Consider the following 72,089-nt stretch of genomic DNA (forward strand, 5'->3'; position numbering starts at 1 on the left):
TGACTTGTAATGAGAAGCATATAGGTAGGGGTTTGTGTCCTCTAATGTTAGGAGTAGGTATACACAGGGTAGGCCTAGAACTGAAAGTAGTGGTTGTTCCACTGGGTATTCAACTTGAAAATCTACGAATGTTGAGTTATGGAGATAGCCAGGAAGGGATGCTACAATAGGATAATAGGGTCATAGATCTAGAGTTGGAGGGGATTCCACAGGGCAACAGGTATGGCTATGTCATTTTACAGGTGAGGAAACTGAGGCCCTGGGAGTTTAGTGATTTGTCCAAAGTGACAGAAGTGGTAAACATCAGGGGAGGAATTATAAACCAGATCATCTGATTCCAGATCCAAATATTTTCCACTATTAGGGTGATTATCAACTGTTCAAAAGATATGGAGCAAATCATTTCATCTTTCAGGGCCTCATCTGGCCCTCAGTCCCCTTATCTGTAGAAATATAGAGTGGCACTCAGATATCATTTAGGTTTCCTCAATTAAATTGAAAAAATGCTGGTTAAATGTGTACTGAGTGCAAAAAATCCACTGGAGAAGGAAATGGCAAACCATTCTAGTAACATTTTCAAGAAAACCCCATGGATAGCATTGGTGTGCTATGGTCCACAGAATCACAAAGAGTTGGACTTGAAAGAATGAGCAACAGCAACAAGCACAAAGCACTGTGCTCAGCACATTCTGTTCTATGACCTGGGCTCAAGTTCTAGTGCTAACACTTTTTAGATATCTGACCATGGACAAATTGCTTAACCTTCCAGAACCTCAACTTTCTCATCTACAAAAAGTACAGCTAATAATGCTTGCATTTCCTCCCTCCCTGGCTTCTTGTGAAGAAATGCTTTGTAAAAGTAAAAAAGAGTTATACAACAATGAATGATAATACTCATAAGAATGATATTACAATTATTATTAGCAGTGCTATGAATATTATTATTTCATCCCATTTGTTGAGTCCTTTTCCTTTCTATACTCCCTAACCTCAGGCACCTCTTTCAACTTTGTTTTTGCACCTTCCCACTTCTTCCTCTAGCCTTAGTCTCTTGATTAATTAATCTACTTCCTCATTTCAACTATGTCATCTATGAACTCCCAAGGCTAAGCCTCCAGTCTCAAGCTATACCTGCATTCCAGAATATTTCTATTTGCCTAAGGATATCACTTCTTGAATATTCTGCCTTGATTTCTAACTAAATTTGTTATATGTCCTTCCCAAATTATCTCCATTTCCCTCAATTAGAATTTGTAGAGTCCTTGAATGTTCACAAAATGGCTTTACATAAATGATCACATTTCATACTCATCATGACCCTATGAGGTAGATCCTATTATTAGCCCCATTTTTCAGATGAGAAAGCTGAGATTAAAAGAAGTGAAATGATACACAGCGATTTCTGTTGGTGAAACTCAGTTTTCCCCCAGTAAGGATGGGATCACATTGAGCTCTTCTGTCATGCTGAGTTTGGTCACCATAACAAGGAAAAATGAGTGGAGGCCCTCTAGTTAGTTTCCTACGATTAAGCAAGTGAACTTAAAATTTGCAGTTCACAACTCTAGGGCCTAATATACAGAGCTTATAATCACTACCCTTATGGAATGATATCAACATGATTAATACTGAGTGGAATAAAATAATGGGGGGTTGATTGTTGCTATTTTTATCATATGTTAGCCTCAAAATTTTATCTACAACTTCATCTATTTACAACCATCATTCTCCCTGTAGTTCTCAGATAAAATCAAAGGAAGAGCATAAGGCTATCTTTAGAATCCAATGAGATGAGACCCTCCACTCCATCAGAGTCCATGTAGGCAAGTGATCTATACCTGGGCACAAGTTTCCTTGGTGAAACCTATGGTATCAGAAGGAACTGTTGCTTTAGAACTAAAGAATAGTTCAACCCTGGTCAAGGAGTGCCTTTCTCTGTAAAAACATCAATGACTTTTTTTCTTCACTGCTCAAGAAGGGGTGCAGACTAATAGATGGGCACCAACAGATATGACTTGAAATGCAATCTAATTAAAAACTATACAAGTTGGACATGTGGCTGTTATACCACTAGGATGGTCCCTGGAGTAACTCACTCTTGCTTAATTGGATCAACAATTCCTTGTGTGCCACAATGACTCCCCTTATGAACTAAAAGATATAGCTGGTGGTAGAAGCTCTAGAGAGGAGGGACTTACCTTCCTCAGTTGACCAGATCCAAGAGACCTGTTTAGCCTTGTACTGCTGTTTCTACTTCTTCAGCTCAGTTTCATTATAGGGGACAGGATGCTATTGTCTTAACAAGTGTCTGGAATTATATCCATAAATAGTAACACAAGTTCACACACAGTAAAGAGTTGGATTCAAGATACAATTTCATGATTGTCCAAATCATCTTATCCTGTACATTTCTCCACTGTTGTCTAGGAGAGGTCCTAGTTTCTCAAACAGCAGTGTTGCAGAGTTTCACAATACTCTGTCAGTAGAGCTATATAAACCTCACAACTCACAATCAAATAACTTGGAAGGGAACTCTGCCACTCTCTTCTCCCAAAGGTGAATTATTGTTATTTTCTAATTTATTAAAACAAGATGTACTAGGTGATATTAATTTAGTTGGATGCGTTTCAAATTCACCGAACTCATAGAAAGTCATTTTTCCTATCACCCTTGATAATTTTTTGTTTTTCATTTGAAAAAAAATATTTATGTTATTTTATTTATGGAATAAAACAAAGCATTTCCATAACATAGTATAATAAAAAGGTGATTGCATGTGAAGCTGCCTATCTACTATGTAAAACTTGCCATGCCTTTTAAATATACACCAAAGTTATCAAGTAAATTTCTTTTTTATCCTTTCCCCTACCCTAGAGATGGCCACCATTAGACACAAATATTTGTATATATGTTTAATATGTAAAATTATTTTTTATATATTCCTATATATCATTTCTTTCTCTGGATGCAGACAGCATCTTTCTTGATATGTCCTTTATAGTTAGTTTAGGTATTTACGATAGTCAAAATATTTATTTCTTCCAAGTCATTCTTAAAACAATATTGCTGTTACTATATAAAATGCTCTCTTGGTTCTGCTCATTTTGCTCTTTGTTATTTTGTGTAGGTCTTTCCACATTTTTCTAAGATCATTAAGTTGATCATTTCTTACAATAGAGTAGTATTCCATCACAAGTATGTAGCACAACTTATTCAGCCATTCCCCACTTGATGGGCATCCCTGCAATTTCCAATTCTTTGCCACCACAAAGAGAGCTTCTATAAACATTTTGTAATATACAGGTTATTTTGCTTTTTCCCTAATCATCTTTGGAAGTAGACATAGTAGTGGAATTTCTGGGTAAAAGGGAATAAATAGTTTAATAATTCTTTGGGCATAATTCCAGATTGTTCTTCAAAATGGTTGGATCAGTTCACAATTCTACCAACAATGAATTATGTCCCAATTTTTCTATATCCCCTCCAACATTTGTCTCTTTCCCTGCCAATCATTTTAGCCAACCTAGTAGGTATTACATGACATCTCAAGGTTGTTTTGATTTGCCTTTCTCTAATCAATAATGATTTAGAGCATTTTTATGAGCTATAAATTGTTTTGATTTCTTCATTGGAAAATTGGCTATTCATATCCTTTGACCACTTACTGATTGGAGAACCCCTGGCATTTTCAAATAATAATATTTTATATAGTAAAATATGTTACATGCTAGGCCTTTTCTAGGCTTTGGCGGGGGGGGGGGTAGAAACTAAGAAATTCCAAAGGCCTGTTTTCAGAAGTATTTTAAAGTGTTTAGTCTATGACTTTTTAGTTAGAATTTGAATTCCTAAAATATATAAACAAATTTGTTAACATTTCATGCTAATTAGGAATAGCGTCTGTGTTGAATTGAATTCCTATACAAGCCAAGCACCATGCTAAGCACTTCACAATCATATGCTTTTCCCTACAACCCTGGTGCAAATATTTATTATCTCCTTGTACATGTAAAGACTGATTAAAATGTCTAATCTACTATAATGACAATGTAGCTTTAAAACTAAATTTTAAGCCCAATAAATTTTTAGATTATAATTACTAGTGGCAATTATTTTAATTATTTTTCAATTGACATATTAAAAATCCATGGTGACCCTCCTAGCACCCATTACTGCTTCTTTATTTCTTTGAACCATCCAAAGAGCCAAATCAATTCCTTTAAATTACTAATCCTTTATCATAACTAGTTAATCAGAGCAAAGAAATAATATTTTCTATGTCAATCAGTTCATTAATATGCATTTGTCAAATTTTCTACTTAATCACTGTAAAAAGATGCATTGCTTTAAAAATTCATCAAATCTTTTTTTTTTTTTTTATTTCAGTGGAATTGGAACTTCTTTTTCAAAACCAAGCCCTTTACTTTCAAACCCTGCTTTCACACTGGGTCAGTGAAAACAGACTCCAACTTTCCTTAAACTTTTTACCCATTCTTCTTTCATCCCTACTGGTTATACTGTTATCTGCTAAACTGTCATCTTTTCTTTCATTTTATAAAACCCTTTGTAACTGGACCTTTCTTGTTAACTTAGCCAACATTTCTCTTACTTTCTTCTACTTGTTTAAGACTTTATTTCCCAATTGTGCAGACTACTGAATTTTGCTTTATGGTTCAACCTAAGTTTTTATTACACAAACCCAAATCATAGCAATACTGCCACCCTTTTTTGGTTCTTCAAGACTTATAAATGCACAGTTCTTTACAATATCTTTAAAGTCTAATAGTCAAATATACCCAAGTTCAATTTACTGAGTACAACTGCAAAGTTTGTAAGGTCTCAGCTAGTTCCCCATTGATGACCTGAGAGAAGTCATCTATCTCCTCAAAGGTAACTTCTTTAATTCTAGGGATGCATGCATCCAGCTGTTTCACAAAGGAGTTCATTTGTCAATGACCAACTATTGGCACAGGAATGCCATAGATATTGGTCTTCATTAGCCCTTTTACAACAAGAAGTTATTATTACTATCTACTTTAATTTCCTTATGGTTCAAATTAACAGAAATCCTTACTTCACTAATTTAACTTTGAGTTCACTTACATGAGAAATGGTAATAAGTACTAATTATAATAATTTTAAAATCTCAACTTTCATAAGGGCTATTAACTGCTCCGATTTCAAATTTTAGGGCCTACTATTATCATTCAGCTTGTGCTTTAATTCTTCAAAATCATCTCATGTTGAAAAGTGATTGTGAGACTACGACTGTTGGGGTATAATTGTGAGTGTCATATGGTTCTAATTAGTAAACTAAACAATACTTTTGACTGACATATACTAGTATATTTATGCAAATTCTTTGATGTTTAAACAGACTATCATATCAACTTCACTAACTTTTTGATAGCAAAGCTGATTATTGTTTTTCTGATCTATAATTAAAATTTATCTCACTGTCAAATTGTCAAAAATTAGAAATATCCTTTGATTTGTATCATTATAATTTCTTGATTTAAAATATCTGTTTTTATTATACTCAAAGCTAAATGCATCTCTTCTGCTTTCCTACCCTGATTTATTATAACCTTATTAATTAATTATAGTTCTACCAAAATACTGTATTGAACTTATTTTGATGTCCACTGATTTCAACACATGTTTTACTGTGTTTTAACTTACCTAAACAACTGATTTGAACAACAGCAGTATTATAAAATTTCACTTACCTTCAGTTGCTTCCTGATCTCAAAACAAACTTTTCTTTTTCTGGGACTATTTTGGCATTCAACTTCAATTAGGTCATCTCAATCAAAACTTGCTTGGTACCTTCAGGTTGGTTGTTTAAAAGTAGTAAACAGCAGAAGAGTAAATGAACCCCATTCTAACCACTTTTATTCTTTTCTGAAGATGGCCTAAAATTCCCTTTATCTGCCTTCCAATAATAAAAAATTAAAACCAATTTCACAGATTGATACTCCAAAACTTCTGACTTAGAAATTGGCTAACTAAAACTGCTTAGGGCTTAGTATTTTTTTTAATTCTGAATTATGGAATTATTTAAACTCATAGGACTTTACTCTAATTTCTCCTGTACTATTTTCCTAAATACTTCTCTGAATTTCTATTTCACTGAATCTCTCACGAACAGATTCCATGATTAATTAAACAGTTCTTAAAGTTCAAACTATAGCTTTAAATCAAGGATATACACTTTCTCCAACTTGAGATAAAATAGCAGTTAGACATTTGTTTTTAGTGGTCTTTTAATCCCTATTGTTTTCCCTTATAAAATGTTATAGATTTCAGGTGATATTTATTCCTTATTTTGTATATTTGAGTATTTTTCATGGTTAAAATTATATTTAAAAGTTTTTTTCTTAAAAATAAGAAGTTGAACTATTATCATTATCATCGTGGAACTATGAGATTCTCCCCATTTCTAATAGTTAACATATTACCGTAGGTCAAAATAGTCACCTATGTCAAAGGTAAGACTAGTAGCAACTCAATCGCAGAGTCTCCTCTTGTGGTTTGCATCTGCTTCATTTCCTCCAGGACAGAGGAAAATTTGTCAGTATTGATGTAAACCTCCAATGATGCAGGAAGTCATTTTAAAGTAGATCTTTTATGAAGTAACTGACCTGTGAATTGTTTGTTTCACTAGATTTTACATTGCTGGTACCCCAATACTTCTTAAAAGTACTTCATAAAACATTCAAATTATAATTTTAGAAATGAAAGGAAAGGCATAGGTAAAACAACTGTTGCCTATGAGCTAGCACAAAGCATGGATAACATAGCATGGACAAGACAGATATTTACACAATTGGGCCATTTAAAGAGCAGTGATTATGTCCCCTAATTCACCTAATTTTCTCTAATGTGAAAAAAGAGAAATTACAGCTTCCAAACTGACCTGCTTTTTAGTGTTACAAATTTTTCTCCAGTCCTTAATCTCTTCTTCATGGATTTTGTTTTTTCTTTGAAAGTTTTAGCCAAAAACTCTAATTTTAAAATCCATACAGAAATAGATGCCCTTTAGCATAACCTTCCTCTCTAGTTTCCACTTAAAGAAAAACTCCATTCCTCTAGACTTTTTTCCAAAGTATATTCACAGAAATAAAAACTAAGACTGGGTAAAATTGACAAGTTTCAAATATTACGAAGATGAAGAATTTAGCAATAGCAATAGTTCATTTGTTATAAATTGGTTTTGTGAGATTGTTTGATAAAATTCTAGAACTTTCTAAAGGTCAGTTAAGCAAAAGTTCCATACTTAGCCAAAACAATCCCCTGAATCCTTTGTATTCTCAAACTAGAGCTTACACAATTTGATAGCTCTGTCCTTCCATGATGGAGGGAGTCCACCCTTGTCTCACAGCTACAGTGGCTGTGTGAAACCAACAGCAACTGGCACACATAAGGCCCCTAACACAGATTCTTTTGATCTGGTTTATTAAGGAAAGGAACTCTAAGGGGTTAACAATATTACTTTGATCACACATACAAATATAACTCACGTAGTTCAGGAGGAAAAGTCAACAACCTGAACTTCAGGGCAAATGCAAACAAATTACAAACACACACAATAAAAACAAACCAAACCACAATTCATAGTTACCAGGAAAGCATCAAAATCAGGGTTTATGAGCTGGGGAGCTCTTAACAATGACTTGCCCAGAGTCACATGACACTCTTACAGTGACTGAGGGCCGCAAGGGAGAATGCCAACCTTTGGGTTTATATATCTTGTTCAGGGTCAAAGGGTGTCACCAGGTATGACTCAAACCCATGTGATCCAAAAGCATCACAAACATGTGACTCAAACCCATGTGGTCTAAAAGCCTCTGGCATCACAAACATGTCACTTAAACCCATGTAAACTAGGCTTTCCCTTGAGGCAAGGAGGTCATCGAAGACTCCTAATTTAATCAAAGAAACAAAGGCCAAACTGTTCAAGGGAATTCGATTAAATAAGTGCTAAAAGTCCTTAATTACCATTGCACCAGGCTGTCAAAAACTTGCTCAATGGGGATCTTGTCTGAATGCTTATGCCTGACCCCATTTCACATGTGAACATCCTTAGCCAGAAGTAGGACTTTTCTCAGGAACTTCTCCTAAGAGAATTGGACTGAATTTCTGAGTACAGCTTCTTTGCTACTTTGTGAGAAGTTCCCACTTAAGACATCTATAAAACCATTTATAAACATCTATAAAACCATATATAAACCATCTATAAAAACATTTATACAAGATCATTCTCATGGGAGTTCTTTCCTATACAGACACTCAAATATTTAGGGATCTGTTTTGACAAGTCTTCTAATTCTTTCCATTTTAATTTTGGGACTTAAGCTCTAGGGTCCTAAGACTGGTCAACTGAGACCCTAGGATCCTTTATGAGTGAATATTAAGAAAAATTTATATTAGCTTTTCCTATAAACTAAAGCAGAGTCACAAGGCCAAAGACCAAATGATGGCTTTCTATCTTCAGAAGCCTTCTTTACTAACTGAAATGGTTCCTTCTCCTTTCCTGATAGCTGTTAAGCTAAAATGAACCTTTTTCTCAGGTCAGAAGAGAATGAGATTTTTCCAGGTTGGTTACGTGCCTTGACAGCTTACCATTGAGGTGGGGAATCTCTCCCCTAAGTCTACTGAGCTTCACCAGAATTATTGCTCCCTCAAGGTGACATCAGAGGACTTGATTTAGGAATCACTCCTCCAAGCCCCACCCATCCAAGGATGAGCGTTGAGGTCTTCAAGATGGGTTCCTCACCCCACTATGAGCCCCTACTGGAATCCCCCCTCAATCAGTTTGAGAGATTGCTCTACTAATCACAAAAATGATTTAGTTACTCCTTGTTAAAATGATTTAAAGAGGAAAAAACAACACGTGTTTTGGACTTTGACTAAAGGAATTTCTTCTAGCTGCTAGCTAGAGGCTAATAATGAGGAACTAACTCTTTCAGTGCTGATCGGATCTCCCTAGTCCTGCCTATCTAACAAAAAGTAAGTACCAAAACAGGAAAAAACACATTAGTTTATGCTTTAAGAGTTAAAATTGTGGCCATATATTTTTTATAAATAATTCATTTAAGTCCTCCAGACCTTATAAATCCTTAGCTATAAGTTCCTATAATAAGAGACTTACTTATAAGTCCTTTTTAGCCTAATTGGGGAATTTCTTTAAGGGAAAGAATTCTAGGGGTAAACTAAATCAGACTCACACATCTTGAAAAGACTTGCCTCAGGCTCAGAGAGTTTGGGTTTGGAGAGTGACAGGAGGCCAACCTTCCAGGGCCAATTTCTATGGGGGAGCCATTAGCAAAAATTTATCTGGGTGTGTACTTCCTTTTTGGGTACCTTGCAGGGGCCAGTGTAAAGAGGTATGTGGTGGGGGGAGGAGAGACACATCACTGGCCCATCTGGATCACCATGGAGTGGGGTCCAAAATTGTTCAACCTGCAATACAAACTGAGGCAGAGCCCTGAGATAATAGCTCTTTTTTAAGGGATCATGGCTTCTTCAATGAAGTGGATTTCAGATCTTCCTCACGATCTGAGAAGACCCCTCCTCCACAGCCTTAGTTTTATTTTTGTTTTTGTGTTTGGCAGGGCAATTGGGGTTAAGTGATTTGCCCAAGGTCACACAGCTAGTACATGTGTCAGGTGTCTGAGGCCAGATTTGAACTCAGGTCCTCCTGACTCTAGAACCGGTGCTCTACTCAGTGTGCCACCTAGCTGCCTTGAGCCTTAGTTTTGTAGTGCTTGATACTCAGACAATACAGACGAAGTAAGCCAAAACAATATGGAATCTTATTGGTTAGTAGACCTTGGCCTTGACCCTCCAAGAGGATCTACGCAAAATATAGATTCCCAATGGTTGACAAATGAGTTGATGAGCAGACCTTGATAGACCTGTCTTGACCTTTCAGGAGGTCCTACTGAGCTAAGGAGAAGACCCAAGGTCTAAGCTTATATATAGATGTCAAAACATCTAGGTGGGCTGATGGGCTGATAGAAAGGCAGGCCACAGGCTGGCAAACAAAGTTACTTATTGGCCAAAAGCTCCTGGCCATCTCCCCATGTTGGGCAATAGCAGAATGATGAGGGACATGGGCAACAAAAATAACTGGGAGACTTTTCATGTCGTTGAGTCACCTCTATCATGTTGGGCTTAGTCACCCTATCAAGGAAAAACAATGGTGGAGGACCTCTATTTAGCTTCCTATGATTGAGCAAGTGAACTTACAATTTGCAGGTCATAGCTCTCAGGCCTAATATACAGAGCTTATGATCACTACCCCTATGGAATGATATCAAAGTGATTAATACTGATTGGAATGAAATAAGGGTCTAATCAATCATTTATCACACCCACCCCCTTATATCAGATCTTTCATAAAGCAATCATTTCTTCCTTAAAAACATCTCTCAGATTTCCTACTCCTCTCTATCCTCAGTGATACTGCCTAAATCCAGACCTTCAGCACCTCACAAACTGATTACTGGAACAGCTGATTAAGTAGTTTTACTGCCTCCATCACTTCCTCACCCCAAACCATCCTGTATCAGCTGCCAAACAAATACCCTTAAAATATTTTTACCGTGTAATTTCTCCTGATTAAGAACATATAATAGCTCATGATTTCCTTCTACAGAATTTCAAACCCCTCAGCTTGGCTCTTGAAGGCCTCTTCAAGTCATCCCTGCCCTATGCATACAACCTTATTTGCTCTTCAACCCCTATTTGTTCTAATTAAATCAACACCATAAGTGTCCCCTGTACATTCCAACCTTATTCCTGCTTCCATCTTTACTCATAGTGTTCCCTCAGATCTGGAAACTCCTTTCCCTAGTTTTCACCTATTAAAATCTGACTCATCCTCAAATACCCATCTCAAATGCTATCTATCTTCTTCATGTAGCCATCAATATTTACTACAATCCAAGTTTTTCTCTCCTGTCTCTGAATTTAAGTCCATCACTTAACTGTTCTCTACTGATGCCATGTGTCTGGTAGTTTTATCTTTCAAGTCATTACAATTTTAGAACTGGAAAGTAATTTAGGGTGGTAGCATAGTTAATTGGAAAGAGGAAAAAAACTCAACAAAAACAAAAACAAAACCCAACTTTGAGTCAGGAAAGAACTGAGCTCAAGTCCTGCCATATCTGGGGGCTTTTCTGAGGATCAAATAAGGCAATGGCAGCAGTTTATTCAATTCAATTTGCAAATGAGGAAACCAAAACCCAGACATGTTTCAATCGACTTGTCTGCCATCTCTGATTTTAGACCAGTTACTGTCCTTGGGAACCTCATGAAGAAGAGATGGAGACTCAGCTACTGTGGACCCTGCTCCACATCACCTTCCCAGGATCTTTGGCCCAGAAAGGCAGAAAATGAGCTTGCTGGGTTTGGGGCTTCCTCAGTGGGCCAGGGAAAGGAGGTTAAGACAGGCACAAAACAGGGAAGATTGATGTGCATGACCAAAGAAAGAAACCAGGCTAGAAAAATAGAAAAGTGGCCCTAAAGCTGGAAGGCTTGATCTTGCCAATCTTGGTGGAAAGAGAAGTGATGTGGGGCCTTTACCAGAAGGAGATATCATAAAATCATTTAATCTGAGTTTGTTGTTCACTCATTTTTAGTTGTATCTGATTCTTTGTGACCCAATTTGGGGTTTTCCTAGTAAAGGTACTAGAGTGGTATGCCATTTACTTCTCCACCTTATTTTACAGATGAGGAACCTGAGGCAAATAGGGTTAAGTGACTTATCCAGTGTCATACAGCTAGTGTTTGACACCAGATTTGAACTCAGGAAGATAAGTCATCCTTACTCCAGGTCCAGTATTGTATCCTCTATGCCATCTAGCTTTAGGAGGGTCATATTTAATTCAATCCCTACCTGCTGTATTAAGGTACACTACAGTTCTATGAAGTTCCATAGTTCTCTGGGGACACAAAGAGAAACACAAAGCAGACTCTACCCTCAAGGAACATCTAATTCTTCAGACAAAGCACTGGGCATAGAGTTGGCTCTAATTAATAAATACTGTATGCTTCAATAAATAAAGATGGACTCCTTTTCCAAACTTATTCACTTCAGGCCAGTAGAAAAAATGTACAGCTTAAGTTTACTGTTATCATTTTCTCTCTCTCTCTCTTGATTCAAGGGTTATTGAATCATAGATTTAGGACCATAGAAAGGACCAGAGGGATTGATGAGTCCAACCACCTTATTTGAGACAGGCATGAGACAGGGGAGGTTGAGGTGCATGAAAATAGAAAGAAACCAGGCTAGAAAAACAGTAAGCTGGCTCTAAAGCTGGGAAGCTTGGTATTGCCAATCTTGGTAGAAAGGGGAGTAATTTAGGGCTTTACCAAAAGTAGATATCATAAAATCAACTAACTGAGATACAGGTAGCTTAAGTGATTTTCCCAAGGTCACACAACTATTCAATGTCTGAGGTAGGATTTGAACTCCCTTATCTTATGATTAGCACTTATCACTCTTTCTACTGTGCCACCTATCTTCCAGTTAGTCACTTCATATAATCTGTTGTACAAAAATCATTTTTGGTGTGGGAGGTACATTGGGAGGACCAGCTGAGGAAGATGGGAATCAACTTATGAAATTCTCATAGAAAATTACTAAGTTTATATGCAAGTATATTTTTTTAAAAGCCTGTTCTACAGTACTCTCCCTCCTGGAAGGAGATGAGGGACCTGACCTGAACAAAAGGAGTCTGAACAAGTTTCCTTGAAATCAATTTTGATAGAATTTGAAAGAATTACTGTGAACACACTTGGACTACAAGGAGCTTGTCTTTCATCTTTGAGCAGCATTTTGTAATGACTTATAGTCCAGAGAGGGTGAAGCAAGGTGAGTGAAAGGGGAAAGTGGGGAGGAGGAAACAAAGACTGGGTTTATCTGGTGATGAAGTAAAGGATAATCAGGGTAGATTAGTATCAAATTGACAATTATAAAGCTCTTTAAAGGTGATGAAACACTTTTTCTATGACCATCTTGTGAGATAAGGAACTCAAATATCCTCATCATTGATTGGCCCAGGGTTACACAGCTACTAGGCATTGGAGAAATATATGAATAGAGGATTAATCAGGACAAAATAGGATAGGTGGAAAATGTGCTAAATAAGAAGGAGGGGCCAAAGCATTTCTAAATTCCTTGTCAAGTTAATGTTTACCAACCTATAACACAAAATCTGCTGGCATAAATATTCCTCCTTGACTAAGCCATAGGCACTGTCCTTGAAGGGCCAAGCAGGAGGCAAGCTCTACCACTTCTGCTTTTGGACCAGTTGATGTCCTTGGAAACCTCAGGAAGAAGAGATGGAGACACAGTTACTGTGGACCCTGCTCCTCATGACTCTCTCAGGAGCTATGGCTCAGACAGGTAGAAAATGAGCTTGCTGGGTTGAGGGCTCCCTTAGTGGGCCAGGGAAATAAGGCTGAGACAGGCACAAGACAGGGGAGGTTGACATGCATGAAAAGGAAAGAAAACAGGCTAGAAAAACAGGAAGCTGGCTTTAAAGCTGGGAGGCTTCATATTGCCAATCTTGATGGAAACAGAAGTAATTTAAGGCTTTACCAGGAGATGTCATAAAATCATTTAACAAAAACTTTTTGTTCTAGTTCAATTGTTTTCAGTCATATATGACTCCTTGGGACCTCATTTGGGGTTTTCTTGGCAAAAATACTGCAGTGGTTTGCCATTTCTTTCTCTAGTTCATTTTAGAGATAAGAGACCCAAGGTAAACAAGGTTAAGTGACTTACCCAGGGTCACATAGCTAGTAAGTGTCTGATGTCAGATTTGAACTCAGGAAGATGAGTTTTTCTTACTCCAGGACCAACATTGTATCCACTATGCCACCTAGCCACCCTAATCCTAGATTTAGGAGGGTCTATCTAATTCAGTCTCTACCTGTTGTATGAAGGTACACTATAGTTCTGTAGAGCTCTATCATTTTCCAGAGGGTCAAAGCAATTGGCTTTTCATGGTCTTTTTAGCATCCCTGTCCTGATCACTTCTTCCTGTGGAAGAGCTTTAATGCCCCTCTTCTATCATTCCCTCTATGATCTCACAAGGGGCTCCCTCCCTGCTTTCATTGTCTCTTCTACTGTCAATTGCTGAGGATTTGGGGCCCTTTGTTATGCTAGCTACAAACTCTAGAGCATAATCTCCTTTTCCTTCTCTCCTTTCCCTAAGAAGTAAATTATTCACAGAAACCAAATTCTCTGCCCAGACTCTGAGTGTAACTAAAGTTAATTACCTGTGAGTGTAATGTGGAGTACAAGCTACATGTTAGAAGGACAGGTCAAGCCAGGACTTAGAATCCAGATTTGGATTTTAGCATTACTGAGAGACCACTCATTTATGGATAATAACTCTATACAGTCATCCAATTTACCTCTGTCATCCAATATCATCTGTTGATTATCTTCATTTTATCTCATGTATCTTGTTTGTGCTTAATTGTTTGCATGTTGCCTCCCCAATTAGACTTCTTGAGGGCAGAAATTTATTTATTTTGCCTTTCTTCCTATCACCAGCTCTTGACAGAGTACCTAGATAGACCATAGTAGGCACTTAATGAATGCTTGTTGACTGACTGACCCAATTCCAAATGTACCTGCCTCCAAACCACCTTTCTCTGGCTATGCAGATCACAAGCATTGCCTTTCTAGTCCCACTTAGGTTTTATTCCTGGATCCAAGATGATCCTCCTGTGGGCAACCTTGATGAAAGAGGAAGTAGTGGGCTTTATCTGGTTCTTCCATCACAGTCTAGCAGTAGGACCTTTCTAGGCCCCCACATCACCCTACTTCTCTTTGCTATAGCACTGTTCCAATAATTATCAACTTCTTTATTCTACTACTGTGATTTTGGGAACCTATAGTGTTCTGTTATTCCCAATCTTGGGTGGAATTACATTGGAGGTGGTGGAGGGGAGGTAGTAGACCATAAGTTGTGAAATTAGTAAAAGATTGATTCATGGGTAAAACAAACCCTAGTGTCACATTCACAGTAATCTGAGACCTTTTGTTCATTACTCATCTAGAGAATTAGACTATTATTTCTTCCTTGCCTAATAGTTATTGACCCAACATTTTACATATATGTATGCGTGTATCCCAGCCTAGTTTCCCTTCGGCTGAATTAACTAAACTTTTACTGAGCACTATTCAAAAGTTTGTGCCCTAGATAATACATCTACAAAGATTAAAAAAAGTCCCTGCCCTGAAGAAGTTTCTATTTTATTGTTTTGAATCCAGCACTATCCATGTAGAGAGCAACATGGAGGAAAACATAGGGCAACTTTTTCTTCACCTAATTCTTCACCCACAGATCTCCAGACTAAGGCATTCCTTTTCCCAAAACCATCAGCTGATTCCTATGCGACTCTGATCCCACTGCAGAACAAACAGCTGCAGAAATTCACTGTGTGCCTGTGGACCTACTCAGAACTGACCCGGGGCTACTCTTTGTTCTCCTATGCCACTGAAGTTTCGTACAATGAGATCCTCCTCTTCAGGGATGAAGTTGGACAGTACAGTTTGACAGTTGGGGGAGAAGAGGTTACTTTCCAGGTGGATGAGTCTACTCTTACCCCAGTGCATATCTGTGCCACTTGGGCATCAGCCTCAGGGGTTGCTGAGATATGGATAAATGGTAAACCCCTGGTGAGGAAGATTATGCAAGTAGGGTATACCTTAAGTGGGAATGCCAAGATCATTCTGGGGCAAGACCAAGATTTCTATGGGGGTGGGTTTGATATAAATCAGTCCTTTGTCGGGGAGATTGGGAATGTAAATATGTGGGATTATGTGCTTCCTCCCAAGGAGATAATGGCCAATTGTAATTGTGGCAATATCCTAAACTGGAAGAAGCTGAAATATGAGAAGCATGGCCACATGCTTACTGTTCCCCATTTTTGGGTTTAATTCATACTTTCCTCAGAAAATGTGAGTAAGACAAATCAAGATGATCTATGTTGAGTTATTATACCATTTGAGATTAAAAATGTTGATTCTTGATCTTGACTTTTGGTATTTCCATTGCTTTGCTGAGTCCCCTGATGGATAATCAGGTACCTTGGGTCAAACCAAAACTTGCAGAATGGCTTCTTTTCTTTACATCCTGAGTACATACATCTCCCAGGCTGAGTTGAGCATGGCCTGTGAAAATATACTGTAGCACCTGGATCTTGGTTGGGCCGGTTTAAGGAGGTTGAAGCCAAATTCCGGTCCTCTTTACTATAACCAAAGTGGAAAAGCACACTAATCTCAGAATCCTTCCCCTATGCCTTGGGTTCAGTCATTTTTGAGGAGATGATTTAGTCCTCTTCTGAGTTTCAATCTTGCCTCATATTCTTACTAGCTATTTGACCCTAGAGAAGTCATTTAATCTCTTTCATTTTCTTGCTCTGTAGAATGAGAGGGTTTGACTCAGTGGTCTCCAAGGTCCCTTCCAGCTCTAGATTGATGATCCTATCAGCTTCACTGGGGGTTTGGAATATGGTCAATGTTCATTGTGAGGGTGTTGACTAAAATAAATGTGGTTTTTTTTGTAGTCTGTAGTGCAGAACCCAAGAATACAATTTATGTGAACAGGGTCTAATCTTCAGTAGTGTATTCCTAAGACATTCTTTCTTTTGCTTGTGTTGCTCCCACCTAGTTACCCTTCTGTGAAATTTCAGAATATAGCTTAAATATAGCTTGTATCTAGGTCTCCATGATGTGGGTAAAAGAATTCCCAGCTCCCTTACTAGCACTCAGAGTACCAATGTATATAGCCAGTACAGGATAGCATTTATTCTATTCTACCAAAAATATAGGAAAAACATATAGTTGTTATATTGGGAGGGAGGTTAGAAGACTCCTCATTAATAGATTTCTCCCAAGCCCAGTTGATGTGATAACAGAAAGTACAGGGAAAATAGCAGAAAACAAGACAGTAATGTCCTAAGAACAAAGAAGTATTTTCATTTTGTTACCACTTTATGAAGTAGGAAAAATTGCTGTTTGGTTGAATTGAAAGGCATCTTTCCATTGGCTGATACATCAGCTACATTGCCAGTGTCTATTGAAAACCAAGGCTATGCTAAAAAGAAAGTCACTTTTTTTTTCAATGAGAAATGTCAAATGGTCACAACCTCAAAAAAGAGTTCTTGGAAGAACTTAAAAAGGACTTTGAAAATCAAATAAGAGAGATTGAGGAAAAATAAGGTAAAAAATAAGAGCACTCCAAAAAAATCAAGAAAATTATGAAAGGAAAGTCAACCAAATTAAAATGGAGAATCAAAAACTTAAGGAAGAAAATATTTCCTTGAAAACTAGAATTGGGCAAGGGATTGTGACATTACAAGACACCAAGAAATAAAAACAAAACCTGAAGAATGAAAACAATAGAAGAGAATGTGAAGCATCTCATCAGAAAAACAACTGGAGATCTGGAGAACAGGTTGAGGAGAGAGAATATAAGAACTGTAGTACTACCTGAAAGCTACAATCAGAAAAAAAGAATCTTGATACAATATTACAAGAAATGATTAAGGAAATTTGCCCTGAAGTTCTAGAACAAGAAAGTAAAGGAGAAATAGGAAAAAAAAATCCACTGGTCACTTCCTGAAAAGGATCACAGGAGGAAAATTTACAGGAATATCATAACTGAGTTTCAAAGTTCCCACCCAGGTTAAAGAGAAAATATTGCAAGCAATAAGAAAAAAATAATTTAAATATTGCAGATGTATAATCAGGTTTACACAAGACCTAGAAGCTTCTGTGTTGAAGGACCATAGATCATGGACCACTCTATTTCATAGAACAAAAGAGTTGTGGTTACAACCAAGGGTAATTTACCCAGCAAAGTATAATTTTGAATGGAAAAAAATGGATGTTTAATGAATTGAAAGACTTCCAGGAATTTGTGAGTAAAAGAGCAGAAATTAAGGGAAAATGTGATATATAAGATCCAGGAAAAATATAAGGCAATATAAGGCAAACATTAAGAGTAATTATAAGGGACTCAGTAAGATCAAACTATTTGCTTCTTATATGTGGAAAAAGGTTTTTGTAGATTCCTATAAAAAAAAAAGTGAATTTGAGCAGATTTGAGAGAGTTAGAAACTGTGAGCAGTCTGAGTGGGGCAAATTTCCAAACTGGGAAAGTCTGAAAGGCTAAAGGCATGAATCTGTAGGCTTGGAGAGTGCTTGGTGTGCAGAGCAGCTCCAGACCAAATCAGAAGTGGCCAACTGGGAAACCCACATGGGAGACAGGCTAGGAGAAAGCTGGGTGCCTGGAAACTGGCGGAAATCCCCAGGCCTCCCAACACAGGATGGCAGTCTGTGGATGCGATGAGAGGCAGTACAACACCACCGGCCATGAAAAATCAACTCCCGAGGCTTGCAGCCCAAAGGTATGAAACGTGGCTTCTTGAACTTCCGGGAGACATAATGGCCAGGTAAATGGCTCTAATCCCTCCCCTCCCCACCCAGAGAATTCCTTGGGGAAAAAAAAAGAATGCTGGAACAGAGGAGATAGAAGTGAGGCTTCAGTGGCCAAATAGTAGAAGTTCATTAGTCCCAGAGGGGCAGAGCCGGCAGGGGTCAACACCAGGAGCCCAGACATAATCTTGCTCCCCCAGGGGAAGTGCCAGACATCAGCTCAAACAACAAACATCTGAGACCATTGCTGAAGAGCAACAGTGCTGGAGAGCACCCCTAGGGAAAGAGACATGAGGGAGCCAGATCCCTCCCCCACACCTCAGGAAACTGAAGGCTTTAATTCACAAAGACAACAACTAGACTCACAATCCCTAGAATAAGAAAGCTGGGACAGAGAGCCCTGAGCCCCAAAGGCTCAACAGAGGACAATAGATTCTTTTTAGGTGGACAGACATAATCAAAATACCAATTTGGAAGAGGACAGCAATAACTATAGATACATCTGATACCTCAAAAGGTAATGTGAACTGGTCTCCAGCCCAAAAAGCCCTGCTGGAAGAGCTAAAGGAGGATTTTAAAAACCAAATTAGAAAATATGGAAAAAAATCCACTGATGAAATCAAGTCCCTAAAGAATAAGATTGGCGAAATGGCTAGGGAGATTCAGAATCTAAAGAGAGAAAATGACACCCTGAGAGGCAAAATCAACCAATGGGAAAAGGAGACTCAAAAGCAAAATGAAAACACTAACTCATTAAAAATTAGGGTTGAGCAAGTGGAAGCTAATGAATCTATGAGGCACCAAGAAGTAGTAAAACAAAATGTAAAGAATGAAAAAATAGAAAAAAATGTGAAATATCTGATTGGCAAAACAACTGACCTGGAAAATAGATCCAGGAGAGACAATTTAAGAGTTATTGGTCTACTGGAAATCCATGATGAAAAAAAGAGCCTTGACAGTATCTTCGAAGAAATTATCAAAGACAACTGCCCAGAGGTCCAAGAACCAGAGGGCAAAACAGTCATTGAAAGAATTCACCGATCACCCCCTGAAAGAGATCCCAAACTGAAAACACCAAGAAATATTATAGCCAAATTTCAGAACTACAGAGTCAAGGAGAAAATACTGCAAGCAGCCAAAAAGAAACAATTCAAATATTGTGGAACTACAGTCAGGATCATGCAGGATCTCTCAGCTTCCACATTAAAAGACAGGAGAAATTGGAATAAGATATTCTGAAGGGCAACGTTGCTGGGACTGCAACCAAGGATCAACTACCCAGCAAAACTAAGCATAATTTTTCAGGCAAGGAGGTGGACATTCAATGAAATAAGGGAATTCCAGACCTTCTGGATGAAAAGGCCAGAACTCAATGGAAAATTTGATCTCCAAATACAAAACTCAAGAGAGTCTTAAAAAGGTAAACAGGGAAAAAAACCCACAAACCTTATTAATCAAGAAGGGCAAATTATTTGCATTTTTATATAGGATTATATCATCTTATGTATGTTTTATATATATCCATATATATGTGAATGGTACAGCTATTATGACAATTGAGAGGGATACACATAGACTGTGAATGCCTGTATAAAATAATTGACATAAGGATAAAAAGCATAAGTAAGAGATGTAAAGGGAGGGCTATGAGAGAAGAGGAAAGGAGGTACTAGAAAAAGGTAAATTACACCAAATGAAGAGGCACAAAAACATTATAGTAGAGGCAAAGAAGGCAGGGAGAAGAGCAGTATTTGAGCTTCACTGTCATCTGATCTGGTTCGAGAAGGGAATAACATACCCTGATACGCATAGAAATCTAACTTGTCCTACAGGAAGTAGGAGGGGAAGGGGGAAAAAAGGGAGGGGGTGGTCAGAAGGGAGGGGAGAAGTAGCAAGTGGGAAATGGTAAGATAAGGAAGGGGAATAAAGAGGGAGGGTAAACTGAGGAAGGCAGCAGTCAAAAGCAAAACTTTGTTGAGGAGGAGAAGGGGAAAGGGAGAAATAAAAGCATAAATGGGGGAAATATGATGGAGAAAAAGACACAGATAGAAATCATAACTGTGAACGTGAATGGGATGAACTCTCACATAAAACGGAAGCAGATATCAGAATGGATTAAAAACCATAATCCTACAATATGCTGTTTACAAGAAACACATTTGAAACAGGGGGATACACACAGGGTAAAGGTAAAAGGCTGGAGTAAAATATATTGTGCCTCAGCTAAAGTAAAAAAAGCAGGTGTAGGAATCCTAATCTCAGACGGAGCAAAAGTAAAGATAGATTTAATTAAAAGAGATAAGGAAGGACACTACAAACCGCTAAAAGGCACCATAAACAATGAAGCAATATCATTGTTTAACATATATGCACCAAGTGGTATGGCACACAGATTCCTAGAGGAGAGGTTAAGGGAGTTACAGGAAGAAATAGACAGCAAAACTATAATATTGGGAGACCTCAACCTCCCTCTTTCTGACCTTGATAAATCTAACCTCAAAATAAATAAGAAAGAAGTTAAGGAGGTAAAGAGAATTTTAGAAAAGGCAGATATGGTAGACCTCCGGAGAAAACTGAATGGGGATAAAAAGGAATATACTTTCTTCTCAGTGGTACATGGCACATACTCAAAAATTGACCATGTACTATGGCATAAAAACCTCACAATCCAGTGCAGAAAGGCAGAAGTAGTCAAAGCATACTTTTCAGATCATGATGCAATAAGAATTATTTGTAACAAAGAAACATGGAAAAATAAGTTAAAATGAATTGGAAACTAAATAATCTAATTCTAAAGAATGAGTGGGCCAAAGAACAAATCAGAGAAACAATTAATAACTTCATTCAAGAGAATGACAATAATGAAACAACATACCAAAACTTATGGGATGCAGCAAAAGCAGTTCTTAGGGGAAGTTTTATATCCCTAAATGCTTACATGAATAAAATAGGGAAAAAGGAGATCAATGATCTGGGCATACAACTGAAAAAGCTAGAAAAAGAGCAAATTGAAAATCCCCAATTAAATACCAAATTAGAAACACTGAAAATCAAAGGAGAGATTAATAAAATTGAAACCAAGAAAACTATTGAATTAATAAATAAAACAAAGAGCTGGTTCTATGAAAAAAACCAGTAAAATTGATAAACCTTTGGTCAATTTGATGAAAAAAAAGAAAGAAGAAAATCAAATTACCAGTATCAAAAATGAAAAGGGTGAGTTCACCTCTAGTGAAGAGGAAATCAAAACAATAATTAGGAATTATTTTGCCCAATTGTATGCCCATAAATTTGACAACCTTAGAGATATGGATGAATATCTACAAAAACATAAACTGCCCAGGTTAACAGAAAAGAAGTAAAATTTCTAAAAAACCCCATCTCAGAAAAAGAAATTGAGCATGTCATCAATGAACTCTCTAGGAAAAAATCTCCAGGGCCAGATGGTTTTACATGTGAATTCTATCAAACATTTAAAGAACAACTAATTCCAACACTTTGTAGACTATTTGGGAAAATAAGTGAAGAAGGAGTCCTACCAAATTCTTTTTATGACACAAATAGGGTACTAATATCCAAACCAGGTAGAGTCAAAACAGAGAAAGAAAATTATAGACCAATTTCCCTAATGAATATTGATGCAAAAATTTTAAATAAAATATTAGCAAAAAGATTGCAGCCACTCATCATGAGAATAATAAACTATGACCAGATAGGATTTATTCCAGGAATGCAAGACTGGTTCAATATTAGGAAAACTATTAGCATAATTGACCATATCAACAACAAAACTAGCAGAAACCATATGATCATCTCAATAGATGCAGAAAAAGCCTTTGACAAAATACAAAACCCATTCCTATTAAAAACACTAGAAAGCATAGGAATACATGGAACCTTCCTTAAAATTATAAATAGCATCTACCTAAAACCATCAACAAGCATTATTTGTAATTGGGATAGGCTAGATGCATTCCAAATAAGATCAGGTGTGAAACAAGGATTTCCATTATCACCCCTACTATTCAATTTGGTACTAGAAATGTTAGCTGTAGCAATAAGAGAAGAAAAAGAAATTGAAGGAATTAGAATAGGAAAAGAATAAACTAAATTATCACTTTTTGCAGATGATATGATGATTTATTTAGAGAATCTTAGAGAATCAAGTAAAACACTACTTGAAATAATAAATAACTTTAGCAAAGTTGCAGGATATAAAATAAACCCACATAAATCCTCAGCATTCCTATACATTACTGACTGACAAAGTCCAACAGCAAGAGATAGAAAGAGAAATTCCATTCAAAGTTATTGTAGACACTATAAAATATTTGGGAGTCTATCTGCCAAATCAAACCCAGGGCTTATATGAACATGACTATGAAACACTTTTCACGCGAATAAAGTCAGATCTAAATAAATGGAAAAATATCAGTTGCTCATGGTTAGGCTGAGCTAATATAATAAAAATGACAATTTTAACTAAATTAATCTATCTATTCAGTGCCATACCAATTGAACTACCAAAAAATTATTTTACAGAACTGGACAAAATAATAACAAAATTCATCTGGAAAAACCAGAGGTCTAGAATATCTAGGGTATTAATGAAAAGAAATGCTAGAGAAGGTGGCCTAGTCATACCAGATATTAAACTGTACAGAGCAGCAGTCATCAAAACTACCTGGTACTGGCTAAGAAACAGAGGTGTACATCAGTGGAATAGGATAGGAACACAAGATGGAGAAGTCAACAACTATAGCAATCTACTCTTTGATAAACCCAAAGAGGCCAGCTTCTGGGCTAAGAATTCACTATTTTCACAGAAACTGTGGGGAAAATTGGAAAATGGTAGGGCAGAAACTGGGCATAGACCAATATCTTACACCATATACCAAAATAAAGTCAAAATGGGTTCATGATTTAGGAGTAAAGGCTGATATTATAAGTAATTTGGGAGAACAAGGAATAGTTTACTTATCAGATTTATGGAAAAGAAAAAAATTCATGACCCAACAAGAGATAGAGAGCATAACAAAATGCAGAATGGATAATTTTAATTATGTTAAAGTGAAATGTTTTGTACAAAAAAAGCCAATGCAACAAAAATTAGGAGAGAAGCAGAAAATTGGGAGAAAATCTTTACACCTAGTGTCTCTGATAAAGGCCTCATTTCTAAAATATACAGGGAACCGAGCCAAATATATAGGAATACAAGCCATTCCCCAATAGAGAAATGTTCAAAGGATATGAACAGGCAGTTTTCAGAGGAAGAAATTAAAAATATCTATAGGCATATGAAAAAATGCTCTAAATCACTACTGATTAGAGAAATGCAAATCAAAACAACTCTTAGATACCACATCTCTCCTGTCAGATTGGCTAAAATAACAAAACAGGAAAATGATAAATGCTGGAGAGGATGTGGGAAAATTGGAACATTGTTACATTGCTGGTGGAGTTGTGAGATGAACCAGCCATTTTGGAGAGTAATTTGGAACTAGGCCCAAAGGGCTATAAAAACGTTCATACCCTTTGACCCAGCAATACCACCTCTAGGGTTGTATCCCAAAGAAATTACACAATCGGGAAAAGGACCCATATGTACAAAAATATTTAGAGCGGCTCTTTTTGTGGTAGCTAAGAATTGGAAATCAAAGGGATGCCCATCAATTGGGGAATGACTGAACAAGCTGTGGTACATGAAGGTGATGGAATACTATTGTGCCATAAGAAATGGGGATGATATGGACTTCACAACAACCTGGAAAAACCTACATGACGTAATGCTGAGTGAGTGGAGCAGAGCCAGGAGAACATTATACACAACCACAGATATATGGATTCTGTGAGGACCAACCCTGACAGACTTCGCTCTTCTCAGCAACACAAGGTACAAAGACAACTCCAAAGGACTCATGATGGAGAATGCTATCTACATCCAGAGAAAGAACTATGAAGTATGAATGCAGATTGAGGCACACTTCATGTTAGCCTTCCCCATCCCCTTTTTTTTCCTTTTCTCTCTTTTGTTTTTGTTTTTGGGTTGTTTTTTTTGGTCCTGTTTCTTCTTTTGCATGATTCATTTCATTGATCACAGTTCTCCTCCATAATTTGACTAGTGTGTAAATTAATTCAATGCCAAGTTATACTGAAAGCTATATGGGATTCCATACCATCTTGGAGAGGGAGGGGGAAGGGAGGGAAGAAAATCTGGAACTCAAAATTATGTAGAACCAAGTGTTGTAAACTAAAAATAAAAAAAAATTTTAAAAAAGTTATTTGTACTCTTATGATTGTCATCATTACTTGGGTAGTTTAAAAGAAAAACTTGGGCTGAGCTGTGTATGATGGAGTGATTCTAAAAAATAAAACTACATAAAGAGAGATAAAAAAAGAAGAATTATCTCAACAAATCAGTCATGAGAGGAAGAATTGATACAGAAGTAAGTGGGTGGAGGAGAGCTGCTAGTGCTGGAAACTTACTCTCATCAGAAATGGGTTAAAGAGGGAACAATAGATACATTTAGAAGAGTAGAAGAACATTCTAAATTTAGAAAGAAATGAGAGGGCTTGAGGACAGTATAATAGAAGAACTCTTAGAAGGGTTGTAGATTAAGCATTAGGAGGGGAAGCAAATAGATAGACAGATAGATAGATAGATAGATAGATAGATAGATAGATAGATAGATCAAAGCAAAAGGTGGGGGGAGACAAGAAGAATGAGTATATTAAGGAATAGGAAGACAAGATACAGGGAGATATAAATTAAATAAGCAAGGAGGGATAGGGTAAATGGGATAAGAAGGATAGTGAAGAAAACTATGAAGGAGGGAAATACAAGACAAATAATTATAGCTGATAATATAAATGGGATGAATTTACTCATAAAATGGAAATAGAATATGGTAAAAATATGAATTCAACAATATATTGCTTTCAGGAAACAGAGAGAGAGAGAGAGAGAGAGAGAGAGAGAGAGAGACAGAGAGAGACAGAGAGACAGAGAGAGACAGAGACAGCGACAGAGAGAGACAGAGATAGAGAGAGAGAGAGAGAGGGACAGAGAGACAGAGACAGAGAGAGAGACAGACAGAGACAGACAGAGACAAACACAGAGACAGAGACAGGGAGATGGAGAGAGGGAGTAAGACAGAGAGAGAGACACAGACAGAGAGAGACAGAAACAGAGAGACAGAGACAGAGGGAGAGAGAGAGGCAGAAATAAAATAAGGGGTTGGAGTATATTACATAAAAAAGCAAGAGTAGTAATGATCTCAGAGAAAGTTTAAGCAAAAATAGATTTAATTAAACAAGAAAAATAGGGAAACTACACTGTGTCCCCAATATTATTCAATATTTTTTTAGACCGTTTAAAATAATTAGACAGTATAAAGTACCTGAGAGTATATCTGCCAAAGTAGACACAGGAATATGGACATAAACATAAAACATTTTTATATAAAGTCAGATTTAAATAATTGGAGCAATATTTATTGTTTGTGGTAGGTAAAGCCAAACTAATTTTTAAATGTCAATTTTACCTAACTAATCTATTAACTCAATGCCCTCCCAATTAAATTACTACACACACACACACACACACACACGTTAGGAAAGATAATAACAAAATTCATTTGGAAGAACAAAAGGTCAAGAATTTCAAGGAAACTAAGGGAGAAAATGTAAAGGGAAGAGATTCAGCAGTACTAGACCTTAAACTTTATTATGAGGTGAGCTCATTGTTGAAGTGTAAAATGGTTAATTTTGATCATTTTAAACTAAAATTTTCTAGTGTAAATAAAACCAATATAGCCAAGAATAAAAGAAAAGAAGAAAATTTGGTGGGAAAAAAACTTCGATAGACAATCTATCAAATAGGATATGATTGTGTTAGAATACTGTTGTGGTATAAGAAATGATGAGCTGGTTGATTTAGAAAAACATAGAAAACCTGGACCTATGAACAAAGATGCTATACACCTCCAGAGAAAGAAATGACAAATAGAAATATGTATAGTATGGTCTTACAAACATGTATATGTGTGTATGTTTTTATCTGTCTACATCTATATCTATCTATCTCTACATACATCTATATCTATATCATATGAGTATATATCTATAAATATATCTATCAATATCCATGTTAAATTGTAGTTCTCTCTAGGATGGGGGGGAGGGAGAGAGGGAGAAAAAAATAAAAATAAAGTAAAATATGCACAGCAGAGACCAAAAGAAAACCTAGAAGGAAGCAAAGAAAACATGAGTAGCTTTGAAAACAATGTGTAGTTTATTATAGGTTTTCTTGAAATGAAAATGTATTGCTTTATGTTCAATCTTACGTTCTGTTGTGTACAGAGAAATATTCTTTTCTCCTTTATTTTGTATTTAAGTTTAAAATGAATAAAAAATGTGAAAAAAGGGAAGGAAGAAGAGCAAATCGGTGGAGATGGTTGTCAGTGGAGACAGTTGTCAGTGGAGGAATAGTTTTGAGAAGTGAAAGCCTTGGCAACAAAGAAGAGAGACAACTATAGCAAAGGACCCTTGTGATCATGTTGCCTGTGGGTGAGTGAGTCAGAGGAAATTTCTTTCTCCTCCCTCTTTCTCCATTGGCCATGGCATTTTTAAAAAAGTCACTCACCCAATAGGAGCCCAGCAGTACTTTCTGTAATCAATGTCCTTTTGTTAGATATTTACTGTTTAATGTTCCATTATAGAATTTTCCAAGGATGTAAAGTCAAGCTCACTGGTTTATTGTTTGCAGAATCTGTCCTCTTCCTTCTTTGGAAATTGGTACAACATTTGCTCTATTCCAGTATTCTCCAATTTTCTATGTATTTTCAAGTTTCATTGTCAATGGCAAGGTAATCACAGTTGCCATTCTTCCAGTACCTTAGGATGTATTTCATCCTAAGTGATTTGAGAGGTGATTTGAATTCATGAAGGATAGAAAGATATTCACTTATGATCACCTTACTTATCTTGAGTGTTAGCTCCTTTTTAAGTATTTTTGTTCTGTCATTTCCTTTGCAATCTCTTTGGAAGAGAAGCAAAATAAAAATTGAGCAGCTATTCATTTTCTCTGTCGTCAGTTATCACTTTACCATCTTCCTGAAGCAGCCATCCTATCCCTCCTTCTATTCTACTGACTGCAATATGGCTAAAAACAATCTTTTGGTTGTCCTTAACTTCCTTGCCAGCTTGAATTCATTCTGAGTTTTAACACACTTGTATTTAATTTTTATAGACTCATGCCATACTCTTCATTCATTCTCTGTTACTTATTATCCCTTTTATCTTCTGTACATATATTTTAAAAATAGACAGGTTGTTCAGTGAGTTCTTTGTTCATCCATATTAGTCTTTAGTGAGGGACAGAGAGAGAATAAAGAAGGAACAGGTAAGTAAATGGCCTATGATTGGGAGAATATATTTTGTAGTAGTCCAGACTGGTGATAGAAATAAGGAGATACAGAAAATAAATTAACATTCTTGGAAAGAAATATTACCAATGAATATCACTCAAGTTAAGAGGTTGGAGTGGGACAGCGAACCACACTATCATCAGGGTTAAAAAAGAGAAAAAAACCAAATGAGTGTGCTTAGTGGGAAATGAATAAAAGAAATTAAGTAAAGATTAACAATTCAAATCAAATAAAGTAATTTGGAATAGAACATACAAATGAGAGGATACATAAACCTCTCTACCTTGAGAGGGTGTGTGGGGGAAAGGCTGGGATCAATTTAGTGCAAACAAAATTAATCACAGGAAAAGAGTATCAAATTAAAATATAAAAGAGGTAATCAATTTGGAAGACAAATAAAGGAGAATGTAAATCTAAAAAGTATAACCTTAAATTTAAGTGGATTAAACTACCCCCCAAAAAAATAAAGGAAGATAACAAAGTAGATAGGACAATAAAATCCCAAAATTTGATGTGTGCAAAAACCTTCTCATTTTTAAAACTAAAGATAAATAAAATTAACTTAAACAGGAAATAAAATTTATTATGCATCAGGTTGTTTTTTAAAAGAGGATGCATTGACATTGTCAGAAAATAAAAATAAATATAAAATTGGAAAAAAAAGAGAGAAGAAAAATCTGCATGGTGAAGAGAAATAGCCAGAGCAACTATTTTATGACAAAGATACTACAGGCACAGAAATATTATCATTATTAAATTATGTATAACAGATATTAAACCATCTAAATTACTAATAGAAAACAAATTGCAAGAAAAGCAGAGATTATATAACCATAATTATGGGAGATTTTAATATTCTTTCCTGAGAACTGGATAAATTTAAAATTCTTCATAACCTTGAACCTTCCTACTTTTCCCATTCTTCTTACATCTTACTCCTTCCCATGTACTCTTTGATCCAGTGACAGTAGACTCCTTGCTATTCCTCCCATGATATACTCCTTCCAACTCTGGACTTGTCACCAGTTGTCTTCAATGCCTGGAGCTCTCTCTCCTTTCTCATTTCTGCCTACTGGCTTTCCTGGCTTTGTTCAAATCTCATTAAATTCTGGGAAGATGGCAGAGTAGGTCAGAAAATTCCAAGCTTGGGGCAGAGCTAAGATGGCGGCTGGAAAGGAGGGACTTGCATGAGCTCCCCCCTCCCAGGTCCCTCCAAAAAGCTATAAAAATGGCTCTGAACACATTCTATAACTGAAGAACCCACAAAACAGCAGAGGGAAGCAGGGCTCTAGCCCAGGACAGGCTGGATGGTCGCGAGGTAAGGTCTATTGCTCACCGAGATGGGAGCGGAGCAGAGTAGACCCCAGCATGAGCTGCACCTGGACCAACCAGAATGGGAGCCAGGCAGAACAGGTCCTAGCACCCTGAATCAGTGAGCTGTGGCAGTTACCAGACTTTTCAACCCACAAACACCAAAGACAACAGAGAAGGTTTGTGGGAAAAGCTGCTGGGAGAGAGTGAAAAGAGTTTGCCACCACCCCAGGGGCAGCGTAGGTGATGCAACTCTGAGGCTGCTTATAGAGCTACAGCTGCAGTTGCTTCCAGACCCAGGCCCACCTGGTGGGAGGAATTTAGTGGCAGATCTGAGTGGGAGTGCAGAGCCTTCTTAGATCTGAGTCCGGTCTGGGTTGGCGATTCATGGGGAAGGAGTAGCACTGGTATGGCAGAGCTTGCTGTGTAGAAATAACTTTGAAAGCAACAGCACAGCCCCTCAAGCTTGAGACAAAGTACTCTATACTCTACAAGAGCTCATACCCTGACAAAAAACTCAAAGGTCAAGTAAGTTGGCTGGGAACATGAACAGGCAGCAAAGATGGTCTCAGATTCAGACTCAGAATTTGGAATCTTTCTGTGGGGACAAGGAATACCAAAACATAGAGCCAGAAGAACAAAGTCAAAAAGCCTACATCAAAAGCCTCCAAGAAAAACATGAACTGGTCTCAGGCCATGGAAGTGGACAAAAAGATTTTGGAAAAGCAAGGTAAAGAAGTAGAGAAAAAATTGGGAAGAGAAATGAGAGTGATGGAGAAAACCATGAAAAACAAGTTAATGACTTCCTAAAGGAGACCCAAAAAATACTGAAGAAAATAACACCTTAAAAAATAGACTAACTCAAATGGCAAAAGAGCTCCAAAAAGCCAATGAGGAGAAGAATACCTTGAAAGGCAAAATTAGCTAAATGGAAAAGGAGGTCCAAAAGACCACTGAAGAAAATACTACCTTAAAAATGAAATTGGATCAAGTGGAAGCTAGTGACTTTATGAGAAATCAAGATATTATAAAACAGAACCAAAGGAATGAAAAAATGGAAGACAGTGTGAAATATCTCATTGGAAAAACCACAGACCTGGAGAACAGATCCAGGAGAGATAATTTTAAAATTACTGGACTACCTGAAGGCCATGATCAAAAAAAGAGCCTAATCATGTTTCAAGAAATTGACTGCCCTGATATCCTAGAGCCAGAGGGTAAGATAGAAATTGAAAGAATCCACTGATCACCTCCTGAAAAAAATCCCCAAAAGAAGACTCCTAGGAACATTGTTACCAAATTCCAGAGCTCCCAGATCAAGGAGAAAATACCATAATCAGCCAGAAAGTAACAATTTGAGTATTGTAGAAACACCATCAGGATAATACAAGATCTAGCAGCTTCTACATTAAGGGATTGAAGGGCTTGGAATAGGATATTCCAGAGGTCAATGGAGCTAAGATTAAAACCAAGAATCACCTACCCAGAAAAACTGAGTATCATGCTCCAAGGCAAAATATGGATTTTCAATAAAATAGAGGATTTTCAAGATTTCTCAGTGAAAAGACCAGAGCTGAATAGAAAATTTGACTTTCCAACAAAAGGTAAACAAGAAAGAGAAATCATAAGGAACTTACTAAAGTTGAACTGTTTTGTTTACATTCCTACATGGAAAGATGATCTGTATGATTCATGAGACCTCAGTACTAGGGTAGCTGAAGGGAATATACATATATATGTATATGTGTATATATATATAGATAGATAGATAGATAGATAGATAGATGATAGATAGATAGATAGATAGATAGATAGACAGAGGGCACAGGGTGAGTTGAATATGAAGGGATGATATCTAAAAAAAATCAAATTAAGGGATGAGAGATGAATATATTGAGAGAGGGAGAAAGGGAGAGATAGAATGGGGTAAATTATCTCACATAAAAGTGGCAAGAAAAAGCAGTTCTGTAGGAAGGGAAGAGGGGGCAGGTGAGAGGGAATGAGTGAATTTTGCTCTCATCGGATTTGACCTGAGGAGAGAATACCATACACACTCAATGGGGTATCTTACCCCACAGGAGAGAAGGAGGAAGGAGATAAAAAAGAGAGGATGATAGAAGGGAGGGCAGATATGGGGAGGAGGTAATCAAAAATAAACACTTTTGAAAAGGGACAGGATTAAGGGAGAAAATTGAATAAAGGGGGATAGGATAGGAAGGAGCAAAATATTGTTAGTCTTTCACAACGTGAGTATTGTGGAAGGGTTTTACATAATGATATGCATGTGGTCTATGTTGAATTGCTTGCCTTCTTAGGGAGGGTGGGTGGGGAGGGAAGAGGGGGGAGAATTTGTAACTCAAAGTTTTAAAAACAGATGTTTAAAAAAAGTTTTTGCATGCAACTAGGAAATAAGATATACAGGCAATGGGGCAAAGAAATTTATCTTGCCCTACAAGAAAGTAAGAGAAAAGGAGATGGGGAGAATGGGGTAACAGAAGGGAGGGCAGACTGGGAAATGGGGCAACCAGAATATATGCCATCTTGGAGTGTGGGGGAGGATAGAAATGGGGAGAAAATTTGTAATTCAAACTCTTGTGAAAATCAATGTTGAAAGCTAAAAATATTAAATAAAAAAAAGAAAACCCAATTAAAAAATTCCAAGATCTCCAGATTTCCTCCACAAATGAGACAAAATATCATTTCAGAGTTAACATAGAGTGGTAAAAATAAATAAGAGTAGTGGCAGAACAGTGATCTTCCTGTGATAATTGGAGAAAATCTAAAGAAAAATATCCTGGGACAAGGCTTGGTACCTGTAAAGAATAAACACCTCTAGGCTAGTTCCACTTAAACAACATGAGGTAAACCTTAGGATTAGCAGGGCTGTGAGGCTTCCTTGGCCCCAGCCTCAGGAACTTCAATCCTGGGAACAGTGAGGGGAGTTGGGCATCTGAGCCAGGGACGATTGAGGGAACCTCTGCTAACAAGGAATGCCAGATCCAGCTGTATGGCAGAGATGCAGCTCTGGGAGAGAAGGAACCAATATACACCCCGTGAGTGCAGAAATAGTAGGGCAGGGGTGCCACTGGCTGTTGGCTCTTACTGGAGGTCTTCATTTCAGTTCTAGGACAGAGGGAAGAACTGAAGGAGGACCTGAAGCCAGAGGCATATCCCATACTTGAGATGATTACAGTTAAAGGTGATTACAAAAAAAATAGCTGTTATAAATTTTAAAATGAGCAGGCAAAGGAGAAAGAATTCAACCATAGGAACTTACTATGGGAATGGAAAAGACCAGCATTTGTCTTCAGAGGAGGATACTGAAGCAAAGAAAGCCTCTTCTACCCCAAAGGGTAATGTCAAATGGTCAAGTGTCCTAAAAGAATTTATAGAAGTACTTTAAAAGACTTTAAAAATCAAATGAGAGAGATTGAGGAAAAACTAAAAAAAGAAAATAAGAACAATCCAAGAAAAATGAGATTATGAAAAAAAGTCAACCAATTAGAAAAGGAGAACCAGAATCTTAAGGAAGAAAATTCTTTAAAAATCAGAATTGGACAAGGGAAAGCCAGTGGAATCATAAGAGACCAAGAAACAATAAAACAATATATGAAGTATAAAAAATAGAAGCAAATGTGAAATTTCATAAGAATCTCATAAGAATTTCATAAGAAAAACAACTGATCTGGAGGACAGATCAAGAAGAGAAAATGTAAGAATAATCAGACTACCTGAAAGTCATGATAAAAAAAGAATCTAGATACACTAATAGAAGAAATAATTAAAGAAAATTGTCCTGAAGAATTAGAATTAGGGGAAAGTAGAAATACAAAAAATCCACTGATCCTCACATGAAAGAGCTCCTATGAGGAAAACCCACAGGAATATCACAGTCAAATTCCAAAACCTCTAGTTCAATGACAAAATATTATGAGCAACAAAAAAATATTTAAATATGGTGGTGCCACAATTAGAATCACACAAGACCTAGCAGCAGTGACACTAAAAAGATTATAGGTCTTGGAACACTATATATCAAAGATCAAAAGAACTGGGGTTCCAGCTGAGAATATCATACCCAGCAAAGCTAAGCATAATCCTTAATGAAAAAGAGGTGGACATTTAATGAGTTGTTAGATTTTCAGGATTTTGTTTAAAAAAAAACATGAATTTAATAAAAGATTTGACATACAAGAGCCAAGAAAAAAATAAGACACATATCAAAGTCTAATTACAAGGGATTCAGTAAGGACAGATTATTTACCTTTTTAATGAGGAAATATAAAACATATGTCTAAGATTGTTATTAGTAATTGGATAGTTCATGATAAACATTGGGGTAGACCTTAGTATGATATGATTTAAAAAAATTAAAACTGTTTAGGAACAGCTAAAAAGAGTAATTATATTATAAAAATGAGATGTGAGAAGAAGCAATAGAAGATTTAGATGGGAGAGGAGGACTGTTAGTTCTGGAAGCCTACTTTTGTCAGGAATAGGTTCAAAAGGAAACAATACATATATATCTAGAAGAATATAAAAGTCTTCTAAATTCAGAAAGAAATAAAACATTAAAGGAATAGGGAGGGATGAGAAGATAAGGGAAGTATCTTTAGAGGAGAGGGTGAGTGAATAGGTACAGAAGGATTTAAGATTAATAGGAATAGGAGGATAGGGAGGGAGCTTCAGAGGTTAAATAATAGGAGGGCAAGGTGGCTGGTAAAAGTAAAGTAGAGAAGTCAGGAGGGATAGGAAATAAGAGATATGCACAAACAAAATAAAGATCAGGAGTAGAATTTATTAGGGATAAAAGAGGAGGGGTGGTAATCATGATGTCAGACAAAGTTAAGGCTAAAATAGATTTAATCAAAAGAATTTTGTTAACCAGAATACTATTTCAATCATCTAGGTGAGAGATGAGTAGGGTCTGAATTAGGGTAATGTTCATGTGAGTAAGGAGAAAAGAGAATGAGAGAAATGAAAACATAGGACTGGTAAAATTTGGCAACTGATTGAATAAGTGGGTTAAAGGAGGATGAGGAATCAAGAACGATTCAGAACTTGTAAATTTGGGGTAATTAAAAGCTAAAAATGTCATCCATAGTAATAGAGAAGTATTGAAGAAGGTCAGGCTTTGGAGGAAAGATCGTGAGTTGTGTTTTAGCTATGTTGAGTTTGATATTCCCACTAGCCATCCAGTGGGCAACGTCCAACAATCAGTTGGTAATGTTGGACTGGAGCTCAGAAGAAAGACTAATATTCTCCTTTTTTTATTACTGTGTGTCATGGAATTAAAGGGTAGCTAAATGGGTTTGAGCAGGCTAAAACATACAATCAATTAAGAACTTCAGGGAGTTAAAGATGTCATTGAAGAAATCTCTGCTAGAAAAAGGAGATAGGCTAATCACTTGGTGATGGCAAAGAATAAGAGGCAGTCAGTCCTAGACTATCTCTTGTATTATCTTGCAGTCAGGAGAAAACAAAGAAGTCTTCTGAAAGGGTGAGTGTATATACCCTATAGACAACTTATGAAAAGATAAAGAAGAGTTTTGCAGGAAGAGAAGGTAGAGATGGGCTGCCATATGTATTATGAGAATGAATGTCCAAATCAAAGAAATCACAAGTTTCTTTGTATTTAAACACCTCATGAACAGGGATTGAAAACTCATGTTCTTGAACTTGATTTTTAAAAAAAATATATCTTTTAAGGTGTTGTTTTCTTCAGTGTATTTTTCAGTATTTTTTTTGGGTCTCCTTTAGCAAGTCATTGACTTGCTTTTCATGGTGTTCTCGCATCCTTCTTATTTCTCTTCCCAATTTTTCCTCTACTTCTCTAACTTGCTTTTCCAAATCCTTTTTGAGCTCTTCCATGGCCTGGGACCAGTTCATGTTTTTCTTGGAGGTTTCTGTTGTAGGCTCTTTGACTTTGTTAACTTCTTCTGTCTGTATGTTTTGGTCTTCTTTGTCACCAAAGAAAGAATGCAAAGTCTGAGACTGAATCTGGGTGTGTTTTCGCTGCCTGGCCATATCCCCAACCAACTAACTTGACCCTTGAGTTTTTCAGTGGGGTATGACTGTTTGTAGACTAAAGAGTTCTATGTTCCACGTTTGGGGGGGGGGAGGTGCCAGCTCTGTCACACCAGCACAACTCCTTCCCCAAGAACCCCCAACCTGGCAATGAGGAGAAGAATGCCTTGAAAGGCAGAATTAGCCAAATGGAAAAGGAGGTCCAAAAGACCACTGAAGAAAATAGTACTTTAAAAATTAGATTGGAGCAAGTGGAAGCTAGTGACTTTATGAGAAATCAAGATATTATAAAACAGAACCAAAGGAATGAAAAAATGGAAGACAATGTGAAATATCTCCTTGGAAAAACCACTGACCTGGAAAATAGATCCAGGAGAGATAATTTAAAAATTATTGGACTCCCTGAAAGCCATGATCAAAAAAAGAGCCTAGATATCATCTTTCAAGAAATTATCAAGGAGAACTGCCCTGATATTCTAGAACCACAGGGCAAAATAGAAATTGAAAGAATCCATCGATCACCTCCTCAAAGAGATCCCAAAAAGAAATCTCCTAGGAATATTGTTGCCAAATTCCAGAGCTCCCAGATCAAAGAGAAAATACTGCAAGCAGCCAGAAAGAAACAATTTGAGTATTGTGGAACCCCAATCAGAATAACCTAAGATCTGGCAGCTTCAACATTAAGAGATCGAAGGGCTTGGAATACGATATTCCGGAGGTCAATGGAGCTAGGATTAAAACCAAGAATCACCTACCCAGCAAAACTGAGTATCATGCTCCAAGGCAAAATAAGGATTTTCAATAAAATAGAGGACTTTCAAGCTTTCTCAGTGAAAAGACCAGAGCTGAATAGAAAATTTGACTTTCAAACACAAGAATCAAGAGAAGCATGACTAGGTTTGGACTGGCATCACTTCTGAAGCCCAACAAAGAAATACACATCCCAGAAATTGGGGGAAGATTTCCCAATGTTAGGGGGCCTGCAAGACAGCAGTCAGGGTGTTTATGGTTTAAAACACCTATGACCCCAAGGAAGTATCTCCATGGAAAAAAAGCCCTGCTGGAGAGACAACACAGAATGCACTTTGACAAGGTCACTCCTTGAACTATAGAAGGCAACAACAAAGGCTTTGGTGTTATCACTACTTCTTGCTTGAAGGGAGCCCTGACTGTCAAGCAAGGTAACCTTAATTCAGGCCTTCACAACATACAGCTGGGCAAAAGATTTTGGGCGGCCTGTGGAAAAAAAAACAAGTGTTTTGTCTGTGCTGGTTTAACCCACCTTCTGCTAGTCACTTTTGCGCCAGTCATGTAACTTGGCTGTTGCTACTGTGTACTCTCCTGTTTTCTCATGACCCATGGCAACCAAAACATCAGTCCAGTCTCATCTGAGAGGAACCAGAGTAACATCTCTTCTCTGTTTCCAAATGAATAGATTTCCAAGCTTGCCTGTACTAAGCCAATGAAGTGCCCAGTCCTTGTTTGGAAACTATATGTATATTCTATTGCACAGGTGGAGGCACACTGCAGAGAGAGGAGGGAGCTAAGGGAGGAACTTGCCTAGGGGAGCTTGTTTGCAGGGAGGACTGATGGAAAGAAAGCCTAAGGTGTTGACACTCCCTGGATTGGTGACAAGTACCTGGCTAAATCTTGCGTTCTGGTATCCCAGTAGTGATATTCCGAATAAATGTTTTGGTTGAAATGAAGAGAGTTTGTGAGATTTTACACATAAACCCTGGAAATATTTATGTATATTCATAGCAGCTACTGTCAGTATCACGGCATTACAAACTGTTTCTGATGACAACAGAAGACTTGATTGGGGCGGGGGGGGGGGCAGGTCTTCCCCCCCACCTCAGCTTCCCACAGGAGAGAGTGAGTGCCTCAGATGTACCAACAAAGGAGTGGACTAATAAAACTGGACTTCATTTAGAAGCTAGTTTCTTCAGGGTTGTTTAGAAGCTTTAATACCCCACTGTGTCTGGACCATTCCTGAACCAGCAGGGTCTTCAGGGTTCCAGAGGACAGGGCATTGTCCTCAAAAAAAAGGCACAATTGGTGATTTGTAATCTGACCTTCATATGCTTCTCTCTGTTCAAGAGGGAAAAAGCAAAAAGGACAGAAATGAGTTCTTGGTGTCAGTGAACTTAGAAACCATTGGAAGGTGAATTGTTTGTAATTTTGCAGGGCCATGCCCAAAGCCTTGTGATGCTGCAAATTGTCCCAGCACGCCCTAGCCCATAGACTACTAGAGGCCCCTTGGAGGAAGACAACTGTCCTGAGTGCTGAAACTGTTTTGACAATTAAAATTATCTCTCCATGAAAAAAATATATCTTAATAACTTTATTTCAATGTATAATGAAGGTGTGGCACAAGAGCAGAATGGCATCATGTGGAGGAGGCTAGGGAGTCTGTTTCTTGAAAAGCCATAGTTATATGGAAGAGAAGAGCTTTGGAGAAACTGTGGAGTATGTGTAAATGGTTCTGGTTGGCTAGGCTCATGGTGAATGAGAAGCTCTTTGATTGACTGCAGAGGCATTTAAAAGGTTTTAGATATCTCTCATAAGTTTTTGCTGGCATTGGTTCTTTTGACTATTCTGTTCATGCTCATGACAATAAGAGAGACAATGCTATAAAGGGAGAGACCTTGGGGTTTTCTCCCCATTGAGGCCTTGTGGTCTCAAGAAACAAGACATGGTTTTTTGGCCTCTGTGTTTATTATTTTCTGTTTAGAGTAAAGGGAGTGGATCCTCTAACCTTGTGAGTTTAAAAGATCCAGAAGGCAATTTGGAATCTTGGCCTTTTAGATTCCAGGTTTATAGCCAGTGACTTATTAATACCCCAAGGAGCAAGAAGAGACTTTTGAGAGTAACTTTGTGGATCTGAGCTATTGGAAGCTGAGAATACCATTTCTCTGGAAGTCATGCTATATCTGGACATGAACCTGATAGGACCAATTCTATGAAGGAACTGAGCTAAGTAATAAGCTGTCTCCTCCCAGTCACCTGAGCATGTTTTCTCTCCTATACCACGTTAGTCACTGGGGGAGAGTAGATTCAAAACTCAGTTTAATTCTTTCATAGCATTAATTCCACCATGTTCATGTTCAGATGCAGCCTGACTATTAGAGGAATTCTCTCAGCTTCTTCTGGCCTGGATCCACAAAATCTTCCCCAAAATTGCTCTTCCCTGAGCACTGATCCTGTGATGAAAACACAGATTCTGTGATGTTAGGATATTGAGGCATCTTCTAGACCTTTTAATTCACAAATATAATTGTTTTCCTTTGTACTCCTATACATAATCTTAAATTTTTATTTACGACTTAAAACAAAATGTGTTTTATTTTATTCATTTAACATTATTCAGGAGTGGGTGGTGGGTGGTGGGTGAAGATAAGATCATGGATTAGAGGAAGCAACCCAAACAAATTCTCCCAATATTCCCCTCTAAACAACTTAAAAATAAGGACTCAAATAGAATTTTGGAGCAGCAGAGCTCATAAGAGATAACGGTGAAATATGTTTCCAGCCTAAGCCAGGAGGACAGCAGGAAAGGTCTGTGACACCTGGGTGGGGACTGCCTCAGAGTGCACACAGTGGAAGCACCAGTGGCAATGACCTGTGGCATCACCTGTGATAATGGGAGGCACAGTTTTGGGAGCTTTCATCCGAGAGAGAGAGCAAGGAGTTCAGACAACTTGTCAGAAATATATTATCCTTTTCTGGCATTGGGTACAGTTGATGTTAATTTGCAAATCTATTACCTATACTAAGTTCTGGATTATAGTTCCATGGTGGAGAGGAGCACATGTGGTTGGTCACAAGGGAACAGGGACCCTGGTTGCAGTTCTAAGGCAGAGAGGAAAACTAACACTTGTAGCTAAAGAAGAACAGGAAACCTAGTCACCGTTCCAGAACCAAGAAGAGTCCTAGTGCTTGAGGCAGCAGGGAAGCAGGACACTTTCCTGAGTAAAGACCAGAGAGCAGACCAGGAGAGCAGTGACTACACCTCTCTCCAGATCATTTCACCTTAGAAGTACCAAGAACTTGCACATCCCCAGAACTAGCTCTTAAAAAGCAGAACAAAAAATCCTGAAGCTTCGGACAGTGCCTGGGTGAACAGGGGCAAACTTGAACATAAAGTTCAAAGTCAAGAAATAGGCTGGAAAAATGAGGGGAAAAAAAAGAGAACCTGAATATAAAAAATCTATAAAAGTGGAAGGAAAGATCAAGACACAAACTCAGAACAAGAAAGCAATGTGAAAACCACTACAACCAAAGCCTGAAAGAAAAATGCTAATTGGATAGACCCAAGCCCCACAAGAATTCCTGGAAGAGTTAACTTAATTTATTTTTAGTTTTCAACATTCACTTTGATAAGCTTTTGAATTTTAAATTTTCTCCATTTCCCTCTCCTCTCACTCCCCAAGACACTGGGCAATCTAATATAGGCTCTACATAGACCTGGAAGAATTAAAGAAAGAGATAAGAGTGATAGAGAAAAAAAATTGGGAAAAGAAATGAGAGTGATACAAAAATGTTATTTTTTTAATTAATCAATTTATTTTTAGCTTTCAACATTCACTTCCATAATATTTTAAGTTTTAAAATTTCTTCTCCTCCTTCCCTTCCCTCTTCCCCAAGACAGTGTACAATCTGATATAGGCTTATATTAAACATATTTTCATATTAGTCATGTTGTAAAGAAGTATTAGAACCAATGGGAGGAACCACAAGAAAGAAAAGCAAAACAAGAGATGGGGGGGGGAAGAGAATAGTATACTTTGACCTTCATTCAGACTCCATAGTTCTTTCTCTGGATGTGGATAGTCTTTTCCATCATGAGTCTTTTGGAGTTGTCTTAGATCCTTGCATTACTGAGAAGAGCTAAGTCTATCAAAGTTAGTCATCGCACAATGTTGCTGTTGCTGTATTACAATGTTCTCCTGGCTCTACTCAGTTCACTCATCATCAGTTCATATAAGCTTTTCCAGGTTTTTCTGAAGTCTGCTTGCTCATCATTTCTTATGGAACAATACATTATATTCATATACCTTAACTTTTTTCAGCCATTTCCAATTGATAGGCATGCCCTCAATTCCCAATTCTTTTCCACCACAAAAAGAGCTGATATAAACATTTTTGTACATGTGGGTCCTTTACCCATTTTTATGATCTCTTTGGGATACAGCCCTAGAAGTGATATTGGGTGGGTCAAAGGGTATGCACAGTTTTATAGCTTTGGGGGCATAGTTCCAAATTGCTCTCCAGAATGGAGTTTACAACTCCACCAACAATGCATTAGTTTTCCAATTTTCCCACATCTGCTCCAAAATTTATCATTTTCCCATTTTGTCATGTTAGCCAATCTGACAGGGGTGATGTGGTGCCTCAGAGCTGTCTTGATTCACATTTCTCTAATCAATAATGATTTAGAGCATTTTTCATATGACTATAGATAGCTTTAATTTCTTCATCTGAAAACTGCCTGTTCCTATCCTTTGACCATTTATCAATTGGAGAATGACTTGTATTCTTATAAATTTGACTTGGTTCTCTACATATTTTAGAAATTAGGCCTTTTTCATAGACCCTTATTTCCCAGCTTTCTGCTTCCCTTCTAATCTTGGTTGCATTGGCTTTGTTTGTGCAAAATCTTTTCAATTTAATGTAATCAAGATCATTCATTTAATGCAAAAACATTATGAAAAGATAATTAACAGCTTGATAAAAGAGGCACAACAAATCCTGACTAAAGTAACAGAAACCAGAATTGGCCCAATGGTAAAAGAGGCTTAAAAATTCACTGAAGAAATAAAAAATTCCTTAAAAATTAGAATTGGGCAAGTGGAAGCTAATGACTTCATGAGACATAAAGAAATAATAAAACAAAGTCAAACAAATGAAAAAAAATAGAGCAAAATGTGAAATATTTTGTTGGGAAAACAACTGAAATTGAAAGTAGATCAAGGAGAGATAATTTAAGAATTATTGGACTGCCTGAAAGCCATGACCAAAATACAAAGAACCTAGATATTCAAAAAATTATCAAGGAAAACTGTCCTGATATCCTAGAACTAGAGGGAAAAATAGAAATTGAAAGAATCCACTCATCACCTTTTGAAAGAAGTACCAAACTGAAAACTGTCAAGAATATTATAGCCAAATCCCAAAATTTCCAGGTCAAGGATAAAATATTACAAGCACCCAAAAGAAACAATTCAAATATCACAGAGCCACAGTCAGGATAACACAAGATTTAGCATCTTCTACAAAGGATCATAGGGCTTCAAATATGATATTGTCAAAGGCAAAGGAACTAGGATTATAACCACGAATAACCTATCCCCCAAAAAATCTAAGTTCAGTCCTTCAAAAGGAAAATGACTATTTAATGAAATAGAAGACTTTAAAGTATTTCTGATGCAGAGACCAGAGCTGAATAGAAAATATGACATTTATACACCAGAAGCATAAAAAGGCAAATATGAAAGAGACACATAAGAGACTCAATAATGTTAAATTGTTAATATTTCTATATGGGAGGATGATACGAGTAACTCCTAAGAACTTTATCATTAGGATAGTTAGGTATGAATCAATTTTGTTGAGATGATCTAAAAAATGAATGTATGAGAAAGGTACACTAGGAGAAGAGGGAAGGGGGAAATAGAATGGGAGAAATTATTTAACATAAAGAGGCATACAAGAAAGAGCTTTTTCAGTGGGGGGGAAAATAGTGGGGTGGTGGGTGATGCTTAAACCTCCCTCTCATCAGAATTGTTTCCAAGAGGGAAGAATACACACATACATACATACATATATATGTACATACATACACATGCATACATTTATGTATGCATGCATATACATGCTCAGTTGGGTATAGTAATTTATCTTAGACAACAAGGAAATGGGAGCTAAAGGGGATAAGAGAAAAGGGTGATGATAAAAAAGAGGGAGGATTAAGGGAGGCAGCAGTAAGAAGCAAAACAAACTTTTGACAATGGACGGGATAAAATGAGAGAGAAGGATAAACAGAAGAAAATGCAATGGAGGCAAATTCATAGTTAGAAATCATAACTGTGAATGTGAATGAAATGCACTCACCTATAAAATGAAAATGGATAGCGGAATAGATTAGAAACCAGAATCCAACAATATATTGTTTACAAGAGACACACTTAAAAAGAGAAAGACACAGAGAGAGTTAAAATAAGAGGAAGTAGAATCTATTATGCTTCAGCTGAAGTAAAAAAGGTGGGGATAGCAATCATAATCTCAGGCAAACAAAAGCAAAAATAGACCTAATTAAAAGAGATAATCAAGGAAACTATACTTTGATTAAAAGGAACCATAGATGAAGAAATATTAAAAAAAAACTACAGCAAGTTTCTCTGACAAAGGCCTCCTTTCTAAAATATATAGGGCACTGAAACAATTTTATAAAAATAAGAGCCATTCTCTAATTGATAAATTGTGAAGGAATATGAGTAAGCAGTTTTCATTAGAAGAAATCAAAGCTATCTCTACTCATATTTTTAAAAATGCTCTTGATTAGAGAACGGCAAATTTAAACAACTCTGAGGTATCACTTTGCACCTATCAGAAAGGACAAATGCTGGAAGGGATGAGGGAAAATAGGTACACTAATGAACAGTTTGTGGAGCTGTGTCCAACTGTTCTGCAGAACAATTTGCAACTATACTCAAAGGACCATAAAACTGTGCATACCCTTTGACCCAGCAGTACCACTACTAGGTTTGTACCCCAAAGAGATAAAAAAAGAAAAGGACTTATATATACAAAAATATTAATAGTAAGTATTTTGTGGTGGCAAATAATTAGAAATTGAAAGGATGCCCACCAATTGGGGAATACTGGAACAAGCTGTGGCAAATGATTGTGATGGAGTACTAATTGTGCTATATGCAATGACAAAGAAGGATGGTTTCAGAAAAACCTAAGAGAACCTATGCAAATTGATGCCGATTGAAGTGAGGAGAAGCAGTAGACCATTGTACACAGTGACAGCAGTATTGTAATGATGATCAACTGTGAAAGATCCATACAACGATCCAAGAAAATCTGAAGGATTTACGATGAAAAATGCTTTCCATTTCCAATGGAAGAACTGATGTACTCTAAGTGTAAATTGAAGTATAGTTTTCTCATTTATTTTTCTTGCTTTTTGTGATGTGGCTAATACAGAAATATCTTTTGCATGATTTCACATATATAATTAGTATTACATTACTTGTCTTCTCAGTGGTTTGGGAGGCAAGAAGGAGGAAGGGAATTTGCAACACAACTTTTTTAAATGTTAAAAACAAAAAGCCCTCAGATATTTAAAAATAAATAAAATCATTCTGAGGAGTTTGAAGACTTCACTAGAGTTCCAAAAGGGTCCATGACACAAAGAAGTTTAGGAACTCCAGCTCTAGAAACTAGCACCGATCACCCAAGGCCAGGTAAAGTTGGGTAGGTGGGAGAGGAGAAAGAGGGAGTGGTTCATTTGTGTGTAGTCAAAGTACTCTTGGGTGACCCAAAATATACACTACATCTCTTCATTGATTAATTTATCTACTGATTACTTGACAACCTACTCTCCCTGTAGATTGCAGAAACTATTAGAAACTCTAAGAATGAAAATGAACCACCTCCTCTGCCACAAACAAATAATGTAAACCATATTGCTTGCTCAATTTCCTATGGACTTTTCTTTAAACAAATGCTTCTGTAAAAGATTGGAGCAGGGATGAGTGTTTTCTTCTCAAAAAAATATCAGTTTCTATTCCAAGTAGAAATTTGAGATCTCGTCATCAGTTGATGTATAGCTACATTTGTGTTTTTCCAAATAGCTGCCCTTATTGTAAGCATAGGCTTTTTAGCTAGGGAAGAAATATTCCAAAATACTCCTTGTTTGTTAAGTCCTTGTCTCTTACCATTGTCTCTGAGTCCTGAAGAACCATTTCTTTGAAGGCACTAGTCTAGCAGAGTAATAGTTAGATATGGGACATTTGTGCTAGACAGATATGTGTGTGTGTGTGTGTGTTTATTCATTTGTGCCCTATGTAAGTTTCCTCCCTTATCTCCATTTGAACAGTATCCTCCCCATTTCAGGTCATTGTCACCTCTTGCCTGTATTACAAGAGCCACCTAATTGGCCTCCCAGAATCTAGACTCTCTCCTTTCCAATCCATCCTTCTTACAAATGGCAAATTGATATCCTTCATGATAATAATAATATATTATATAATATTGTATATTATAATATATAATAAAATGTAACCTTTTTATTTTAATACTTAAAGCATTTTATAATCTGGCCTCAACTAATTTTTCTAAACTCATCTGACCTTACTCCTCTTTACACTCTATGTACACTCTATGTTGGTCACAATCTAATTTGCTTGCTGTTAAACATTGTGATAGCTTCTCTCTTCAGTCTTTGCATAGGTTTTGCCTCATGCCCAGGATTCTTTCCTTTCTCATTTTCCACCTCAAAGAATCTTTAGCTTTCTTCAAATGACAGTTAAGGTGCTATCTTCTGTAGGAGAGTTTTTATGATCTTTCCAATTGTTCATTCCTTCATCCCAGAAACTATGTTACCTTCAGAGTTAAATATAAAATTCTCTATTTGACTTTTAAAACCCTTCCTGACTTGGTCCCTTCCTCTTTTTCCAGTCTTCTCACACCTTACACACCTCCACATGATCTTTATGCAGTGACATTAGCTTGCTTGCAGTTCCTCGAATATAACACTCTGGGCATTTTCACTCTGAGCATGGATATTTCGCACTGGATATATTCACTGTCTGTCCCTCATGTCTGGAACTGTCTCCTTTCTCATCTTTGCCTCCTAGATTTCTTCCAGTCTCAGCTAAAGTTCTACTTTGTACATGAAGCTTTTCCCAGTTCTCCTCAATCTTAATGTCTTTCCTCTGAGACTACCTCTAATTTGTCTTATGTATCTCTTATTTGTTTTATTTCATTTTACTTTTAATTTATGGAATAAAACAAGGATTTCCATAACAGTACAATAAAAAAATATGATTGTACATGAAACTTCAAATCTACTATGCCCAACTTGCTATTCCTTTCAAATATACATATATATATAATTATTCCATTTATTATTATTCTATTTATCAGTCTTTCTCTGGATGCAGATAGCATCTTCCTTCACATGTCCTTTAGAGTTAATTTGGGTATTTATAATAGTCAAAATAACTTATTCATTCAAAGTTATCCTTAAAACAGTATTGTTAGGTGTACAGTAGATAGAGCACCAGCTCTGGTGTCAGGAGGACCTGATTTCAAAGCTGGCCTCAGACATTTGACATGACTAGTTGTGTGACTCTGGGCAAATCACTTAACCCTGACTGCCTTGCCCCCTCCCAAAAAAGGAAAAAACAATATTATCATTACTATATACAATGGTCCTTTTCGTTCTGCTCATTTCACTCTTTATTATTTCATGCAATTCTTTCCATGATTTTTTCTAAAATCATTGAGCCAATCATTTCTTATAGCACAATAATATTCTATCACAATGATAACTTGTTCAGGTATTCCCCAACTTATGGGCATCCCTGCAATTTCCAGTTCTTTGCCACTGCTATAAACCATTTTAATACATATAGATTTTTCCCCCTTTCCTAATTATCTTTGGAAATAGACCAAGTGGTGGTAATGCTAGGTCAAAGGGTATAGGCAGTTTAATAACTCATTGGGCATAGTGCCAGATCATTCTACAAATTGGTTGGATCAGTTCACAATTCCACCAACAATGAATTAGTGTCCCAGGTTTTCCATATCCTCTCTAACATTTGTCATGTTCCCCTTCCATCATTTTAGCCAATCTGGTAGATGTAAAATGATATCTCAAGATTGTTTTAATCTGAATTTCTCCAATCAATCATGATTTAGAGCTTTATTAAAATATGACTACAAATTGTTTTGATTTCTTCATCAGAAAATAGGCTGTTCATATTCTTGTTCTGTGGGGTAGCTAGGTGGAGCAGTGAGTAGAGCACTGGCCCTGGAGTCAGGAGGACCTGAGTTCAAATCCAGCCTCAGACACTTGGCATACTTCCTAGCTGAGTGACCTTGGGCAAGTCACTTGATCCCCAATTGCCCTGCCTTTTCTCCTCCAAGAAAAAAACCCAAACATATTCTTGTTCATTGATCAATTGGGGAATGATTTGTATTCATATAGATTAGACAAAGCTCTTTATACATATTAGATATAACACCTTTATCTGATAAATTGTCTATAAATCCCTCCCAATTTTCTGTTTTCCTTCTAATCTTGACTACATATGTTTTATTTGTACAAACACTTTCAGTTTAATGTAATCGAAATCATCCAGGTTACACCTAACTTTTTTCTTTATCTCTTGTTTACTCATAAATTATTCAGCCATCCATAAGCCTCATACATAATATGGTTTATGTTCTAATTTTCTTGTAAAATCTCTCTTTATATCTAGGTCATGTATCCATTTTGACATTAACCTGGTAAATGGCATGAGATATTGGTCCATGCCCAGTTTCTGCCATACTGCTTTCCAGTTTTCCCCACAATTTTTACCAAATAATTAATTATTATGCTGAAATCTTAAGTCTTTACATTTGTCAAATACAGTGTTATCATGTTTATTCACTGCTGTAAATTGTCTACTCTATTCCATTGACCTACCTTTCTATTTCTTAGTCAATATCAAATAGTTTCAATAATTTCTACCTTATAATATAGTTTACAATCTGATATTGCTAAACCTCCTTCCTTTACATTTTTTATTTCCTTTGATAATCTTGATTGTTTTGTTTATCCAAATGAATTTTCTTATTATTTTTTCTAATTCAGTAAATAATTTTTTGGTAATTTAATTGGGATGACATTGAATGTGTAAATTAGTTCAGGTAAAATTGTCACTCTTATTATATAATGGCCTTGCCTACCCATGAACAATTAATATCTCTCCAATTATTTCAATCTGATTTTTTGCATTAAAAGTTTTTTTTAATAATTTTGTTCATATAATTCCTGGGTTTATTTTGGCCAGTGTACTCCCAGGTGTTTTGTACTGTCTAGAGTAATTTTGAATAGAGTATATATATACATATATGTATATATATACACATACATATATATATATGCTTTCTCTTCTTGCAGAGTTTTGTTTGTGATATATAGAAATGCTGATGATTTGTATGGATTTAATTTATATCCTGCTACTCAGCTAAAATTGTTAATTGTATCAACTAAATTTTTACTTGATTCTTTGGGATTTTCCAAGTATATCATCATATTGTCTGCAAAAAGAAATATCACCTCATTTATCACCTCATTCCCTATTCCGATTCTTTCAATTTCTTTTTCTTCTCTTATTCCTAGAATTTCCAATACAATATTGAATAATATTAGTGACAGTGGTCATCCTTGTTTTACAACTGATCTTACTGGGGGGTCCTCTAATTTATTCCCATTACAAATAATGATTGCTGGTGGTTTTAGAGAAATGCTTTATATCAATTTAAGGGAAACATTCATTTATACCAATACTTTCAAGTATTTTAATAGAAGAGTGTTAGATTTGTCAAAAGTTTTTTTCTTAATCTATTGATATAATCAATTTTTTAACTTTTGTTATTGATCTAATCAATTATGTTAATAATTTTCCTTATTAAACTATTCCTGCATTTCTGGTATAAATCCCACTTGATCATAATGTATAATCTTTGTAATACATTGTTGTAATCTTTTAACTAGTGTTTTCTTAGGATTTTTTGCATCCGTATTCATTAATGAAATTGATCTGTCTCTTTCTTTTTCTGTTTTTATTCTCCTTGGTTTAGGTATCAGTATTCTTTATTTGTACATGATTGTTTACACATTGCCTTTGCCTTTAAACTGTGAGCTCCTTGAGAAAAGGGACTGTTTTAGTTTTAGTTTTTCTTTCTTTGTACCTTGTCCTTAGCACAGCGGCTAGAACATTGTAAATGCTTCATAAATGCTAGTTGACTAAGTTAATTAGTTCTTTCAGAATGTGGGAATAGAGAAATGTCCTACTTTGAGGGTTTTTGGTTTTTTCTATGAAAACTTTCCCATTGAAAAATTGCCAAAGGAGAGAAACTTGTAAAGACACTATATGAACAAATTTATGTATTTTGTTGCTATGGGACTATTTTAAATCAAATTATAAAATATTTGTATTGAATGGCTTCAATACTACTTTTTCCATAAAATATTAAAATAATTCCAATATTTCAATAATTATTTTGTTTTCACTGTCTTTGGTTTCTCACATTGATGAGGACTTGTTTGGAATTCCACCACCTAGAAGAGTTATAGACACATAGATAAGCCTACCATAACATGGTGTCTGTTTTTTATGGCCTTGTGTTGCCGAGCAGACTGAAAATCCAAAGTTATTTTGAATTGTAAACATGAAACATTCTAAGAGAACTAGTTTGAGCTTTACCTTTGGCCCCTAAGAGATATGAGGACTTTGGAAACAAGAAAAATTGAAAAAAGACAGCAGCCCTCATCAAAGATGAGACTTCTTCAGTATATAAGGTGTGGGAGAAGACAGGTAAGCCATTTTGCTGCTATCATCTAAGCTCATATATTGTGTTTCATGGGCCTGAATCATAGGTTGACATACCATTTGGGAATTCCACAAACTGGATAAGGAAAAGTTTTGAACAGTGAAGCAGTGAGAGATCTGGAAATGGTGTTCTTAGCTTTTCCACCCTTAACTGTTAGTTTATGATTCTGTATTTCTCATTCAACTTAGTTCCAAATACATAAGTGTTTTGAATGAGATGACTTTGATTTCTGTTTAGTAGTTGCTGTCTTGTGATAAAATCACCCATTGAGAAAGTGCTTTTTATTATATGTTGGAGAAAGTACACAGCACGTTTTGTTTCTAAAGCCTCAAACAAACTGACAGCTGGCAGAATAAGTCTTGATGTGTGTGTGTGTGTGTGTGTGTGTGTGTGTGTGTGTGTGTGTGTAACCTAAAGCTAGTGTTGTCATGGAGAAATGCTAGAAAAATTTCCCATCAATGTAGGGATAAAGTCAGTCTATCCATTCTCTCCACTATTATTCAACATAGTCTAGAAATGCTAGGGATAGAAATTTTTAAGAGAAAAAGAAACTAAAGATGTAAACATTGAGGAAGAAGAAACAAATATATCCTTATTAGCAGACAATGTACTGTTTTACTTGGAAAACCCAAGGATTTTAGCAATTAACTAACCATTCCATGAATAATAGTTATAAAATGCCTACTATCTGACAGGCACTATGCTGGACACTGGGAATAGAGACAAAAATTAAAAGGTCTCTGCTATCAAAAAGCTTGTTATGTCATATATGTATGTGTATAGCTATGTGTGTGTATACATATATATTATTTTATAGGCATTAGGAATTAGAAGTGCTTTGGGGAAACTGTGGAACATATAACTGTTTTTGGTTGGCTACTGATGAATTGGAAGAAAGTCTAACTTAATCTGAGAGTGAGGGAGCTATTATTGAACTTTGAGAGAGCACTTTCAGTATGAAGATGGAAGTTAGGAATCTGCTAGGGGTTAAGGACTGAGTGGGTAGATAGGAAGTAAGGATAGTCAAAGTAGACCACGTTTACTGAAGGTGATGATAGATCTTCAGTGTTACAAATCTTTTGGAGACTCCAAGAGTATTTCTGATGGGTACCAGTTGGCACTCAATAAATTCTTATTGAATTGAATTAGAGAAATCCAGAACGCCATGAGTCCAATAATCTTAAAGTCTTAAGAGCTGTCAATTTTTTTCAGGTTACTTCAGAAGTAATGTAAGAAAGGAAAGGTAGGGCTGGAACTTCCTTAGATAATAAATTAATGAGCTGTGGTTCCCACAATATGGGAAGAAGTTGAAGGTGAGGAAGTCCAGTTAGAACTATTAGTCCATGAGTATTCCTCTTCCTACCTTTGCCTCAATTGTTTCAGGAATACTGCTGGAAAGCATTTGCCTCTGTAATGGAACCCTCAAGAACTGTCCATTGCATTTATAGCAGCAATGAAAAGGCCTTGCACTGATTGTTGATCACTCAGGATACTACTCAATTTGGGCACCAGAAAGGAGGTTCTTGGATCTATGTATTGTTGCCCAAACTATATTCACAATAAAAGAATCTGGAGATGGAGAGAGGTTTCCCACTTTTAGGAGAAGCTCATGGAGTTCATGGCCTACGATGGACACCACAGTGAATCCAATCTCACAACCAGACTATATTCACCAAGACTGTCCTAAGAGATCAATGTGGTCAGAAACAAACTCTGTAGGCCATGGTATCTTAATGTTTGGTCCCTTAAGAAATTTATCTGAATAGCTACTCTTAGAACATATTGATCATCATACAATATTACTAGTAAGTGTCTGAGACTGGAGTTGAACTTAGGGAGATGAGTCTTTCTAACTCTAGACCTGGTGCTCCCTCCACTGCACCACCTGACTGCCCAACAGCATTTACTACACAGGAAATAAGTAGCAGAAATATACAGTTCAGAGCCAGGGCTTCTGGCTCCAAATGTAAGGTACTATCTACTACATGATGCAATTACTTGGGACTTTTAAACTGAGGCCAAGAAGCATAAAGGTCGGGAAGGGGGGGGTGGAGTAAATGACTTGAGCACAGGAGTCCATCTGTCTTGAATTTGTTTCCAGGAAAAAGGCAGAACTTGTTGACAGAACCAAGGAACTCATCAACTTGGAATCCAGGAACTATAGAAAGGGCAGAATTGGTCCAGGACTGAGGATTAGACCTAAACTCCCAGAAGCCAGGAGTAGTGGTGTGGTGGTGGTGGAGAATGGAAACAACCTTACTAGCTCAGTAATGAATAAAGCTGAGAGAATTTGAGAATTGGTTTTGCAGGAAAAGCCAAACACGCAGATCTAGGAATGTGGATTAGATATAACCACAAAACTGATTTATGTAGCTCTCTTTTATGTACAGATGTGTTCATACAACTTTGATTTATGAAGCACTTTATTCATCATCCTTTGTAATATATTATGCTATTCTTACTATCTCCATTCTATAGATGAAGAAACTAAGGAAAAGAAAGTTAAAATGACTCCACCCTCACATAGTCATATGATTAGTGAGTTGCAGTGCCAGGACCCAATCCCAGGCTTCCCGGCTCTGAGTCCACAAGGCTTGCTACTAAATGTGAGTGTCCCCCAAGACTCTACCCTGGGCCCTCTTCTCTTATCCCTCTCCTAAATTCAAGCTCATCCAGCTTTTTAAAAAATGTATTTATTTTATTTTTAATATGTGGAATAAAATAAGCATTTCTGTGACATAGTGTAATAAAAAAAGATTACACATGAAACTGAAAATCTGCTATGTACAATTCATTATTCTTTTTAAATATACAATAAAGTTATCATTTAAATTTCTTTTTTTTCTTTTTTCTCTTATTTTCCTTCCCTCCCCCCACTCTAAAGATGGTTACCATTACACACAAATATGCATGTATATGCAAAATAATTCTATGTATACCTCTATTTATCAGGTTTCTTTTTCCTCTGGATGCAGATAGCATCTTCCTTCACATGTCCTTCGTAGTTAATTTGGTTATGATGTCCACTTGCCACCCAACCCTCACCTGTGGCTCCAAGAAGCTGCAACTTGCACAGCAGCCACATCCCAGTAAAACTGTCTTGGCAGATGTGCTAAACCAGATTGAGGGTAACAACAGACCTCAAACCCATCAATGAGTTGGAAGGATGTCTACCCCCCAAGCATGTAAAGACTTACCTCCTGGGCAGAATGGATAATGGATGGGAACAATTTGTTCCAATGGCCATGAAAGTGGCTGAAGCAGGTGGTGTGGAGCACTTAGAGCTTTATCAGGCATAGAGGATGCTAAGGTCATCCCCTACATTCCAGGGCATCTCTAGTCATCCTGATTTTTGTTTTGCCACTGGACTTCAATGATTCTGGAAGAGAGAGGGAGACTGATGACTTTCTGCAACTCTGCCTCACTTAAATTAAATTTATGCACAAGTCAAGACATCACTCTGAGATGCCACTGGTCCTCTTCAAAAAAGGACAAACAATAACCACAATGCCGTAAGGTCTCTCCATATTATAAGAAAGCAGCTGTTATGTTCACATGTTCAAAAGGTATCCTGTGGGTCCATACCTCTAAAACTTTTGCTTACAAGTCTCCTCTGGTGAGTTTATTGTTACCAGTTGTCCAATGCACACAGTTAGCCCAAAGCAAAGACATTTACTAAGATGGTATATTAATAAGAGTGGCTATAAAACATTTGCACTAGAAACGTGGGGCATAGACTCCCACAGGTAGATCACCTGTGGGCAATGTGGGCACAAATTGATAGTATAATAGAAGAGAGGCACACAGGTAAGAGAATGCATGTGGCCAAGGCAAATCAGGCCTCCGGTATTATAGAAATTTGATGTCCTTTCTTTCTTTTCTCATGGAGTCATCACACTCCTTCTCTTACAGATAGTGTCTCCGCTGAGTGGGTTGCTCAGTTGAGCTCCTTAGGTCTATTTCTCTCTCCACAACTGTAGTTTTGACTGCCAGGACTAATTCTTTCTTGAATCCATAGTTAAGTCTCTTTTCTACTGCCAAGGGTCTCTTTTCTTAAAGCTGCTTCCTGTCTGGGAATGTTACTTCTCTGTTTTTGTATCTGCCTAAAGAGTGTATATCTCAGATCCTGGCCTCAAACTGCTGAACTCTCTGAACTGTACCCTACTGTCTATGATGTTTCCTATTGGGCAAGTAGCTCTGCTTCAAGATGTCATCATCAATGGAAAGAGGCAACCCCAGATGTCCCTAACAGAAATACTAGGGCTATATTCCCTTCCTGAGCTGGTTTGGACTCTCAAATTGTTTTACATTCTCCAGGACTTGCCATGCTTACCTTTTTAAGTACATATCCTGAGATATGTATAATCTTTTCCCAGTCAATGACTAGCTGCCCTTCCAATTCAATCAGAAAACTTCATGATTGTTGTTTGTCCTTCATTTTTGAATCGGACCAATGACATCACAAGGTGATATATTGACTAGCATGTGAATGGATTTAAGTGAGACAGAGTTGTGCAAAGTTGTCATCCTCACTCTCTTTTCCAGAGTCATTGCAGTCTAGTGGCAAGACAAAAGTCAAGATGACTGGTGATGGCCTGGGATGCAGTGGATGACTTTGGCATTTCCAATGTGTGACCAAACTCTAAGCACTCCATGGTGCCTGCTTCAGCCTCCTTCATGGCCATTGGAACAAATTGTTCTCATCCACACATGCTACCTGGGAAGTCTTCACATGCTTGAGGTATACATACCCCTAATTCACCAATGTGCTGGAGGCCTATAAGTTACTCTTAGCCTGGTTTAGCCCAGGGCTTTGGTTTGGGGTGTATGGAGTGTTCAAGAAAGACCTCTTGGGGGAAGGCTTGCTGAGCTCTTTTCAGGGCTGTTCATCTACCTTTGGCATCCACGCAGGACTCAACTCTCACCTGTGGTTCCAGAAAGCTATAACATACATAGCAGCCACAGTCCAGAATAAATCTTAGAAAATTTCATATTTCATAAAGAAATGTCAGAGCTTAGTCATATTCTTACACTTTGTTTGCGTATTAATAGCTGCTATCTGTTTCTTTCTGAGACAAAGTCAACTGGCTAGCAGGGGGTGGGGTGTGAAACATTTGTTGTTCTTAGGAAACCAACAGGAGGCTTTTATTTTATTTTTTTTGTAAAGTCCGTATTCTTAATTCTGGATAGCTACCTAGTTGCTCGGTGAGGCTCAAGTATTACAGTTTCAAGGGCCTTCCCCAGCTCTATGAACAGCAGAATCCACGTGAGTTTTTTTTAAGAAATCCAAAAATTAGCTTTCTTCTATGAATGCCCAAGCTTATCATAGCTGGTGGGCTTGAGGATTACATTCACCCTCAAATTCATAGTTACACAATTTAGCACACAGACATCATGTTACAAAATTCTCATAGATCCCTGCTTGTCTTGGTGGTTGTAAAAGCCTGCCTCAACCTAAAAACAATAAAGAAAAGGAAAGGGAACAAGAAAATCAAACTTCCTTTCTCAGAGGCAAAGTCTAGTCCCATCAGGGCTAGGATGTCCTGGAAGTCACCCCGTCACCTTCAGATAAGAAGCCAAATTGCATAGGGTGAAAATTCTTCCAGAGATCTGCAATATATAGAGCATTCTAAATGAAAGCCTGGACAAAAATTACCAAAGGGTCCCTACAATATACAGGCCATCAAAAATGTTCCTAATGAACCCCTACAATACATAGGGAGTTCCAAAGGGAGGTTTAAATTCATGCTTCACTGGAGACCAGGCCAATTTCAAAGAAATTGAACTCAGAAAAGGCCCAAAGATATGTAGAGCTCCCTGAAAGGGATTAAGCCCAAGTTTAAAGGTATGTCATTTTTAGACACAGCCTTACTTTCTGTTTTTTACATCAATTAAAACCATTTAGGTAATTATATGAACCAAAAAAGAGGTTGAGGGGTTGATTGGTTAGAGTTTCTTGGATTTCAAGAAAAGCTTATTTCATGTACTTACAATCCCCAACAATTTTAGGGTCGGCCTGAACTAGAGGCAGCTAGGTGGCTCTGTGAATTGAACATTGGGCCTGGAGTCAAGAAAACCTGAGTTCAAATCTGACCTCAAACATCTACTGACTGTGTGACCCTGAGCAAATCACCTAAAATCTTTCTACCTCAGTTTTTTTTTTCAACTGTAAAAAAGAATAGTAACAGCACTTACTCCCCAGGGTCATTGTGTCCGTACTTCTAAAACCACCTCCTCATTGTAAGGATCAAATGAGATGATATTTGCAAAAGACTTGTTCCCTTCCCAGGTCACAATAATGCAAGCAGTCTAGATCTGCTAAAAAATAAATTAATTAAATTAAAAAAAAAAAACACAAAAACACAGATAAGTTCCCACTATGTGCTATCGAAACACTGTTAGACCTAAATAGCATGATAGATTATTTTAAGCATCCCACAGTGTGTTGGAATCATGTTGTACACAGTATAACACACTCATGTTACTCATGTCAGTCTCAGTCTCTATACATTTAATGAGTAGAGTAAAACAACCACCATCAGTGAATGAATAGGGGACCCAAATGTATTCCACAAAGGATCCCACAGTATAGCACTCCATCTGAGCTACTTTGCTATCTAGGCACTCAAAGTTTTACAAATTGAGTACTGTGGGTCATGCAGGGAGAAGGAAAAGAGAGGTGTTAACTACCCCCAAGTTTCAGAAATACCTTGTGGATCCATTCTAAAAATTGTCCCTAGTGAGCCCCGACCAGTCAGATTACTTTTAATAGTTAGCCAGTATATACAATTAGGGTATCTAGGCAGAACAGTAAATAAAGTGCCAGGTCTGGAAGCAGGAAGAGTCATCTTTGTGAGTTCAAATGTGGCCTCAGACATTTACTAGCTGTGTGATCCTGGGCAAGTCACGTAACCCTGTTTGCCTCAGTTTCCTCATCTGTACAATGAGATAGAGAAGGACCATTTCTGTATCTTTGCCAAGAAAACCCCAAATGGGGTCACAGAGTCAGAAATAACTGAAAAATGACTGAATAGCAACAATTGATTCAGAATCCCCCTCACCACAGCAGCTTTTACAAGTATCAGGGGCAGCTAAGTGGTATAATGGATAGACTGTTGGGCCTGGAGTCAGGAAGATTCATTTTTGTGAGTTCAAATCTGGTCTGTTACGTGACCCTGGGCAAGTCGCTTAACCCTGTTTGCCTTAGTTTCCTCATATGTAAAAGGATCTTAAGGAGAAAAGGGTGAATCACTCCAGTTTCTTTGCCAAGAAAACCCTTAAATGGAATCAGGAAGAGTCAGACATGACTGAAATGACTGAACAATGACAACAACAACTGACTAGCTCAAAGCAGAGACTGTGTATAATTAGCAAGTCAAGATTCCCTCTGTGTATGGGTTGAGCTTGATGTCCTCTGAGGTCCCATCCAGCTCTCAATATTTCATTAATAGTGGTTAAAAAGTATTCCCACTATAAACCTGATGAGCATTTACCCTGGGGCATACACAATATTCCTGGGAAGAATGGTTGTAAGAAGAGGTATGTCCAAAGCAAATCACACCTTTAATACCATAGGGTCAGGCTGTCCTTTCTCTCTTTGTAAAGTCTTTACACTGCTCCGTCTTAGACACAGAATCCCCATCGGCCAACTTACTCAGATGGATTCCCTGCATCTGTTCCTCTCCATCTCTCAACTGTCAACTGCCAGAGTTACTTCTTTCTTGAATCTATAAACATCTATTTTCTGTTGCCAGAGATCTTTCTCCTTAAAGTACTTCCTAACTGGTATGGTGCTTCTGTTTATATCTGAAGAGTGTGTGTTCCTACTCCCTGCATCAAATGACTGGACTCTCCAACTTCTTCCTGCTGGATGTGGTGTCTTCTCCTGAGGTAGTAACTCCACTTCAAGATGTCACGGCCTTTGAGTACAGAAAGGAGAGAAAAATTCCCTTCTCTCCCCCTACTCCCAACCACCTTTGTCCTCTGATAGAGGTACAAGAATCACACTCCACAAATTGACTCCCTGCTTCAAGCTCCCATGAACTCTCAAACTTGAGCAACTATGTCTGAGGCTTGGCTGGCTTAGCTTTTTAAAGCCAACAGAAATATGGGCAATCTTTTCACACCCAATGGTCAGCTGCCCTTCCAATTTAATCAGCCAGAGAACTTCACACTTCATGATGGGACTTAGACAGATCTTTTCACTTTGTTAGCGAGTTAATACCTCCAAAACTACACTTGCAATTCCATCAGAGAACCTGTTCGCACTTCTTAAAGGGATGACAGGCTTAGATATATCTTTTGACTTTGTTAGCATATTACTAACTCTGTTATATGCCCCTGCTTACTGTGATTACATCAACTAATTGGGGATATGGGAAAAAATCCAATCCCACCCACCTCCACTGCATGTACCTATTGTTTTCAGTCATATTTTGTATTATTTGTATTCTCACCCTCTATACTCTAATCACATTAAAATATTATCTGTGTGCCTAACTTCCCATTCCATTTTCCATGTCTTTCCCATAAAGGGTCCCTTATGCTCAGAACTTACTCTTTCTTCCTCTCTGCATCTCATAATCCTTATCTTCCTTCAAGGCTTAGTTCAGGTGCCAGATCCCCCGGTACCTCCTAGGTAGGTTTTACTCATTTCCTGGCATAAAGCAACTGAAATCCCCTGGTAACCTGTCAATGTTATCTAGATAACACATTTAGCCATTAGCTGCCAGTAACACTTTGTCTGGAATTATTTCATCAGATTAGAATCTCACTTGGCAGAGCCCCAAGCACAGTCAGTAACTAGAAGACTGTGTAGGTGCAAAAACATCCCCAAAGTCTAGGACAAGGAGAAAGCAACTAAATCTGTAAAAGACAAGCTCCTTCAATTGAAGTTACAAGAACATTTCCCACAAATCTAAGTCGCATACATAGTAAATAAGATAAAGAATAATGAGGCCCAGAATGACATGACTACTGCTACCTATCATCAGTATACAAGTATTGAGGTATGGCTGGTGGAAGTAACAGGTTTATAGATACATATAATAACGTCCTTATTTTTAATTCACCGGTGCTTGCTCCTTTTTATCATTTCTTATCTCATACTCTTGAAGGAAAGCGACATGGTGTGGTGATCAGGGTGCTAGACTTGGAGTCAGAAAGCCTTGAGTTCAAATCCCACCCTGTCACTTGTTAGGTGAGTACTTGTGAGCAAATCACTTAATTCAGCTCTCTGAGCCTCAAGCTCCTCACCTATAAAATATACTAGGAATTATTTCTTCCTCACAGCTTCTCTGGAGAATAGTGAGGACCAAATAAGATATGTAAAGCACTTTGCAAATCTTAAAGAGTTATGTAAATGTTAGCTAAAATTATGGGATTAGAGATGGAGGGGACCTTCACATTATCAATTTCACTCTCTCATGTAACAGATGAGGAAACTGAGGCCCAGATGGAGTGTTAGTCTATATGGAAACTTACAAAGACAAAGTTGGAGAGTCATTATTTATCAGTATCCGGAGGAGAAGGTTTTCAGATCCTAAATCATTACGTAGTAATTGAGGCAGAAGTACCCTTAGAACAGAGAAGGCTACCAATATCTGATGAGGTTATCTCTTAAAAAGTACAAAGAATACTGGATTTAGACTCACAGTACTGGTGTTCAAACTCCAATATTTCTACTTATTCCCTGTATAATCTTAGGCAAGTAGACACCTAGCCTCCTCAGGTTCATCATCCGTAAATTGTGGGGCTAGGTTAGGTGACCTATAAGGTCAGTTCCAGATCAAAGTTTTGTAAAGTTTTGTTCTAATTCATTGTTCAGCAAACAATTGCTGATTCACTAATTAATTCCTAACAGTAAAGAAATGGCTCTTTTCCTGTTGTAATGTTTATTCCTTTTTTTTCCACTTCTCTACCCACCCCTACCCCAGGGGGGAAGGCAGTAATAAGAGGGAGAATGTTAGCTATCTTAATTGGGAATTATCAAAACTAAGGAAAGCAAAATCAGCCATAACGTATCAATAGGAATCAGTAAAAAGAATGCCTCTGTCAAATTTATATTAACTAACCATTGGTCTTGCTTACCTACCCTAATGTTGCTTTTCCTTTTGCTACTCATCATAGGATGCATAGGGGCAACAGGGAGACATACAAAGAAGGAATATAGAAAAGGACTTACAAGTCAGACTCAAGGGGAACTAAATGGAATAAAAGATTTAGATCATTGTAAACTTCAAAATGTTATGATCTTCTAGGTATTCAAATGGCTTTCCCTACAAGTAGGAAAAAAGTCTGAATCTTGACTGTGAATTCTGGGAACTATAGTCTCAGACAGGTAGTGCCATCTTTGTGTCTTGGTAGGAACTGAGATGATGGTAAGCTCTGAGTTGGGGAATGATTTCCACCCCACCATGAGTTTCTGAACTAGGAAGAGGTGGAAAAAAGACCATCCGATGGTGGCTGAGGGTGAAACAGTTGGAAGTGGCATTGAGTATGGAGGTGCAACGTTGGTTGCTGAGAAAAAAAGAGAAAGCCTTTTTAGCCATTTTGTGACGGGAGTTCAAAGACTAGAGACCTGCTGTTCAGTTGCAGTGACATTGGGAAAATTATCACTGGCAATTAATATTGAGAGGAGATACATTGGAATGGGGCCTTATGCCAATACCAATGGAGGAATCTTAGTACCCCTCAAGGGTAACTCTGAGGAGAGCATGTAGCCAGCTTTCCTTATGGATGTAGCCTGTTAGTGTACATGTATGTTAGGACAATAAATTCAATGCCTCACTCCATTTTTTTTATTGTAAACTTAGTGCATGCAAATGTAAAGTGAAAGCCTCTATTATGAGGAAATAATTGGGAAAGAAAGTAGATAGAATGAACAGAAATTGCTGGCAGTAACTGTTCCTTTGAGAGCTGTGAAAAGTTTTATGTTCCTTTCTCCCTTTCCAGTGCTTGTAGTAGGAAAGTGATTTCTGCATAGTTTTCTCTATTTCTTTAAGCTCTTTCTATTCTCTAATTTTGTCTCCAACAAACTGATTAATCATAGTGATCTGTGACTCATATTTGTTAATTAATTTCACAGAGGGAGGAGGAGGGCATAATGGAGGATACTAGTGGCTAGCTTGGTATATACAGAAATAAAAGGGTCAGAGGATTAAATCCATCTCTAGAATGCTAGGGCTTTTTTCACTACCTAGGGACTGAGCCAATTTAGAAATAATTGTGTGGTTTTGGTTTTACTAATGACCTTTAAAGCTCCTAAATAGCAGAGATAGACAAACCACATGAATGGAGACCATACACCCATTAGCTAATGGAGTCATTGGCAAGTCAGACTCAGGTGGCTAAAACTCATGTGTCTCAGTAAAGCATCCATCTCCAAACTGAGGGGTAAGGTAGAAGCCTGGACTAAGGAAAAAATATGCCTCTTGGGTCATCCAGTTATGGATAAAGGTATTCCTAAGGTATTTCCCCTAAGGGGAAAAGAAAACCAGAAGAATGAGTCCTTCCTTTTACTTTCTCTGTCCATTCTAAGACTCCATACCTTGCCAGATAGTGACACCTGCTGGTTACAGTACCTTATTTTAAAAAAAAAATGCCCCTTCCCCCAATCCACTAATAAATCATTTTGTTTTATTTTGCCTTCCTAATCCTTATTGTGTCCCTAGAGGATTAATGGAAGCAACATGGCATAGTGGGGGGAGGGAGAATAAACAAAAACCAGACCTACTTAAAGTCGAGAGGATTGAGTTCTCTGAAATTTATTAGCTGTGTTGACTGTGAACAGGTTATTTAACCTCTCTGTGTCTTAGCTGTGTCATCTGTAAAATAGGGATAATAGACTTCCCTCAGAGAGATATTGTGGGAAAAGACTTCTGGAAATGATAAAAACTATATAAATATGAAGGATGTTTCCTTCACATTGCAAGGATCAAATGAGATAATGTTTGTAAAGCACTTAACCCACTGCCTGGAAAATCATAGGTGCTTAATAAATGCTTATTCCTTTCCTCTCTTCATAGCCAACAAAAGGGGAAAATTTAAGTTCTCTCAGAGACCAGCGGAAAGAGTAGAAAGAAACTCTCTGGACAAAGATTTGTTAGTATTCTAATTACCTTAATTTTTTCACACAAATATCAGAGTAACCTTAGACAACTACATTTAGTACTTGTGTGACTTTGGGCTAACCATTTAACTTCCCTAGCTCTCAGTTTCCCTATCTGTAAAATGACGTGGTTGGACTGGATAGCCTTTAAGGTCCCTTTCAACCCTAAATCTGTGTTCCTATAATCCTTTACTTCTCTGGGCCTCAGTTTCCTGATCTGAAAAACAAACAGTTGGACTAGATCAGGGGTGGGGAACCTGTGATCTTGGGACTACATGTGGCCTTCTAGGTCCTTGAGTATGGCCTTTTGACTGAATCCAAATTTTACAGAACAAAATCTTTGTAAAACTCTCAAGGTCTCAGGTTCCCCACCCTGGACTAAATGATCTCTGGGGCCTATTCAGTTCTATCATCTAAAAATCTACTTATAATTCACCATTTAGTGCATTCCAAAGCACTTGACTTTGGTGTTGCACATATATGGTAAACACTTTAAATGAGTATCTGTTGAATGAATAATAGCAATTGTAATAACTTCAATTTATACAGCACTTTAAAGTTTCCAAATCACTTTAAACACATCCCTTCACTCGAGCCTCCCTCATAACAACTCCGTGAAAAAGGTGCTATGGCCATTATAATTCTTATTTTACAGATAAGAAAATTGAGGCTTAGAGAATCATGACTTCTACCAATAGCTATTTGGTCCCTGAGAGGACATGTTCACTGAGGTGTCTTATGAGGATGGAAAGTCTTGTGGCTGAGTATATCTTTCTTCATCCTCCTTTGCTGCTTTCCTGCCCTCTTTCAAAATAATATTTAGGATAAACAAATAGTCCATTTTATTAACTTGGTTAGTGATGATTTGGGAGGGTTATATTTTTATGAAACAGAAAGGCTAGGCAATGGGATATGTCATTATGTACATAGTATGGTGTGTGGATGTGTATATGATATGTGGGGTGTGGAGTGTGTGTGTGTATGTGTGTGTGTGTGTGTGTGTGTGTGTGATGTATCTACTCAGAGCAAATGCAAGAAGCTCTTCCTGTTACCAAGCCATGCAGAGGGTTTGGTGAGCCTCCTTCCCTAAATCTGTGATGACGTGATGGAGGGGTTCTCAATGCTCCCAATTCAGGGTATGCACAGGTATTCTGTGACTGTTTCTTGACTGCTTACTGCTCGATATTTTTAAAAAAATCCTTTTAATTGGCTGCTGAGATTGGACTAGAGGGCATACAAAATTCCAGCAGAGAAACTCAACCTCTTTTTTGTTTATTCTGAATTTAAGAAATAAAACAAGCATTTCCATAATAGAATATAAAAAAAAGGATTACACATGAAATTGCAGATGTACAATTTGCTTTTCCTTTTAAATATATAATAAGTTACAATATGACCTTTTCCCCCTCCTGTCACCCCAACCTCTTTCTTACTGGTGGTGATCAAGGGGGAAAGAGGCCTCAGGCCCTTAGATCCCCACCAAGGCTGTCACATGGCCCGCAAACACATGGCCTTGTTATATCTTTACTCTTTGTTGTGTTTGTCCTTTCCTGCTCTTAAGGAAGGAGTATGAGAGGCAGAAATACCCTGTGAACTTCAAAAGGTCAGAGGAGTCAGCAGAGTTTACCAGCAGCAGAGCCCAGTGAGAAGCCAGCCTTTTTTGACCAGTGCAGCAGTGAATCAACCCAGGAGCCAAGACAACACGTCCTAGAAATAAAGGAATGTCTGGTCCATCAGCTGTGCTAAACATAAACAGCTCGGTGTTGAGAGGATGTTCAAAGCAGCCCTCTTGAATTTGATACCTGACCAAAGACTGAAGTAGTAAAGGGGAGATTGGAAAGCTGAGTTGGGGTGATGTTTGTATTTTTGTTCTTGCTGTATCTTGTCCATAAATATCCCTTTGCAACAGTGAATTGCTGTTCATTACATCATTAAGGAGATATCAGTATTATATTGGGGAGGTATCAGCTGGAAACACTAACTGGCACTGGTAAATGATATTGGAGTCGCAGTCAGTGGTGATTAACATTGGGAAAAGCCATGCCAAAATGGCAGCTCATGGCAAAAGCAATAGAAGAACTTCATTGCTCCTTTGGGGATACCCCTGAAACCTTGAGGAATGGGTGTAGCCAACTGCACTCTGGAGATCTGACCTGCTAATGCACTTGTGGGTTGGGAGAATAAATTCAGTCTCTCTACATTTATTGAATATAAGCTGGCTGAGTACAAACGCAGAACAGCAGCGAGTCTGTTTCCCCCAGGATGCGGTTTGTTTATTGTGACATTTTGTGTTGCATTAAAAGATTGAGAGGATCTTGTATGATGCTGTGTAGGTGCTTTATGGAAGATTAATTGAAACACCAGAATGAGAATCACACAGAAGCAAAGCTGTGTGACACAGAAGAACTCTATCAGGACCCCTCCTTGGTGTAATAGGGAAAATATATATACGCATACACCAAAACAACACTATACACACATTCACACATACATATACTCTCCCACTACATATACACACATATACCATACATACAGACATGCCACACATATTATACACATATATACTACGCACATACATACCACATATACAATACACCTACCACACATATATACCATACATACATGCATATGCCACATGCTACACACATATATACCCAACACATACACATATATACCTCACCCACATATGGACCTCACATACCCTCTACACCATATCATACACTCATACACACATACACATCTCACATATACACATACCCTCCACTCTACATACATACAACATATGCACACATACTGCATGCACACACCCATTAACACATGCACCCCACAATACACACATACACACACACATACCCCACACTCTATCCACAGATGTGCACACACTATATACATATCACACATGTACATGCACACATAAACATTCACATAGACCAGGTTCAGTCTTTCAGGTTCATCCCAAAAGGGGTTTTTCTTTGTGTCATGATCCTATCTATAGCAAAATAAACTTATAGTATAATTTGTGTCTTGGTTTCCCCAAGTATAGCTAATATGGCCTCAAATTTCCTTGAAGATACTTAAGATAGTAAATGAATACTAGGTATAGGGAAGCCTTTATTTCACCCTCACAGAAAATTCTTAAGATGCAAAGGACTTGCAGTAACTCATGAATCTCTTCAAAAACACATAAAGAACACCAATAGTCCATTAGACTCCTTATCCCCTGGAAGGTAAACCCACTTTAGGAATTGCTAAACAAGAATTCTCCTTCATAACAGACCTGATCCAGAAAATCTGCCAATAACATGAAGAGTTGGTAGACCTCCTAAATCATCTACATAATGTGTCTCTAGTCCTCCAATTCCAGGGGCCATTTTGGCAGTACTCTTCCTTCTCCAAGAAACACACTGTCAAGAAAATCTGTCTCTAGGAGGCTGTTGCTCAAGCTATAGAATTTGGAATTCTCAAATGTTCTATTGCCTATGAGGCAAACCTGAAGGCTGGGCTGTCCATTCTTAGGTTTTCTCTTTTCAAGCTGCATGTAAGCAAGTGTCTACTCTCTACTTTCTCAGGAACTCTATTAATGCCCCAATTGCTGCCATATCTCGGCCAGGAAAAGTTATTCTCAGGAACTGACTTGTTCTTAGAAGATGAAATAGAAAGGCAGATGGTAGCTAAAAATTTCAAGTCTAGGAACTCCCCTATTATTCCATCTAGACAAATACCTGCTGACCTCTGTGTGCTTCTTCTTTTTTAATCAACAAAAATCTATTTTCTTTCCCCGCCTCTTCCCTCCACTTTTTAAATTTAAAGAAGAGAGCCTAAGCATAGTCAAGCAAAGTAAAGTCCTGCATTGGCAATGTCAAAAAATGTATGTCTCCTTCTGCCTCTTGAAAATATCACCTCTCTGTGAAGAGGTGGGTAGAAGTCCTTTGGAATCATGGTTAGTCACTGCACTTAAGAGTTCTTAAGTCTTTTGAAGTTGTCTGTCTTTACAATATTGTTTCTATTATATAAATTGTTCTGGTTCTGCTTACTTTGCTCTGCATCACCTCAAGGAAATCTTCCTAGATTTCTGTGAAACCCTCCTTTTCATCCTTTTGAAAAACATGATAGCATTCCTTTACATTATGTGCCATACTTTATTCAGCCATTTCCAAATTGATGAGCACCCCTTTGCTTCCAGTTTTGTGTAATTATAAAAAAGAGCTACTACAGGTATTTTTGTAGATATGGGTCCCTTTCCTTTTTCTTTGATCTCTTTGGAAAATAGGCTCAGTAGTCATACTTCTGTGTGCTTTTCCTGAAAGTTGTCAATAACTTCTGAATGTGCAAGGAGAAATCTTCCATCTTCCTTCTGCTGCTGGCTGGAAAAGGAAAAAAGGAAGTCCTGAGAAAAAATTACCCTCAAGCTGGTCTCATAGCCTCCTTTAGACTATGAAGGGACAGACTTCTTCATCGGGACTTTCAGTCAACAATCATCTTGAAGTCAGCCCCAGGTCCAAAGACTCAATCAGAGAAGTCTATCTTCTCAGCAATACATCAGCATGCATGCCTCCCCTCCTTTGGGAAGATGCCCTTCAGAGTTCATATTTTAATTCTTTCAAATTAAAGTCTTACCCTGCAATCAGCTCAAATTGATTGGGATCATAGACTCAAAGATTTCAAGCTGGAGGGAATTTTAGAGGTCATTGAATCCCATCCCCTCATTTTCCAGAAGAAGAAACAAAAGCTCAAAGAAGGGACTTGCATTGGATCACACAAAGCATCTGTGGCAAGATTTGAGTCCAGATCTTCCTGGCTCAAAGTTCAGTGCTCTACCCATTACACTTTGCCACTCTTATATCATTCCTACCCTTCTGCCACTGCTTTGATCATATCCACTTAGAACAGTAAAATCATTGAACCAGAGGAAGACAAAGACATGCCATCAACAAGCCTGTTGGGTCTCAGCAGCCCCTCATAAAACACTTCAATACAACTGTTTGGTTACACAGCCCAAATTGACTTTCTAAGGAAATAGTTTTGGTTAGTTAGTTTGTTCATTTGGAAGGAAAGAAGTAAAGAGGACACTACTCACTTTCCAAAGTTAATGTGGCAAATACTATGCTAATTTCCCATTAACATTAAGGGAAATGGAGACTCAATGGTTCTCTCCAGAGTTTGGGCTGTAGCCACACTTCAGTAGACTCAGTCTTCTTGTCACTGAGCTAAATCTGCCTCCCTCCTCTGAAACACACACACACACACACACACACACACACACACACACACACACACACACACCTTTTCATCTTTCTTTATAGGAGCTAATTTTCCTTTGGGTCATTGTTAACTTTTCCTGAGACTCTCACAAACTTCCTCACTTTGCTTTTAAGATACAGAGAGTAGAATAGATTTCTCCCAAACTCAAATGAAAGTCATTGGGTCAGCCTTTCACATTGTCAGAATATCCTACCTACTTGAAGAATGCAGGAAATTCAATCAAACTAGTCTTATTCATTTGTTTATCTTACAAATGTTTTTTAAGTGCCTGCTTACCAGGCACATGATTCAGACAAGGCAAGGTCATGGAACCACCCAAAGCTTACTGTCTTTTGGGAGATAAGACAATGTAATATACATTATATGAGGTATTTACCAGAAAGAGTTTGAAGTATTTTGGAGAGAAGGGAGGTAAAAGGAAGAAAATTTGATTTTTGATTATTTGAAAAAAAATCTGAAAGCATCTTAGAATAAAACAAAAGGAAAAACATTATGTGGTGGCTTTGTTAGAGAAGTACATGGCATAGTCCCAGAGAATGTCCTGGAGTAATGTAGTTATGGGCAGGAGTATTCAGAAAAGGCTTTCTGGAGGAGCAGGCATTTGAGTGGGACTTTAAAGAATGTGTTAAGTTGGGGGGGGGCATTTTTTTTTGCCACAAATAAGACACTTGAGAGTAAATTATTTGGCAGAGGGACAGAGGTTCAGAGTAAGAGGTACCTCAATGAGGCAGGCCCCTGCACAACATAAGAGCATTGGAGTACCAGGTACTAAATGCAAATTGTTCCCACTTTCCAATTGTGATGGAGGCTAGACCTTCTTTGAGCCCTCTCTATCCTACTTTGCTGTTTTCAAAAAGAACACCCAGGAAGGAGTCAGGAAAAAGCAAAAGACCTACCTGGTATAGTAGGCCTCAGTCAAGCCTAGGCATGTTTCCTAGTTTTAAGTAGCCCCTGTGAGGCAGAGAGGATTTTTAAGGAGGAAGTCCCTAGTATGTGCAGTAGATATGGTTATAAACCATGGAGGAATCAGGGGAAGCTGCTGACCAATAGCCCCTGTCATGTTGACAGCTGATGTAGAAAAATATCTTTGTCTCATGCATAATGAAAACTTTTGTACTAGTGACCCGGTCCTTAACATCCTTCTGATCCTATAAAAAGGATCCAGCAAAGCAGCTTCTCACCTCAAATTTTCCTTCTGGTCACATGTACCACCACTTAACCATTGTCTCTAAAGAACAAAAAAGAGAAGAGGAAGAGTCTTGGAAATTGTCTGAACTCACCTAAACTGGAAACAGAGCCAGAATACCGACATGTCTTTCTTTGCCCTGTGTTTGGAGGCTATATCCTTAATTAAATAAATGTTTTTTTTTAATATTCTTTGATTGTAATGGGTCAGATATATGTATCACCTTATTACCTGATGTGAGGACAGCTACTAACAATGTAAAAGGAGCTCTAGGATCAAATATAAGCTCCTTTGTCTGACATTTAATGTTATTTTCAAACTGCCTCCTTGCTACCTTTCCACTCCCCTCTATAAACTCTACGATCTAGACATACTGGCCTACTAGTTGTTCTTCATGTACAACGTTCCACCCCTCATCTCCACACCTTTGCTTTGGCTATACCCTGTGCCTGGAATACTCTCTCTTCCCCTCCACCTTTTAGCATCCTAGGCTTACTTTAAGACATAACTCAAATGCTACTATCTGAAGTAGGCCTTTCCCAGTCCTCCTAGCTGTTAGAGCTTTCTCCTTTTGTGGTTTTTCAGTTGTTGTTTTTTTCCTTGACAAAGATACTGGAGCAGTTTGCCATTTCCTTCTCCAGCTCATTTTGCAGATGAGAAATTGAGGCAAGTAGGGTTAATAGAGACTTGCCCAGGGTGATACAGCTAGTAAATGCCTGAGGTCAGATTTGAGCTCATGAATATGACTCTTCCTGATTCCAAGCCCAGTGCTTTATCCACTGCACCATCTAGCTGCACCTAGTATCTACCCTGTATATATCTTGTATGTGACATTTACATGTTGCCTTCTCCATACATGCATAAGAGCAGGGACTATTTTCACCTTTCCTTGTATCCCCAGTGGCTGGCACATAAAAATAAATAAATAAACTAATAAATGTTAGTTGATTGATTCTTATACCCATGCCCCCTAATCTGGGTGTACCTTGACAGTCTATGCAACATTTGGCTTATCTGGGAGCATTGTAGAAGCCTTTACTCACAGATGCTAAAGTAATTGTGATCCAACAGGGGGTGGTAAGAGACTGGAGCCAGGTTGTTATACTGCTCCCCTTGCCTTTTGGATTATTTTCCTCTAACTTTGTCCTTCTAGTCCTTCCAATAAAGGTGTAAGATGTCCTACTAGATTATAGAGTTAAGAAGGGATCTTAGAGGTAATTCAGTCCAACCTCTTGATTTTGTAGATGATGAAACCAAGTCATGGAGAGATTAAATGGCTTGTCCAAGATTACACAAAGCATGGATTTGGTTCCAGATCATCAGATTCCAAATCCGTCACCCCTGATAATTAATGGAAAACATACTAGATTTGGGTTCATCAGGAACAGCACTAGCAATCTCAGCTCCTCAGAAACTTCAACAAAAAGAAATGATATACTTGAGACTTAGGGTATTCATTTCTTAGATAGAAGAGTATCTACTCTTTGTTCTAAAGAACTTAGTGTCTAGGGTTCCTAAGTAAGACTAAGGGAAAGGACACAGTCATAAGGTTAAATGCAGAGATATATTTTCCTCAGGGAAGTCTTTTGCTGATCCATGGCTGGAGCAGCTGCTTTATCAAAAGAGCTTTTTTTTTTTCTTTGAAGCCTCTGCTTGGGGCTAAGGGAGTATGGGCAGAAACTATTCTTATGAGGAAGAGAAAAGCACCATAGTCAAGGACGTGAGGAGAAGGTAGCAGATGGAGTCACAGAGAAACTCTACCACCATGTGCCTACTGGGACAATGCCTATCAGTGAATGCTATGCATCCAGAAGGGTGGCAACAGACATAGCAGCATTCAGCAGAGACTACACCTCCAATAAAGCAGCCTGCAGCTGGGATGTGCCCTGTCAATACTATGCATTTGGTCAGAAGGAACAAGGAGCAGAACTGATGGGAGCAGTGCAATCACATCCCTAGAAGACATCATTAGCTCTGCAATATTAAAGGCATGAATTGTCCCCTCTGCACACATACCCTCATCACACATGTTCCTTAAATGCATTCTTCTCCCTGAGTGAACATTAGTAACATGTATTCTTATGCATACATTTTGGTTCTCCATATGTATTTTCTAAGTTTAACCTGCTTTCCCATCGATGGTAGATAGATAGATAGATAGATAGATAGATAGATAGATAGATTGATAGATAGATAGGAGAGTGGGTCCCATATTTGTAGGGGGAGTTTTGAATTACTTTTCTTATAATACTACATTTTCATTAATTGCCTTTCCTTTTAGTCAGTTGTGTCCTCTGGTTGACTATTCAAGGTAAATGCTTTGGCAGGTACTTGTGAATGCAGACCTTCAGAATACCTTGTTTGCCCTGCCCTGCATGTTGGAGGAGGGAGTCCCCCTCTACTTCCACAGATAAGTGTACTCTGAATTAGAATATGATCAATGCGTAAGAGAAGTATAAACATGAAGTTATATGATCATCTTCTTCTGCCCAGTGCAGGCAGCGAGGGGCTATTCCTGATGCCTTCCCAGCTATGAAATGAGGTGGGGGGAGGGGAGGAAGCCAAAAATCCTGAAGTAGGCTCCTGCATTCAAGCAGAAGAGACACAGACATGCACAAAGCAAATTAGGAACAGACGGCTCAGATCAGCTGAGCGACCAGTCAGAGATGTGATCGATGACTCAGCGCCAACCAAGGAGACCTGTGAAGAGGAGTCCCCCCACCAGGGATCACGGAATGCCATACTATCCTCTGTGACCCAACTGAAGGACTCAAAAGGGTGCTCATTAACTTTGAAGAAGACACCCAGTCCAACAAGGGGGTTAATACCACAGAGGATAAAGACAGGAAGCAAAATGACATTAACAAATTAAACAAAAATGGCTCTTTCAAAGCATCCCCAGGGTCAGAGGATAGTCAACGAGATAAGAGTGCAGTGCACCCTAGGGGCATCACATTGTAGGGGATGTCAAATGAAACCACATAAAGTGGCATAGAGATGTTATTATTATTTTAGAACGTCTGTATAAAAGTCAAAAGGGTACCTAGCATAGTCCTAAGCATATGGGAAACACTAAAGAAAAAAGGCCTCAGAGAGTTTACAAGAAGCTTAGGCAGATCCCATATGGGAACATTTCTCCACCCTCATCATTCCATAACTCTCACTTCTTAGAATTCCAGACTGAGGCAAGTGTTCCCAGCTAAGTAGTAATGGGTGACCTCCTCCAGTAAAATCAAAGTATCTGATAGTCTGACCTTGGCTTGCTAATAATTTTCCCTCTCAGAAGATAGAGGAAGCTACAAGGGGAAATCTGCTCATCTGGATTGAATTCTGCTAAGGTTCCTGTAAGCTCCCAGAGGGTTTTCTGTTCTTTGCTGTATCCCATGTGCCTAAGATATCTGGGGGCTCCTTATGGGATTAAATGCAGCCTTATAGGCTTACATTAATATAGCAATGAGGAGGAACTGATTGGGAACTGAAAATAAGCTGTAAATCATAATAGGACAAGAATTAAATTCATTCTGATGTGGCCCCTTTGACTATGAATAAACAAATCTCAAGATGTTAAACATCAGTCTACTTTGTGGACAAGTGCCCCTCCCTAACCCATCCCTCATTTGCCCATTGAAATCTTACCCACCATTTGAGCAGCTAAGTGGTACAATAGATGGAGTACTGGACCTGGAATCAGGAGGATCTGAATTCAAATCTAGCTTCAGACATTTACTAGCTCTGTGACCCTGGGAAAGTCACTTAACCTCTATTTGCCTCAGTTTCTTCAGCTGTAAAAGTCAACATAATAACAGCACTTACCTTGTAGGTTGTGGTGAGTATCAAATGAAATAATATTCGTAAGGCAGCTGGTATACAAAGAAGGTGCTTAATAAATGCTTCTTTCTTCTCTTTCCTATTTGAAGCTGACTTCAAAAGCAGCATCATCTAAGAAACCTTCCCTGATCCCTTTCCCCTCCCCCACAAACCCAATAGAGATGACCCTTCTCCTTGGACTTCATGTCACCTTTCCTTATGGAATTCTTTATAGTCCTTGTAATGGCAAGCAGGGTGGGACTTTTTTGCTGTCTTTTGTTTTGGAGTGCTTCTCAGCACTTAAGGCAATCAAGTGCTTTTGAGTTTTACCTTTGACTGAATCAAGAGTCATTGATTGGAAACTATACATATATATATATATATATATACACACATATATATGTGTGTGTGTGTGTGTGTGTGTGTGTGTGTGTGTGTGTGTATATAAATAATGTAGTGCTAGTGATTAAAGCTCTTTCCCACACCCTTTTGCTAAGTAGATGCTAAGCCCCAGGGCCCCAAACAAGCTATATATGCTCTGAGGTAAGCATTTTGCTTTTGAGGGTACACTCATTAGAAGAGTGTTGGTGTGGAGATTCTGGGTAGCCATTAGGGAGTCCCCCCATCCCCCTCACCCCAGGCTTTGAAAACCCAGATATTGGTGCTTCTGTCTCTGGTAGCCATATATGTATTGCTATGGTCAGACAGATAAAAGCCTGTAGGTTGATATATGTTATTCTGCTCTATTTATAATTTCTGCTTCTAATTTCTGTTTGTATTTGCTCTGAAGTTCAGGGTGCTGACTTTTTTCCCTGGACTAAGTGAATGACAAATGTATATTTAATTAAAGTGATATTGTTAACCTCTTACAGTTGC

The 72,089-nt window shown here is 37.7% G+C and overlaps 1 protein-coding gene across 1 annotated transcript; it reads left to right on the forward strand.

Moving 5' to 3' along the window:
• Nucleotides 1-12,846: 12,846 nt before the first annotated feature.
• Nucleotides 12,847-15,961, forward strand: LOC118846875 (mucosal pentraxin-like). Its single transcript, XM_036755562.1, has 2 exons — nt 12,847-12,877; nt 15,366-15,961. The coding sequence occupies exons 1-2, from the start codon at nt 12,847-12,849 to the stop codon at nt 15,959-15,961; spliced, it is 627 nt and encodes a 208-aa protein (XP_036611457.1).
• Nucleotides 15,962-72,089: the final 56,128 nt, after the last annotated feature.

The sequence above is a fragment of the Trichosurus vulpecula genome, chromosome 4, assembly GCF_011100635.1.
Source record: "Trichosurus vulpecula isolate mTriVul1 chromosome 4, mTriVul1.pri, whole genome shotgun sequence".
NCBI lineage: Eukaryota > Metazoa > Chordata > Mammalia > Diprotodontia > Phalangeridae > Trichosurus > Trichosurus vulpecula.

Coding starts and splice junctions, on each gene's coding strand:
- LOC118846875 (XM_036755562.1), top strand. CDS start 12,847: ATGACTTATAGTCCAGAGAGGGTGAAGCAAG. Junction 12,878..15,365: donor TCCAGAGAGGGTGAAGCAAG/GTGAGTGAAAGG, acceptor CTTCACCCACAG/ATCTCCAGACTAAGGCATTC.